The 72,089-nt window shown below is 34.9% G+C and overlaps 2 protein-coding genes across 3 annotated transcripts in view; both read left to right on the forward strand.

The window, feature by feature from the left end:
* The first annotated feature begins 21,425 nt into the window (after nt 1-21,425).
* LOC107641856 (uncharacterized) lies at nt 21,426-23,479 on the forward strand. The gene is made up of 4 exons (XM_016345280.2): nt 21,426-21,735; nt 22,234-22,323; nt 22,464-22,560; nt 23,117-23,479. The coding sequence occupies exons 1-4, from the start codon at nt 21,519-21,521 to the stop codon at nt 23,259-23,261; spliced, it is 549 nt and encodes a 182-aa protein (XP_016200766.1). The 5' UTR covers nt 21,426-21,518; the 3' UTR covers nt 23,262-23,479.
* A 45,702-nt stretch (nt 23,480-69,181) lies between these two features.
* Nucleotides 69,182-72,089, forward strand: part of LOC107643599 (uncharacterized) — a 7,504-nt gene continuing 4,596 nt past the window's right edge. The window contains exons 1-5 of one of the 2 annotated variants that reach the window (XM_088488707.1): nt 69,182-69,516; nt 69,944-70,272; nt 71,135-71,212; nt 71,769-71,824; nt 72,088-72,089. The exon at nt 72,088-72,089 is cut by the window's right edge and continues 118 nt beyond it. In XM_088488707.1, the coding sequence (XP_088344833.1) occupies nt 69,955-70,272; nt 71,135-71,212; nt 71,769-71,824; nt 72,088-72,089 (454 nt within the window). In that variant the 5' untranslated portion in view covers nt 69,182-69,516; nt 69,944-69,954. The remainder of the gene's footprint in view (nt 69,517-69,943; nt 70,273-71,134; nt 71,213-71,768; nt 71,825-72,087) is intronic. The other variant, XR_015883663.1, reaches the window with a different exon arrangement.

Consider the following 72,089-nt stretch of genomic DNA (forward strand, 5'->3'; position numbering starts at 1 on the left):
TAGATGAAACTTATGTTTTTAAGCTATTTTAAATGTGACAAGGGCAATGCCTTTGAATTTGACTTGAGGGTTTCAATTAGAGAAATTTCAATGACTTTGAAAGAACTTGAATGTCTCTTGACTTGTTTCATTTTGAAATGTTTTGAGAAAGGTTTTAAGTACTCTTTGAATTCTGAATTATTGCAAGACTAAAACAATTTTGAACAGTTGAAACGTTCTAGAATTTATCATGGGGCTTGAAGTTGGTTTTTGCCTAAGTAGAGGAAACGGATTTGAAAGAAGTGAATGATTACGTGACTCGGTTTGGCTTAGATCCTATTTTATTACTCAAAACGGAAAGCCAAGGTTTTAATGATTTTAAATGAATTTGGCGAACTGAGTTTTATTATTCTCCCCTAAAGACTTGGGACTCTGCCGAGAAGTTTTTGTTATAAAATTCCATTGTTGGATGGGTGGTTTTGAATACTTTGAAGTAAATCCTTAACTTGCCATGGTTTTGGAAGTTTTGGAAAGAGAATGCCGAGAATGGCTTTGTTTTAAAAAGGGAACTCACTTGAGTAAATTTGGCTTATGAGCCTGGGATGATTTGAGAAACGAGATTTCTAAAGCCAAGGCTGAAAAGAGTTGAAACTTGATCTCAAAGTGAAACGATTTGAGAAAAAGTGATTTGTGGCTTAAATGCCGGTTTTATGAATTTGATGATGTTGAATGGTGGAGGTGCCATTTTGTTATGAGCCAGAATGGCTGTGTATAATATTGATTTATGGCGGAGTGCCGAATGAGTTATGCGCCGTATGGCTGATTATGAATTATGAATTTAAGCCGGATGGCTGAGATGGATGTTGATCCATGGCTGGGACTGAATGAATATATGCTTGAGATACCTGGGTAGTAGCAAGGGTTGTGGTTCGTCCCACTTGCTCCAGGTTAGAGATTGTGATGCCTGGGTAGTAGCGGTAGTAGTGGTGATTCCACTCGCTCCAGGTTGAGCTTTTAAACACCCGCCTGGGTAGTAGCCGTAGTAGTGGTTATTCCACTGGCTCTGGGTTGAGCGCGCAGTAGCAAGGGGGTTGTAGCTCAAACCTACTTGCTCCACGATGGGTGTTTCTGTCCATGGTTAGCTACCAGGACGTGTCGGGTTGGCTATATAACCGACAGATGATATCATCAGCCACTAGGGACAGGCATGCATCATATGCATTTATGTGATATTGTTTGGGTGTGCATATTATACTTGGTTTGCCTATGTGATTAATTGCTAACTGTTCTATTTGTAATAACTGTTTGTTTGTGCTTGCATCTTCCTATCTGTGTTTGCAACTGGGACTCTGTTGGATTGTGGTGATTGGTTGATGGTTGGATTGTTTAGGCCTAGGGCCGTGGTTGAAATGAAATGGACTGATGGTTGGTTTTGGTTTTGTGTTTCTGGTTTGGAAAAATACAAAAGGCTATTTTGGTTCAACATAAATAGACCGTTTTAAAAGGCTTTTGAGTTTTTGAGAATTGAACTGTTCCTCTTTCAGAAAATAATTCCGAATCCTCTTTTATTGTAAATCGTTGTTTTTGAAAAGAGGCATAAGACGGTTATTAATCACTGGTACGATTTATCTTCACGTATCCTATTACAGTAATTCCCAAAAACCCTCTACTGAGAACCCTTTCGAGGATGATGTTCTCACCCCCCTACATTTTTCCCCTTTCAGGATATGGGCGCAGAAGTTACGAAGAGTTTATTTATTTGTTGTTGCTCTGTATTGTTTTAGTTATGGTTTATTGTACCTTCGCCTTTATCTTGATATATTCTGTAAGAGGGATAGAAATTGTATTGGTTAATGCTTGTAAAGTCATTTATATATATTTATGTATATATATGGATGTACTCTTTATGAATTGTTGTAAGTTGTATGGTATTTATGGATGTACGTTATCGAACGAAAGTATTTTTGGGAGCGGTATCACGGTTTAAAGTTTTAAACAGTCTCATATTTTAGTATTAAATAGTATAAGTGTCGTCGTAATGTCCGATCTATCAGAGTCGTCGGTTGTCTACCAGCAACTCGACGTTACTCGAAGTGAACCCCGAATATGGTTCCTTTACTATGTCCGTTAGACACCTTGGCATCACAGTTACCCGTGTCAGTTAGGCCTCATTAGAATAACATTTTATTGTGCATCACAGTAAGAAACAGTGCTATCAGTTATGCGAACATTCCCGCATTAGCAATCTCAGGCTATCTGTTAGGCGGGTACTTTCACATTAGCAGTTTGGCACAAAGGCCCATTCAACATACAATTTGCTATCAGTTGGCGGACATTCCCACATTAGCAATCTTAGACTATCAGTCAGGCGGACACTTTCGCATTAGCATTTTGGCACAAGACCTATTTAACATACAGTTTTCAAGTATCTATCTTATTCATTCCTTCTCATTCTTTTCCTTTTAAGTATCTATTTCCATCATTAGTTCTCATTTTCTTTTTTTTATTATGCCTCCACATCACCAATTACATACCCACACCTCCGCATCACCTACACTATTAAACGTACCTCCGCATCACCGCTTAATTACACATACCTCTGTGTCACCAAATAATCAATTACACCTCTGCATCACCACCTATTCACTCATCTATTATAATCTTAAATCGATTAGTTTCTAAATAATCAAACTTCGTAACATTTAATAAAAACTCTTTTTCTTAATAAATCGAACTCAAATTATAACTTAAAACGAAAATCTTTACTCAATAGATTAAACTTAAAACATAGTACTTTCCTTGATAATTTGAAAATCAACTATTTTGAACCCTAAATCCAGTTTTCTTTTAAATAATTCTTTAAGCAACGTCTCGGATTTTTGTAAAAACTTCTGTAGTATTTTCTCTAAAATTCGGACTTTGCCACCCTTTGAGGATCCCAACCTAACCACTTTTCAAATCCTTTTCAAAACACTCCCAAGTAACAAATAATTTTCAATAATCACACCGTTCAAAATATTAAATAAGTTTTAAATAATCAAATTGTTTTCCTTTAAAGCTACGACTCTTTCTATTTCAATAAAATTCAACTCCCTTTCAAATCTTTTGCTATTAAAACTAAAGGAAAAATTCGCACGTTCATTCAAATTTTACAAAACATTCCGGCCACGTTCTTTTCACATTAATCATTAACCAAAATCACCTTTTTGTTTATTTTTAGAAGAACTCAAACAGAACCTCCCCTTTAGACTCGACTTCACCATGCTTACGGGCTCCTTCACTTTCATAACTTCTCGACAGTTTACCAGCCTACTATCAGCACTTTTTAAACATAAGGTTCTCAATAATCAACATATTATTCCAATCCTTATAAAATCATTTATAAACTCTGAAAATTACTACTTCTAATTAAGAAATCAATTTTCATTCACTCTTATAACAAAAAACTCAGCCACAAACACAGCCAATTATTCACAGCCAAAAATCTAAACTCAATAAGATTATAATTATTAACATATTTGTAATTATTTACTATATTTTTGGACATCCTTAAATTGAAAGTTGTTAATTTTAAAATAAAATCTCTTACCTCCGTATGAAATCAAAATCAACGAAAGTTTTGGAAAAATTTTTTGACCGAGCTGCTGAAAAGAAAAGTGTCAGAAATCGTCCATACTTTCTAAAACTCTAATTGGCCAAACTCAAAGAAAATAAGAATTATGTCACCATCAGCTTCTAATAAACAAAAGTGACACCAACGTATAGAGAAAGAGGATACAAACACTTTTATTCGGTGGGGGTTACGATTTTCTCCATCCAGCTTCGGTCTCTCACTCTCACCGTTAGTGAAAGAAAAGAAATGGAACCAAAGGAAGCCGAGTGATGATGATTAAATGTGATAAAAAAGAATTAGGTGTTTTGATTTTTCATATAATACACATATGTAGATTACTTTCACGCCACGTTAGGATTAGGTGTCTTGGGTTTTTCATATATATACACATATGGTTATTCATATATTTGAATGATTATGATTAATGCAAATAAAATGTGATCCACGGTAATATATATATATATATTACCATTTCCTTTTCTTTGTTTTTGCTTCCGTAATGGCTTTCGGCCAAAAGGAAAGAAAAATAAATATTAATTTAATAATAATCATATAATAATAATAATAATAATAATAATAATAATAATAATAATAATAATAATAATTTTCTTCTTTTGTTTTAAAATTATTTTATTATAATAAAAATTATTTAAAAATATTAATAAATTTTAAATTTAAAATATAAAATTTAATTTTAATTACTTTTAAAAAAATAATTTTTTTAAATAAATTTCTCATAAATATAATAAATTATAAATAATTCATTATTTAATTTTCAAAAACTCGAGTTGTTATATTAATCACACCAAAAATCGTCCCATAAAAATTTTAGTATCCCTTTTCAATTTCACTCTTTCTCATCAAATTCAACAACTCATTTTAGCACTTTTTTACAAATTTTGATCCTTGTTTTAACTTACAAAACTTTTCAAAAAATGCCTTGTATGATGATGGCACAAACTAATTTTTCATTATTTTTTTCATCTTCTCCAAGGTGCAAATTTATCTTTTTTTTTGTATCTTTGAGATATTCCTAACTCATTCTATCAAATACAAGTATTGTCAAAAAATATTTGTTTCTACCGATCTAACATTCTTTTCCTCTGAAAGGTTGGAACATACAAAAATCAACTCTACCTTCTTTTCTATTCAAAATAAATTTCAGCATCATTCTTTTTCTTAAAAATAAGAATTTGCATCTTGAAAACCTTTCTCTCATGCATATGAAATTTCCTCGTCGTCACAATTATCATCCTTAATCCTCATTCATTCTGATTTACAAATTTGTAAAAAGTATAATAATGGCCTCGCAACACTCTTGTCACGTATATCAGTCAAATTAGGATACTCATGTTTTCACTTAATTTGTGACTTTTTTCTTCATTTAACTCAACAATTTTGTTTTTTTTTTTCACTTTTAGATTGGTATAAACAAGTTGCACTTTAGAAATCAAGAAAAAAGAGAGACTAAACTAAGATAATTTTAATAATAGAAACTTTTAATTTGATAAAAAAAATAATCAGGTTATGTGACCAAGGACACAAAACAAAGAGAGACATTTTGCTTGAATTTTAGAGACACTAGAATAATTCTCAATGCCAATTGATATCCAAAAGTAATGTAAAGCAAATACAAAATATTTGATACTTTAAAAATGAAGTCAACAATCTTGTTAATTATATGACATTTTTCTCCTTTTTTTTTTTTTGTCTTGCACAATTCAAAAACACTACTTTTTTTTTTTTCTAAATTCTCCTTTTCTTCCATGTTGTTTTTTTTTTCTTTTTGAATTGTTTTATTTATTTATTATTTTTTTTTTTGAATATGACTCTAAAGTAAGATGACAGAAATAAAAGATAAAATACACAAACTAGATGAAGACCCTAGAATGTATAGATAAATTAAAATTCACCTACGACCTGTAACTGATACCAAATGATAGAAAAAAAGAACGAGGAACAAAAGACACAGTGAAAACAAAAAGATAAAGATAAAAAATAGTTAGATAGATGGATATTGATTTTTTCTAGATCGCTGAAAGGATTTTTCTTATTAAATCTTTAAAGAACATATCCATGACAACCTAGATCAAAGAGACAAAACTGAAAGAACTAACACTAAGACTTACCTTAGGTTGCATCTTTGAATTTCTTCATGCAACAAGCAAAATAAATCACTCACCTCACTTAAATACACATAAAAAAGTGCATAAAATGTCTTACAAACTTGCTAAAATAGACCTCTAACCGATTAATCTAAAAATAGGCCAAATCTTTCTAATGTTAAATAATAAAATTCAAAATTAAATAAAAGATATAACTCCTAAATTAATCCTAACTAATTTAAATCATATTTGATCTTATTAGATCAGATCAGATTTGATTTAAATTTAAAGTCCTAAAAATATGATACCCAATCTAAATCAGACTTAATCTTATTAGATAAGATCATATTTGATTTAAGTATTAAATACCTAAAAATACTATTAAATAGATTAAAATTAAATCAAATCTTTTGATAAATTCTAACAACTAATTAAATAAATTTGAATTTTGTGTCTCCTAAGTCAGCACTATTATTTTTTATATGAACTCTTGGTCTGCTTGATGTATTTAAATACTTGAACGTGTGATAAAATTGTCATTCTGCATCTTGTCTCTAACTTGAAAAAAATATCCTCTTAAACACGTCTCATAACTAAAAATCAAGAATTTCACTTGGAAGGTTCTTCATGAAGGTATACTGATAAACCCCTATTTTATGATTCATCTTGTACTCAATTAAGTATTTTTATCAATTCTTCACCCACTTATTCATATGAATTGCATGGTTTTACTATTCCTTCTTTATTTTATGATATATGTGAAAACATGTTTCCTATGCCTTAAAAATAATTATTTTAATTATCCTTTATTACCATTCGATGCCGTGATCTGTGTTAAGTATTTTCAGGCTTCATAGGGCAGGAATGGCTTAGAGGACAGAAAGGAAACATACAAAAATGGAAGGAAAGCACAAAAATGGAGTTTTGAAGAAATGACAGCGACGCGCACGCGTGGACGACGCGGACGCGTGCCTAGAATAGAGCATAAACGACGCGAACGCGTGACCCACACGCACGCGTGAAGGACACCACGTGCAAAAAATTGCAGAAGTCACCCCCAGCGATTTCTAGACCCTTTTTCGGCTCAAATCCAAGCCCAGAAACACAGAATAGAAGCCAGAGAATGGGAGAATCAAAATGAACAACATAGACAACATTCATAATTGACAATTTGAGGTTTAGATGTAGTTTTAGAGAGAGAGGTTCTCTCCTCTCTCTTAGGTTTTAGGATTAGGATTTCTCTTAATTTATGGTTATTTCCCCAATTCCAGGTTCAATATTCCTTTAATTTATGTTTCTCTTTTACTTTTGTTTACTTTAATGCTTTTACTTGTTAATTACTTATGTTGCCAAATTGGCTTGTGAAAATCTTTCCATGTTAGATTTGAATATTTTATTTAATATAATTTGAGGTATTTCAGATTTATGATTGTTTTATTCAGTTTATGATGCTTTCAAATTAATTTAGATTTTTCTCCTTTTGGTTTTGGTTAAATAATTGGTAACACTTGAGTTATCAGACTCAGCAGTTGATTGAAAATTGGAATTCTCGCTAATTGATTTGGATCGCTCTAAAGCTAGTCTTTTCTCAGGAGTTGACTAGGACTTGAGGATCAAATTGATTGGTCCACTTGACTTTCCTTTATTTAGTAAGGGTTAACTAAGTGGGAGCGATAAACAATTCTCATCACACCTGATAAGGATAACTAGGATGGGATTTCCAGTTCTTATACCTTGCCAAGAGCTTTCATAATTATTAAATTATTTTTCTTGCCATTTAAATTACTTGTTCCTTATTTCAAAAACCAAAAAATATACAATTTCATAACCAATAATAAATCATACTTCCCTACAATTCCTTGAGAGACGACCTGAGGTTTAAATACTTCGATTATAAATTTTATTGAGTTTGTTTAAGTGACAACCAAAACTTTTGTACGAAAGGATTATTTCTTGGTTTAGAAACTATACTTGCAACGAGAATTTATTGTGAATTCTAAACCATCAATCTTCAGTTTGTCAAAAAAATGGCGCCATTGCCGGGGAATTGCAACTGTGTGCCTTATTATTGGTTATTGTAAATATTTTATTTTGCTTGTTTATTTGCTTTTATTTTTGTTTTTAATTTTTTTAGTTACTATGAGTTCTCACCCCAGTCGCTTTGAGTTTGGTTCTAATGTTGTTGGAAGGAATGGAAGATATAATAGGAACATGCATCAAGGTCGGAACAATCAAAGTTAGAAGGAGCCACGAGGATCTGATCAACCCTTTCGGCAACAACACCTTCCAAGATACCATGGACAACGACCATCCTACAATGCATGCCCAGACATTAAATATGGTGGACCCCTTCGTGACAACTAACATCCACCAAATTACTATGGTCAAGAGCCATTCCGAGGTACGTACCAAGATAATAGATATGGTGGATCCCCTTATAGTTACCAACAAGTCCCATCATATACCTATGAACCACCCCCTCAACATAGCTATGAACCACCACACTCACAAGCCACCCACCACCATTCACCTCCATATGACCCTAACCCTTACCCACCCCAATTCCAATCTAATTACCCCCAAGAATCACCACTTCCATATGCACCACGTCCATATCCATCAACCTGAGAATCACAGGAATGTCTCAAGAAAATAGTGAATAAATTTCATGCAACCCTTCACCAATTGGATCAAGCGATCAATCGATTAGCTTCCCAACGTTCGGACACTCAAGAAACCCCCATGGCTTCATATGGACAATCTAATGAAGAACGTAGCATGAAGGAGATACTCGAAACTCCAGTGGACAGTACGGAGCATGACTTTGTACTGGAACAAGTGGAGGAAGCCGTAATTATCAAAGAAGAAGAATTGGTTGAAGACTTAGGAGATGCTGAACCTCCATGGGAATCAAGAATTGTGGAGAATTCCGCCGAGCAGTTTTCAATTGATGCTAAGGAGGATAGTGCACAACCCCAGAAGCATATATCTTATGAAGAACTGGACGGAACAGCTCAAGAAGCAAGTTTCCTTGGTAATGATCATCATGAATTAAGCTCTCCTAGTAATGAACTTGCATCCGCAAGTGAATTCCTTGAGATTGAAAAATCTTCCGCAAGTGAATACGAGGATGATGCGGAGGTAAACTTTTCTCAACCCCCCAATTTATGACTTGAGTGATGAGGAAGATATCGAAGACTTTGATCAAGACGTGGTTGCAATTGAAGAAGTTTGCAAAGAAGTAGAGGAATTCGCAGAAGAATACAAGGGAGTGGAGCTTGCAAAACCACTGGAAACACCTATCCCAAGGCCATTACCACCCAATACAAACTTCAAGTGGGTAAAATCCTTAGCCTTTATCTTTACTTTTCCACTTGAATATGGTTTGCTTGAAACATATGGCCAGCTTAGAGCTCTTTGCGTCTTTAAAAGTAAGAGAAAAATAGCTCACACTCAGAGCTGGTATGCAAGATTCAATAAAGCTCCATGCTTCAATTTGAGGTACAAGGATTGGTTTCGAGTTCGATTGAATGGGTCTTGGAAGATGTTTGGTCATCTTAGTGAGAATTCAAATTCCGTACTACTCGGCTGCAAAAATGTAGATCAAGACAAAGATGGGTACAGAAGCAAGGTTTGGGATCCTGGAATTTATCCTGATAGTCAACACTCCTGGAGTTTGAAAACCTGCTTTAATTTGCTCAAAGGCTTTACTTGCCTTGTTTGGGACCCCGGAGGATATTGGATTGCAAACGTTGGTGGAGATTTTTGGATAAGTTTAAGCATAAGTCACCATGACAAGAAGCTCCATGAATGTCCAACTTGAGGACTTTAACTAAAAGTACTAGGTGGGAGACAACCCACCATGGTATGATCGTTCCTTTTTCAATTTTAATTTTATTTCGTTTTGTTTGTTTTTGTTTTATTTTATTTTATTTTTATTGTACCTAGATTTATTCATAACATCCGCATCAACATTTCATTCTGCATACTGCATAAAAAAAAGGCCCCACGCGTGCGCATGGACCACGCGTGGGCGTCGATTGCAAATCGGCGTCAACATCCAACGCCCAGAAAGTTGGGCTGGAATCGTGCGGCTGTTATGCGTTAGGCACAATTTGGGTCACGCATTCGCGTCAGTGACGCGAACGCGTCACTTTCGCTTCACACACACCACGCGAAAGCGTGGGCGACGCGTACGCGTCGCATGGAAATTATTGCCCCCTCAATTGAAACAGAGAGTTGCGCCAAAACGACGCTGGAATTGTGCGTTTAGCACAATTCTGAGCAACGTGTACACGTGCCCTGCGTACGCGTCACTTTCATCATCCCTCATTCGCGCGATCACGTCAATGACGTGTCCGCGTCATTGCAGTTCCGCCTCAACCATGCGATCGCGTGACCCACGCATCCGCGTGGATTTGAATTCACTTAACCCAATCCACGCGAAACCCTAGCCCCCCCGCGTCAACATTCCCCCTCCCCCTCTCCTCCCTCCCAGCCTCTACTCTCTCTTCCCCTATGCAACCAGCCACACCGCCCCGCCTCGCCGCGCACCACCCACCGCGCCGCCCTCACCGAATCCTCCTCCTCCCTTCTCTTCTTCTCCCCTCCTTCTTCTTCTCCCTCCACTGCCCCCCCCCCCCCCATCACCGAACCACCACCTCGCCGCCTCACCCAGAACCGCCGGCCACCACGACCCTCACAACCCTCACCCTCCTCGCCCCCTTCTTTTCTTCTCCCCTCCATAACCCTCTTTCTTCCCCAACCACCAAACCGCTGCCGTGTCTCTACCACGGACCGTCGCCGTGCCGCCTCCCAGTGCCGCCGCGTCGCCATCACCATTACCACACCACCACCATCTCTCTGAGTCCAATTTCTGTTCCTCTGCCCATCAGGTTCCGCCGAACAATGATTCCTTTTCAGTTAGTTAGTTAGTTGCATATTTTTTCGAATTTTATTCAAATTAGGATAGTTAGAGATGCATGATCGTAGTGAATTTTAGGTGGTTAGGTAGCTAGGATGTGGTTAGTGGATTTAGGCCTGATAATTACGCCGTTCTTGCTGCCTGTTTTATTTGTTTCGCAATTTTTGAAACTGCTGTGATGATAATGCTGTTCATATTCTGTTCTTTACTGTTTAATGTTGTTGTTACACTGTTCAACTTGAATTGCATTCCTTGCTGCAGATTGAGTTTGTTTATTCTGAATTCATGTGACTTACTATTTGTTACTCTTTTCTGCATCCCTTTAATGTCATATGAATTGTTTCTACTGCTGTCTATTACCCGGGAACGTCCAATTTTTAGCGGGAATGCTGCCCGATTTTTTTCAGAAATTGTTTCACTCCACTCCCATTCATGAATTGATTTTGGCAATTTCAAGTTTTGCACTAATTGGTTTCAACCAAAGCAATTCATGAATGAGTGGGCTAGCATTCTTATTCTTTCTGGTTACCTTATTCATTAAATAGCATTATTGATGATTTCAATTTCATTTTACAATTCTTTTCTTTATATGATTTATCATCAATAATTTGCAATATCCACTTGAATGTGAGTTGCTTGTTATTCAAGTTTTCGCAATTTGTGTTAATTAAGAACCACAACACCATGCCACTTACTTTAACCTCACTTTTTCACTATTAACTGCTTTAACTTTCTAACTTCCCTTTTGGTTTTTACTTAACTATTTTCAACCCATTTTAAGGCATGATTACTGTTGTTCCTAATTAACAAAAATTCTGCATATCATAGATTTTGGATTGTGATTTTTATTCTCCAACTTTTAACTTGCATACAATCTAACATTTTACATCTATTTGACTCACTCCATGCTTATATTACTATTTTATTCCTCTTTTGCCCCTCTGTGCTTACATCATTTAAATCCTATCTGCTTACCTATTTTCATGCTTTAGTTTCTTAAACTGTATCCTGGAACTTCTGCTTTTTCAGGATGTCTAAACCCAAAAGCAAAGGAAAGGGCAAGGCAACCACAGGCAAAAGGAAAAGAGGCGAATCTTCTACCACCATCTTAGATATCCTTCATGATGATTCCTGGCGGAAAAAGAATTTTACCCCGCAGGAAAAGGCTTATCAGCTTCTGCCTGCCACAGACCCAGTCAAGTTTGCAACAGATACTGTGAACTCAAGTATCCAGTCTTTCAAACTTCAAGGAATTTATACCTGGAAAAGACCCTCAAAATTCTAGAAGAACTACAACAATACACCTCAGAACAAATTAAACAGAGAGGCTGGTTCTTTCTGGAGAGGAACTTGACTGAGGTCAATTCATCTTGGGTCAGAGAATTCTAGCGTAACTACTTTAAAATGACCCTGGATGCAGTGCAACTCAGAGGGAAGCAGATTCTGGTTACTGAGGAAGCAATTGAAGATATCCTCCAGCTCCTACCTAAATCAGATAAACCAGATGGTTACCAGCAGGCCGAGGAGGATATGAAATTTATGAGATTTGATTGGGACGCAGTGAAGCGGACCATAGCTCTTGATCCTACTATCCCATGGGTCATGGGCAAGTCCACAGTGGCCCCAAAAGGAATCAAGCTTATCTATTTGAATGATGAGGCTCGGCTTTGGCAGCAGATTCTGAGTAACTATGTGATGCCAAGCACTCATGAGACTGAGGTGCCAGCTGCCATGATTACCCTCATTTGGTGTGTGATGGAGGGCAAGGACCTATACCTTCCCAGATTCATCTGGTATTATATGTCCAGGGTCCATGTTCAAGGCATTCTGCCCCTTCCATATTTGATTACTCAGATGGGACGCCGAACTGAGGTGACCTGGGAGATTGCTGATGAGAAGCCACCTGCCGCCGAATGCAAGAAAATTATCCCACACAGTAGGAAGTTCCAGGCTTTGGGCTACAGACCGCCATTTCTCACTGCCTCCGCTAAGGCAGCCACATCTTCTGCTGCTCCTTCAGCCTCTGCTGCACCAGCCACCACCACAGCACCTCCACCTGCTTCAGAGCCCATCTACCACCTCGTGCATCACCTATTTGACTGGTTGGATCAGATGGAGCGCCACAACCAGCAGCGATATGAGAGATCTGAGTGTCGCAGCAAGCGATGCTATGAGCATTTAAAGTTGATGATTCGATCTGGCCACCATGACATCCCCTCCGAACCTGACACCCCTTTTGAGCCATCTGAGGAGGAGGCGGATGATCATGAGGAGGAGGCACGTGCAGAGGCTGAGCAGGCAGGACCTGAGCAGGCTGCTCCACGTCATGAGGAGCCCATCAGATACAGCCAGCAGATCCAGAGGTCCCCCTACAGACAGAGCCTCCACTCCAGCAGGCAGATCTTTTGACACTCATACAGACTGTAGACCCTCAGGCCACCACAAAGACACCAGCAGCACATCCTTCCAGAGATGCCACTTCTTCACACCCAGCTTGATAGAGTATCGAGGATGATGCTATTATTTAAGTGTGGGGAGGTCACCATCTCTGGCAAATCTTTTTGGTGAACTACTTTCAGACTCTTTTTATCCTATTTTGTTTATTTTCTGTATTTTTATTTTATTTTATTTTATTTTATCTTATCTTATTTGTTTTTCAGTACTTGCACATTTTTCTTTTGCTGTATCTCTACTTTATTTCTGTATTTTGCACTTTGGTTTATATATATATATATATATATATATATATATAGTTTAGTTACATTTTTCAGACTCTTTTAGGGTTTATATCTTAGACATTTAGTTTAATTTGCACTTTTAGCTTATTAGTTGTGATATAAAAAATATGGATTAATTAGTTTAGTTTACCCTTTTAGCATATGATAATTTGGTTTAATTGAGAATAAAAAGAGTAAACTAGAAATTTTTATTTTTTCAGAATCACAACAATCCACACACTATATATATATATATATATATATATATATATATATATATATATATATATATATATAGCAATAAATGTTGGTAAATTGACAACATTTTTCAAGGAAAATACTTATTTTTATAAGAGCCATTCAAAGATTCACATTGAGTTGAATGGAAACTCTTGATTTCTACTTGCATGATATACATAACTGATATATGGTTTTTGAGCCAAAGAACACACAACCCGTGAATTTTTGAGTTTAATTGTATGGTTACATTTAACCATTAATTTCATTCATGTGTGTTTCGCCATTCTTTTCTATGCTTGTAATCTTTACTTTGTTTCAGTCTATATGTCCAATATAGAATGTATTTACATACTTGCATGTGATTGAGGCCATTACTTGTTTTTGCTCACTCATCCCAAATAAGCCTACCCTTTTATGTCACCCTTGTTAGCCCCCTTGAGTCTTTTAATCCCCTTCTGTTCTATAACCACATTACTAACCTTAAGTAGAAAAACAATTTAAAAATTCCAAATTGAATCTTTGGTTAGTTTAAGGTAGAGATTGTGAATCAAACTAAGTGTGGAAAAACTGTGGGAGCTTGGGTTGATAGGAAGGTATTAACTCTATAAATCATTTGAAAATTGGGAGCATGCTCATGTGAAACCAAAATAATTAAAATACCATGTGCATTGATATGTTGTATTTATGTTTCAAAAAAAAAACTGTTTAATTAAATAAATAAATAAGGGGACAAAATTACCACATTATTAAGTTTAATAAAGAAATTAATGTACATGGGATAAAATCAAAAATAAAATTGGTACATGAGTATGTGATAAGAAAGTGGAAAAATTATGGGTAGCTAGGCATAATTTCAAAAAAAAATTGTATAGAGTATGTATATGTTAGGTGAGATCTTAGACTAATCAAAGATTCAATTTATAGCTCACTTAGCCTTGTATATATACCCTCACCTTTACCTTAGCCCCATTACAACCTTGAAAAGATCTCATGATGTTTGCATGTATACATGAAATATTTGTTGATTGGTTAGATGAAAAATAAAGTTTTAGAAAGCATGACTAGAAAAGAATAGAGTGATTAACCCCAAACACTGAGTGATTAGAGAGTAAACACAAATTCAGTGAGGGTTCAATAGCTCATTTCCATATATCCATGTTTAATTATTAATTGTCTTGCAAGTTTGTAAATTCATTTAACTCAACTCAATTGTGAATGTGTTTTAATATGATTTGGCCTTGGTTGTACATATATGATTCCTTGAAAATATGAATCAAATTAACCACATGTAAGCTTTATATATATAAGTGGATAGTAGGTAGAAATTGCATGATTCATTTAGGTAGCTTGCATTTAGAATAGATTGTATTGCATAAGATTCCACCATTCTACCTTCATTCTTTCCTCTTGGATTTAGCATGAGAACATGCTAATGTTTAAGTGTGGGGAGGTTGATAAATCCCTATTTTATGATTCATCTTGTACTCAATTAAGTGTTTTTATCAATTCTTCACCCATTTATTCATATGATTTGCATGGTTTTACTATTCCTTCCTTATTTTATGATATATGTGAAAACATGTTTCCTATGCCTTAAAAATAATTATTTTAATTATCCTTTATTACCATTCGATGCCGTGATCTGTGTGTTAAGTATTTTCAGGCTTCATAGGGCAGGAATGGCTTAGAGGACAGAAATGAAACATACAAAAATGGAAGGAAAGCACAAAAATGGAGTTTTGAAGAAATGACAGCGACGCGCACGCGTGGACGACGCGGACGCGTGCCTAGCGCGAAATGGCAATGACGCGTATGCGTGGACGACGCGGACGCGTGCATAGAACAGAGCATAAACGATGCGAACGCGTGACAAGGAAAAACTCCAAATGACGTGAACGCGTGACCCACGCGCACGCGTGAAGGATGCTACGTGCAAAAAATTACAGAAGTCGCTCCCAGCGATTTTTAGACCCTTTTTCGGCCCAAATCCAATCCCAGAAACACAGAATAGAAGCCAGAGAATGGGGGAATCAAAACGAACAACATAGACAACATTCATAATTGACAATTTGAGGTTTAGATATAGTTTTAGAGAGAGAGAGAGGTTTTCTCCTCTCTCTTAGGTTTTAGGATTAGGATTTCTCTTAATTTATGGTTATTTCCCCAATTCCAGGTTCAATATTCCTTTAATTTATGTTTCTCTTTTACTTTTGTTTACTTTAATGCTTTTACTTGTTAATTACTTATGTTGCCAAATTGGCTTATGAATCTTTCCATGTTAGATTTGAATATTCTATTTAATATAATTTGAGGTATTTCAGATTTATGATTGTTTTATTCAGTTTATGATGCTTTCAAATTAATTTAGATTTTTCTCATTTTGGTTTTGGTTAAGTAATTGGTAATACTTGAGTTATCAGACTCAACAGTTGATTGAAAATTGGAATTCTCGCTAATTGATTTGGATCGCTCTAAAGCTAGTCTTTCCTCAAGAGTTGACTAGGACTTGAGGATCAAATTGATTGGTCCACTTGACTTTCCTTTATTTAGTAAGGGTTAACTAAGTAGGAGCGATAAACAATTCTCATCACACCTGATAAGGATAACTAGGATGGGATTTTCAATTCTTATACCTTGTCAAGAGCTTTCATAATTATTAAATTATTTTTCTTGCCATTTAAATTACTTGTTCCTTATTTCAAAAACTCAAAAATATACAATTTCATAACCAATAATAAATCATACTTCTCTGTAATTCCTTGGGAGATGACCCGATATTTAAATACTTCGGTTATAAATTTTGTTGGGTTTGCTTAAGTGACAACCAAAACTTTTGTACAAAAGGATTATTGTAAGACCCGGTTAATTAATGGCTAATTAACCCATAAATGAGAATTTATTCTAGAAAGCCAAAAATGTTATTTTTATGGCTTAATATGATAGAGGAGATTGAGACAAGAATTTCGGTACCAATTTTATAGAAATCGGACCAAGATTGGACCGAACGGGCCAAACCGGACCGACCGGACCCAAAGTGGGCCCTTGGCCCAACATAACTAAACCAAAACCCTAGTTTTCAGCACTCTCTCTCCTGACACAACACCAAAACACGCTGAAAATTGAGATGGAAGGGGGAAGAACACTCTCTCAACTTCCTTCTCTCACTTGATCTTCAAACCACCATAACTTTTGATCTAGAGCTCCGATTGCCGCTCCGTTTGCGGCCACGCGTTCACCGTGGAGAGCTCTACAAAACCCATACAATCAATCTTGAGGTAAGCCACGTTTTACTGTTCGAAATTCCAGCCCTTGATTTCGAGTTTCATGAGCAAAAATGTTGAGATTTTGGGTTCTTTGATGTTATAGGACCCAACTCTCTTGAAGGAGAAGGTTAATCTTGTCTCCTTGGACCTTGGGTGTGGTAAGATTCTCAACCCTAGTATAAATTGTTGTTCTATGATGTTTGGGTATTGAGATGTTGTGTATGGATATGATGATTGTGGCTTAGGTTGTATATATGTGAATATTGGAGCTTGATTGGTGATTTTGGAAAGCTTGGAAGAGGGTTTTGTGTGATAAAAATCTGTTCTTGGAGGTGTTGATACCTTGAGAGCTTGTGGACAAGTGGTTTGGAAGTACTCCGGTTGAGCTTGGGAAATCGGCTAAGGTATGGTTTCGGTTTCCCGTATCTAATATGTAATGTGGTAGGAAATACTTAGGCTAGAGGCCCTAAGATAGGCATTGAATTGTTGGTGTTGTTGAATGGTTGAGATATATGATGTGTTCATATATGTGATTATGAATAATGATGCCTTGATTGTGTGATATATAAGAAATGCATGTTGTGATATATGCTTGATGGATGATTAAGGTTGAATTGGTGGGCGGTACCATGTTGATGGTGGGTATGATGTTGATTATATATAGTGATTGTTGATTGGAAATGGTATTATTGGAAATTAGGATGAGAAAGGATGTATGACATGATATTGTGTTTGTCCTTTAGCCATTTGATTGAGAAGTGTTAAAATGGTTGGATGTGGTTTTGAGAATTTTGGTAAAATGACAATATGTGAGTTGAGGATGGCTTGTTGTTGATTTTGGTACATTTTGAATGATTCCAAAGAGAAGGGTTGAAATTGGCATGCTTTGATTGATTTTGAAAAGAGTTGAAAGTGGCTTGTTTTGAAAATGGCACTTTGTGGTTTTGTTTGAAAACATGGTTTTTGGGCATACTTTGACGGGACATAACTTGGACTACGGATCTCTGATTTGTGCCAAATCTGTTTAGAAATGAAATTGGATCCGGGATGTCCATGCCGTTCGAAGAACAGGTGAAAAACGATTTAAAATGAGGAAGTTATGTCCGTCGGAAGATTGGGGTTTGAATCTGTGAATTCTGCAGCTTTTAACTTAGAAAATTTTTAGCAGAATCACCCCCCGCGCGTAGGCGCACTTGGCGCGTACGCGCCGTTCTTCCAGGAAGCGCCATCCACGCGTGCGCGTGATGTGCGCGGGCGCGCCGAATGTGCTGTACCCAATGCCCAGCCATTTTCCCGAGAGTTGTGCCAAAGTTGTGCCAGTTTTGTGCCTGGGGCGCAAGAGTACCCACGCGTACGCGTGGCTGACGCGTGCGTGCCGTTTGGCTAATTTTCAATCTGCGCGTTCGCGCGTACGACGCTTGCGCGTCGATGAGTTATAAGGCCATCCGCGCGTGCGCGTGGAGTGCGCGTACGCGTGGACCTGTTTTCATCCCAAAGTTGATTTTTGAGTTTTAAAAGCCAAATTTCTTACTTCTAAGTCTCCGATCTCACCACGTATGTCTTAAATCATTATGATATGCCTAGCATGAGAAAAAGGGCTAGTGAATGTGGTAACTTGCGAGTGAAGCAAGGGGAAAAATGAATGATCATTGAGGATCAAAGATGATTATGTGAGATGCGGAGGATGGCGGTGGAAGTGCTTATTGTGCCATGGGCCGAAGGGCCGTAATTGTTAATGAATTGGCTGGTTATGGATTTAACCGTGAGCCGGATGGCTAGATTATTGCCGTGTTACGGCGGAGCCATGATTATGGCTAAGTATAAATGCATATATGCTGTTGAATGAATTGTGAATGTTTGCACTTCCACCATCGGAGATGAGGGTTTCCCTGGGTAGTACCAGTGGCTAGCCACCACGTGCTCCAGGTTGAGACTCGAAGCTCTGTTAACCCAATGTCGTAAGTGTGGCCGGGCACTGTGAAAGGCCCGGATGAGCTCGCCCCCGTAAATATTCACCAGTGATGGTGATGGATAAATATTCACCAGTGAGGGTGATGGATATGGATCATGATTATGATCAAGTTTATGACGAGTATAACTCGAGTTGGGGATGCGCGACAGAGGGTCAGTCCAATGGTTAGCTACCAGGACTTGTCGGGTTGGCTCTATAACCGACAGATGATATCATCAGCCACTAGGGACAGGCATGCATCATAAGCATACTACATGAATTGTTTGAGATTGCCTATTTGACTGCATATTACTTGCTATTTGTCTAAATGTCTTAATTGTTCTTATTTGTAAATCTCTTGTCTGATATAACTGTGTTTGCTATATTATACTCCTGCTGGTGGTTGGGAGGTCTGAAGGAATTGGAAAGGGAAGTATTAGTTAGACTGAAGGATCTTTAGTCAGTTGCCGCTTACGGTTTAGCTTGTTTATAAGCTTTGATATTATCTGGAGGAAGTTCTAGGATTGCCTTCGGCTTTCCTCTATTATTATGTATTATATATGTGGAAGCTGTTACCGTGCTGGGGACCTCTGGTTCTCACCCATGCGGATTTTGTGGTTTTCAGATGCAGGACGCGAGGCTTCTCGTTGAGGCATGCTGGAGACTTCTGGATTAGCGAAGATCCTTTGTTCTCGGGACTCTGTTTTGGGTTATATATCTTGTTTAGATACTTTTATCTCCATTAAATAATACAAACTGTGATGACTCCTTCTAGAGGGGATTTTGGAGATTAGATTTCTGTATTTGTGTCCCTTTTGGGTTTTCTTTGGGGTTTTCCTTATTTTATCATATGTATATATTGCTATGCTCGAACCGGTTATCTTCGCCGCCGGATTTTGAGTCTTGATATTCCTGTTTTTGATACTCTTTATATATATGATCTTGCGTTAGCTTATCCTTTGCTCGTTGTGTTAGTGATCGGAGTGTTGCGCTTTCGAGTTGCGGTTTTTGTCTACCCCTTTTTCTACAAGGCTCCTAGTTATAATCAATCATTCATACTACTATACGTACTAAATTTTTGTTTTAGAGGTCGTAATACCTTGCCATCTCTGAATTATGACTTAAGCATAAGTCTCTGTATGGTAGGGTGTTACAATTATTGCTTGGTTTAGAAACTATACTTGCAACGAGAATTTATTGTGAATTCTAAACCATCAATCTTCAGTTTGTCATATAGCAAACAAACTTTACTACATGATCCAAACGATTAGCTCTTCCAAGTGCAATTCAACAGAAGAGACGGTCGTTCACGATTCACTACCTTTGGAAGTGCGCAGACTCATCAGAAGCTTGAAATCTCTCTAGGCTTCTTGTTTTGACCTACGAAGAAGAAGCATGAAAACGGTAGTTTGAATGGAATTTGTCAAGCAATACTCAACTTTGGAAGCATAGAGCTTGCCGCAAATCTCTGTTGGCAGTTTTTAAAATTGAGGAATGAGTTAGTCTTCGAGGAAAAATATCAAACTCCATCGTTGTGCTTGAAGGAAGCTAAAAAAGCAGTGAGAGAGATAGACAGTAGAATCAGATGAATTTTTCCTAATTGATTGTAACCCTGTTTGAACTCTGAAGAGGACTTCCCTTTCTGTTGCATCTTTTCCATTTCTAGCCCTTTGTATGTTGTCTGTTTTGGATCTTTCATTGCAATGAAATTTAACTACCTTTGACAAAAAAGTACAAGAAATTAAAACTTTTTCAAATTATACTGGCCATATATTTTATCACATCGGTGAAAAAAGAGCTAAATTAGAAGTTAGAGGACTTACTAATAGTGAATTAGTGATTTGCACCAACAAATTTCTTTGTTATAACTTTGTAAATGAAGATGAATCAATAAGGATTTGACTATAATATTTAAAATTGGAGAGAAAATACGTTTATAAGAAAGAAATAAGTGAAAAAATAATCTAAGGGTATATTTCTCTTTTTACCAAAAAATATTTAATAATTTTTCTTAATTATTATAGAAATTGGTTTTTTTTAATAATTTTAATATTAAAAATCATTTTTAATGATTAAACTTTTTAATGGTATTTTAGAATAATTTTTTCTTTATTTTAATTGTTTTTTTCATTGTGTAACCAAATATATATATATATATATATATATATATATATAATATATGAAGTTGAAATTGGATATAAAATCTTGTAATAATCTAAAAATTTCAAGAAATCAAATTAGTTTAGCTTGGAATCCAATAGTTGTCTTGTCCTCATCTTTTAATATTATCTTTTCTTAAGAAAGAGCAAACTATCAATTTTAATTAAAAAATTTAAATAGTGATAATTTTAGCTATAAAAATTATAAATAATTAAGTTAATAGTTATAAATTAGATAAATTTGATAAAATTATTATCTAAAATGTTCAACAAAATTACCTAACTGATTACATTGTATTTTGGCTAATTTTGTTAAATTAATTCATCTTTGATGAGTATTTAATTAATCTATATTTTAAAATTATAATTATTGGTATTTGGTATTAAATCTTTTCTATCATATATGATAATTTATTCATTGAAAAAAAAATGAAAAATTATATATATATATATATATATAGTGAAGCAATACGAGCCTTGTATTTTATATAGATAGATGTAGTCTTCCTTATCTCTGTCTCACGCCAAGGTTGCAGCAGCAGAGGCTGAGCGAGAGAGGAACCAGTGATGGATTGTTTGTCACTTCAATCGTTCATTTGGATTCCATCAACATCTAAGTATGAAAAACACAGCAACCATCAAAAGAAGTTCCAAATTGCGGTGTCTAAAAGAGACACTGACGCTGAATTTTCTTTGTCCTTTTCTTGTCTTCCTTCATTCAATGCTATTCACAAAACAGTTCCTTTGGCTGCTTCAATCGCAATTCTTCTCTGGTCACCCCCTGGTACTTTTTTCTTAGACCTTTGCTTGTTTGTTATTTCCATAGCAAAATTGTCAAAGACATTACCATAGCAATACCTAAAAACAAATTAATGTTTTTCCCCTCCTGATGAAAAAGTGTTTTATTGAAATTCGAACTTTCTATATTTATCGTTATGGGAAGTATTTGCTTGTTTCTCCATATTCTTCTAGTAAATATTTTGAATTATGTTTGCTCCTCAAAAATGTTGTATATTAATTTAGCCGTTTAATAGATATTAAAATGTATTAGTAATTTAGTCATTTGATGTATATTTAAGTCTCAACTTGGTTGATGATAATTCGAAACCAATTCAATGACATAAATTAAAATTGACTTTAGGTTATGTTGGAAGAAAAAAAACACGAGTTGGTGTTGTGCATTATTTTATGGCTAAATTGAAAATTGATTAAACTAACCGCTTGAGAATTTGTTAATCTTCAGAAGAATATTAATTAAATTCAGCATTTTGTTATAATGCAGCACACGCTGGGTTCATGTCAGGAATGACCGGAATAGAATCTGTTCCTGGTCCGCAGCTTCCTCAGATTGATTTTCTCACTCGCCTAAATGGTTTGATTACTCTTTATTTTTAAGCAATTTGGTAATTGTTTTTGCAACATTTAATATGGTTTATGAGTTATGATCATGCTAGGATTTTGTGAACCATGATGGAAATTAATTGACATTATTGACCTCATCAAAATTTGCAGAGGAAAACCAGAAGAAATATGCTGAAAATGATGCAAGATTTAAATCATCTCCTTTGTTGAAGAAATTGCTTGAGCAATCCAAGTTGAATAAAGAGAAGTAATGCTTTAATACCTGTGTATTGTTTGCAATTTGCATAGTCAAAATCTCATATGTAACAAAGGTAACATACAAAAATAGAGAGATAGGGAACTAATTTTTAATTAATCAATATTAACCAACTTTTTTTTTTAGTTATAAAATTTTTAATTTTTTTAGAACTTAAAATTTAAGATTTATAATTTAAGAATTAAAGTTAAGAGTTTATGATTTAGAGTTTAAAATTTAAAATTTAAAATAAACAAAATAATTTTTAGAAAATTAAGTAGTGTGTTCCTGGTTTAATTTTTAGAAAATTTAAAAAAGTTGACTCCCTAATATTACTCATAGAAAGAATATCTGTAAAAAATTTATGCAGCTTGTGAAATTATACATAAGAGTCCAAAATTTTGCCTGTTTCACAAAAAGATTTGATTCGTTCGACAAATCTTTCCCAAACCTAGGTTATTTTGTTAGGGACATAATAATTTGAAGACATTTTTGTTAATGGTTTGAAAATATTTTATTCTTAACATAATGTTCTGTAGGTAATTTTAGTACTTTATTTAATCTTCAGGAATCGTCGAGAAATAGAGAACAAGTACTGCATACGCGGCGCGGAATGGGGAGTTGGTGATTGCTCAGCAGAGGGATTGACTCCAGAGGAGAGGGAGAACTTCATAGCAATGTTGAAGCAGAATGCTGCAGAATCAGAAAAGTAAGATGATGCTGCTATAGCATTAGGGAAAGAAAAATGTAAACTGTTGTTTATATATTGTGAGTGCAACGGAGGTTTGCTTTGTAGTTTGTAGGATAATGCTTGGCGAGGCAAGTTAGTTCTCCATTAGAATCTTTTTAAACTTTTGTTTTTTGAAACTCATTCATTATTATTACACATTATTACATTTACAAATAGTTTATGAATATGTTAATAGTCAAATTAGTCCGTAAAAGATAAAATATTCTTTAAATTCGTTCCTAAAATATTTTTTCAATCAAATTGGTCATTTAAAGATTATAAATTAATCATATCTGTCTCTTAGTTACTTTATTCACAATTTTTATCAATGATTAATGATGTAAAATGTTAACTGATAGCATACATGACACATAATATGTTCAATTGGACGTTAACTAAATATGTTAATTAGGATTTTTGTAATTGGAGAAAATAACTAAATTAATAAATTTTCATAAATATATTTGGTCAATATTGTAAATCCTGGGTAATTAATAACTATTAGTTAATAAATTAATTAATTTTGGGTAATTAATAACTAATTAGTCAATAAATTAATTATTATTTAAAAAAATTAAAAAATTAAATATTATAGTTTAATGAAGTAAAAATAATTAAAAGATGAATTTCAACACTAATTTTAAAAGTTTTGACCCAAAATTATGCCGAACGAGCTGAACCGATTGGATCGGGCCCATAACGGACCTAAGGCCCAACCCACTCACCCATTAAATATGCTCTTCTTCTTCCCCATATGAATAAGGAAGCACGTTGAAACAAGGGAGAAAAGGGGGGAACATTGCAAATCCTTGGCCTCAATTTCTGTTCGCCACAACTTTCAATCCAGAGCTTCGATCGCTGCACCGTTTGTAACCACGCGATCACCGAACAATTTGGAAGGTGTTTCAGTTTCTTTCCCATCTGCTCACCCCTTCTTTTTTAAAATCTTGAAGTCATTGTGTTGAGATTTTATTGAATTTCAGTGTTTAGGACCGAACTAGCCTTGTAAACTTGCCGGGTCTTGTCCAACTTGCCGGGTCTTGTCCCAATTTTCGTCGATAAAGTAAAAAACCTCTAACCTTTGTAAAATTATTAAATTAGTAAATTCTATATTGATTTTAGTAATGTTGGGGTGGAATTAGATTGTATATATGTGATTTGGAAGCGAATTAGTGGTGTTGAAAGCTTGATTTTGGACTTTAGAGGCTGAGTTGCTGTTGGTGTGTATTTTGGAGCTTGGAACGTTGATGGGACGACGGTGTTTGTGGTGTTCCAGGTTTAGGGAGAAATCGGCCAAGGTATGGTTCTAGTTTTTCGTAGATAATATATAATGTTTCGTCAAAACATAGGTTAAATGTCCATAGGATAGGTCGAAAATGTGAATATGTAAATACCTAGTAACCTTGATGTAAAAATGGAATTATAATGAGAATGGGATGATGAATAATGATTTTGTTAATTGATGAGTTTGATGTTTGATGATGATAACACATAATGATGAATTATGTTCCTCGATTTTGGATTGTTTATAGTAGAAATGGATATAAATAAGTAATTGATGTAATGGGAAGAATAAGGAGTGGTAGTAGACCTGTTCTATACATAATGAGTGTTGTTTTATGGAATAATGCATTGGTTTTGAAATGAAGGTTTGGTGAAAATAGAGGTTTGTGATTTTCATTAAAAATTTGATTTTTGACCGAACTTCGACGAGACATAACTCGGCTTCTGAATCAAACTTTACCAAACTTATTTTGAATAAAAAATGGATCCGTGAAATTTACTTCGATCGAGGAACGAATTAAAAATGATTTTTCACAAAAGAGTTATGCGTGTCGGAAGTTTGGTGTGTAAAAGTACTTTCTGCATAACTTAACAGCTTTTTAACATTTTTAGGGGGCATGCATATGCGAGTGCACACGCAACGCGAGACATTTGTTCTATCCAAGGGGGCTCGTGTACGCGGATAGTGGTCGTCCAGGCGAGTGGGGTAAATCACATCCCCGCGTATGTGCAACATGGCATGCGTACGCAGGACCCTATTTTCAAAAATATTGCATTTTTGTGATCCAAACAGGATTTCAAACTTTTAAAACTCTATTTTTACTCTTTAAGTCTCTAAAACTCAATCTTAAACATAGTGAAGGGGTAAACTTTGAGAGGGTGGTAATTTGAAAGTGAAGCAGGATTGTGAAGTGGTGATTTACGCTTGAGAAGTGCTAAAAACATTGAGTACATGATGCAGTGAATGATATTGAGATATGTGTGACTGGGTAAGAGGCAATGGCATTGTCCTCTCGCTCTGGGGATATGTTGTGACTGCTTCGGATACGAGTGAGACTCTGGGTAAGATGCAGTGGTGTTATCCACTTGCTCAGGGTCAGTGATTGTGATGCGTGGGTTGATGAAGGGATGATAAGTAAGTTTTGAATGAGTATGATAATAAGAGGTGAATGTTAAGATTGGCGATGACTAGTATGGCCGGATTAGCTGAGATTGCAAGGTTCGAGTGTGACCCACTTGCGTGTTACCTCAGAAATTGTGTTGGCGCCTACACCAGGCAAGGACGGAGGTTCCATCCCATTTTGTTCGTGGTTGCGGTGTCGTGATGGGGACGGAGGTTTTATCCCGCCCGTGGTGACAACGAGGGTTACATCCAGCTCATGAGGTTGTCAAGTTAAGATGAAGAATTCTCTCCCTTATCGTGATGTGGATGTGGGGAAGGTGGAAAGGCACTCTCCTTTATATTGTTTTTTCCACATTTTTCTCTGGTTGTAAGGTGGAAAGACACACTCCTTCCTAATACCTCTAGGAGAAGGTGGAAATGCATTATCCTTCGTTAAAGTTCCTCCTGGGGATGCGCAACTTAGAGACAATATCCGGGTTAGCTATGGGATGTGTCAGGTTCTGACAATTTAACCGACGCGTGAACTCACGGCCAGTACGATAGACATACATTATATGCATTTATATGACTTGTTTGAGTGTACATATTTCGGTTTGCCTAATTGTTAGTAATATGCCTATATGATACATGACTTAACTTCAGTATTTGTTTCCTTAATTGTGTTTTACTTGTATACTTTGCTTGTCTATACAACTGAGAGGTCCTTGTCTGGCAGAGAAGTGATGAGGGCTATTCCATTGGAGTTCGGAGGGCTGGAGGAAGCAGGGATTTAAGGGTTAAGTTAGAATTTGAATTATAATTTGGAAACCTTAGATTATGTACCCAAAACTTTGATTCAGTTAAGCCTTTAAAGAATGTTTTATTGAATGACCAATTTAATTGAAAAAATCTTTTAGGGATGAATTTAAAGAATGTTTTATCCTCTCGGGACTAATTTGATTATTAACCTGTTTATGAATGAAAGTTTTCTAAATTCTTATTATCCATTTTACTTTAAGGAGTTTTGCACCTCTTGTAAATCTCTCGAGTAGGTTAAGCTACATGCGGAGGAGAACTTTTGAGATTTTTTCCCCTTTATAAATACACAGATCTAATATATTACGCTTGGTTATAAAGGTATTTTTGTGAGTGTCTATAATTGTAATTAAATTTTAATAATATTAAATTAATAACGTTAATTACAAATGTAACTAATTGGGCCATTGGTTATAAAAACTCCTTAGGTGTTCTATATACAACACGTTCATTTGACGTAAATTATCTTTATATTTTTTACTTGTTGCTCTAAACTTTAATTTTTATTTTCACAACATGTTATTAACATGAATTCTATTTTAGTCTAATTTTATGATGTTAAATATGAAAAAAACATGAATTTTTCATACTTGATATAATATAAGTTTCCAGCTGTAATGATAGAAACAACAAGCACAACACAACATCATAGAGAATGTAGAAGAGTAGGATAGATGATATTTGAGTAAAAATAAAATATAAAATTAAAAAAATTCACAAAAGTGAGAATACTAATGTGATAGTCCTAAATCAGGGAGAAATATATTGAATAGAGTATGTAATGTATAAAAGAAATATAGTAGACATATTTGGCTTTTGAGAGCTCAATTCTCTCTTCAATTCCTAACAAAATTTACAATTCTTTGCCTAAAAGACTTATTGTTTTTTATTGTCTATTTATATCTATCTCTCTCACAGTCTGTCTGTCTCTCTTCTAAATTAACTCTTACAATATCTCCTACTCAGTCTATTATTTTTCTTTCTCTCTTCTTGTAAATATATTGAAAAAGGGTAACTTTTTTATATTGTCCTTAAACATCTTTATTGCTAGGGTGCATAACATATAAACTAGCAAGAATTATTTACAACAAGTACTTGATACTGAAAATCTGAAACTCACTTAGTATCCAAAAAATATGAAAATACCATAAAAAAGTACTAATATCATCAAGTAAAAATAAGACTAAAATACTTATTTTTCTGCATCGTCACTTTCACAAAGGATTAAATGTAAAATACTAAACTATAAAAGATTCACAAGAATTGTGGGTAAATTTAAAAGATAGATGTGATCAACAAAAAATTATATTCTTATGTAAAGTTTGTTATATGTGGATGCACTTAAAGTTACAAAAACATTCTGTAAATAGAACTCTATTCTCTTTATAAAAGTAAGTTCTCACTTAAAGATTTAATTAAAAAGGCATATGTCATATTCTAGCTTCCAATATACTATCGCAATAACAATGTTGTGAAAGGAGTGTTAGAAAGTAATATTTCTATATTATAACCATTATATTATGTGAAAAATGTATGTTAAAAACTTCTTATTTTCTTCAATTTCTACTACACAACTATTAACAATGCTGAATCACATATTACAATAAATTAGAGGTTTATTAATACAAATATATTTACAATTTAGCACAACTATCTAGGTTATTTGAATTTAATCCTGATGTAAAAAATAATGAAGATTAAAGGTGTATAACATTATATTTTCTCCGCCAAATCTATCAAATTTTACCTCATCGAATTGATAATTAAATAGGATTGGAACAAGGATGTTGGTAATACATCTGCGGATCTAATATGATTGATTTGTAGATCTAAATAAATAATTAAATAAAAATAAAAAATTAAAATATATATACCCTTATTTTATTCCTTTCCTTCAATTTTGAATTTCTAATTTTTGAATTAACTCATTTTCCCTTTTATAACCTTAATGCCACAACCTTCCCCTATCCCCATTTCACATACCACATGAGCTCATCTATAAAATTCAGATAAATAATAATTAATTAATTAATAAATTAAAAGTGAGCCAAAAGGGTTAAAAATTTTAAATTTTATAATTTGAAAATTTACTGGTGAAAATTTAACTTAAAAAATTAATCGGAGTGCAAAAATATAAAATAATTGTGAAAAAATACGTACCAGCATTATAATTAACTGTACAGGTTTAAGTCTATCCGATACTGCGTATAAGAAAAATCAAACTATGAAAATAACTAGAAAAATATTTAGAATAAAAATCAGAATACTTATCTTAAAGATTTTAGCTCTAGGTGGGGCCAATGAGTGAAAGGACAAAAATGCTTCTCGCCCACTTAACATAAAAAAACATGTGTAACCCTCCAATTCCATAAAATCACACATTCCATTGAGAGAGCGCTAAGGTCTAACACTATTCACACTAACGTTTAATCTCACTTTTTTTCTCAATCCGGAGCTCTGATCAAAGACCCATTTGTGGCCACGCGATCACCTCATTATCCTCTTCGATTCTATATAACTTTTGCAGTGAGTAGTCACGAGAACTCTGACCCATTTTTGTTTTTCCTGTTATTTTCGAGTTTTTGGTATATGAGGGTTGAAAATTATGATTTTGATGCTTTAGGGGAAGCTCAAGCACAATTTCTAACAAAATTTTGACCCATGATTATGTGGAGTAAGGTAAGAAAACTCAATCCCTCCATTATCTCTAATTTTGAGTAAAAATTCTAGTGTAAATACTTGATAATTTATATAATTAGATTGAATGGAGTAGCTTAGATGATTGGTTTGATTTGGTGCGAGTCGCATGCTTGGTTTGATTGGGGATCACTTGGTGGAGGCTTGTGTATGCTAATTAAAACTTGGGTTTGATCGAAAGAAAATTCAAGGAATTTGGAACCGCCTTCAATGAAAGTACGGGTTTAGTTTCGGGTAAACATTATGTAACGCTAAGTAAAAACCTAGGTTAGAAGACTTTAGGATAGTGTTAAATTGTGTTTGATGCTGTTGATTGATGTTGGCTTAGGTGAATAATTGTTGAATGGAATTTGTTGATTGAATTTGTGGTTAATTATTTATGGATAATGTAGTATGATTTGTGTGGCTTGATTTACTATTGATGGTTGATATGAAAAATTGGGCCGGAGACCTTATGCGTAAGCATCTTATACCCCCTTTTCTATTATTTTCTAGTTGATTTTAGTTATATTTTATTTATTTTACTTAATTTTAGTGAAAAATTCTCTTTGGATGCTACTTTGAGTTGTTTTAGTGTTTTTATGATTTCAGGTAAAATTCAGAGCAATTTAGCAGAGTTTGGAGCTAAAAAGAAAAAAGCTGTCAGTACCTTCCCTGGGAGCTAAATACCCAACTGGCGTTTAGTGCCAGCAGGGAACTCAGGGCTAGCAACGTTGCACTCCCCTTAGGGCGTTTAACGTCCATCTCTGGCGTTAAACGCCAGCAGCCAGTCCGAATCACACTCATTTGGGCTTCTCAAGTGGATTTAAAATTTAGTAGTTTTATTCTATTTTTTTTTATAATTTTTATTTACAAGCAATATCTTTTAGTCTTAGGATTTATTATTTTATTTTATTTCCGTTTCAAACTAGGTTAGTATAAAAAGCAAAAGATCAATTGTATTCAGATCTTCTTCCTTCGGCACATTTTCAGAACCCTAGTTTCTCTATAAGTTATGAGTAACTAAACCTCCTGGTTAAGGTCTGGAGCTCTGTTTATTTCTATGGATTAGAACTATTATTTTTCTATTTTAATTAATGTTTTGATTCAATTCTAAGGATTGTTTTCATTCTTAATCTTATGAATTGGGTGGAACAAGAGTATGACCCTTTTCTACTTAAGTTCTTGTGATTCTCGAGAGAGTTATCTCGTTTGAACTACATCTTAAAAACAAATTTCTCCTAAATTGCTAATTACATAAACTGATTGGGATATGTGACATAAAATCCTGTTGGCTTTGGGTAATTAGGATTTTTATGGCGTTAAACTAGTTTTCTGAACTTAACCCTCTAATCGGAATTAAGTGACCACGAGAGTGGCAGTTAATGAAGGTTAAATGAGGCTAAATCACTAAGAGATTAGGGTTTAGACATTTACAGTTTGCCATAGAATGAATCATGCATTTTTAAAATAGTTGGTAAGAAGTTTTAATCCGGAAAGATAAACATCTCTGAAGCCTTAACTATTTTCTCATATTGTTTTTACACCAAACCACTATTTGCCTTCTTTATTTCTCTGTTTATTTTTTAGGTGAATTGCAACTCACCAAACTCCTTTTTGATTCGCCTAACTAAGTCCAACTTGACAACCACTATTTGCTCAGTCTGATAAACCTCGAGGGATTGACCCTTACTCACCTGAAGTATTATTTGGATGACCCGGTGCACTTGCCGGTTAAGCTGTACGAATTCAAAATCATGCACCAAGACCGTGATTGGGTAAGTTGCATCCTTGGTAAGTATGGCAGAATCAATTTGAACCATAGGGATTGGGGAATTGTGTCAATCGGATTGATTAATGGTTAATTAATAGGAATTGGTTGTTTTTGGTCTTGAATGGCTAGAATGTGATTTGGAATTGATGATTGAGTGTAGAGGATGTCTAAGAATTAGTTTAGGTTGGTTTTAAAAGAGGCAAATTTGATAAAATGATAAAATTGAGTTATGCAGAATTTTTTTGATAAAAAATGGTTTTGACCAACTTCGATGGGGCATAACTTGGCGCTCGGAGTTTGGATTTAAGTGAAATTTAATTTGAATTAAAATTGAGGATGAGTATGTTAAAACCATTGAAGAATAGAGGAAAACTAAATTTTGTAGCAAAAGTTATGAATGTTTGAAAATCAGAATCAAAAACTAAAAGTTACAAATTCTGCAGCACACCAAAAAACTTTCTGATGTGTGCGTGTGCACAAGATGAAAAAAAATTAACTTGTGCATATGCACGGGGTGGTGCATCACACGTACCACTCTGGGAAGCTTGCTGATTATTGTGCGCATAGAGATGCGCGTCTGCACACGACCTATTTTCTACAAAAATGTTATTTTTGACTGTTTAGCCTTTCTGACAAGCTTGTAACCCCCTATAACTTCCGTATCTCATCCGATAACCAATTTTTAAGCGTTGAAAAGAGTATGAGTAAATTTAATGAATTGAATTGATTACTTTCTAGATGAACACTTGATTAATCAGATGAAAATATTGTGGGGATGGTGGTTCATCCTGCCCACGGTGAGGATGGTGGCTTAGTCTCACTCACGAGATAATAAGATTAATTTCTTGAAGGTGAATCCGCCAAACCTTCAAGGGCATTCTTGTTTGCATTGTCAGCCATGTTGTATTCAAGTTATTCTTCAAATATCTCTCCAATCTCTTCTTCAACTCTCTGATCTCTAGCTTGTTTGAATTGATTTGTTGGGACATGGCTTTGTTTTAAGCAAGAATGGTATCCAGGGCATCTAATTCCATGACTTCCTTCCTCATTGTTCTTTCAAAAGAATAAAGCTACTGATTGTTAGCTACCATCTTTATCAACTCTAGTGCTTCATCAGTGGTCTTCTTCATATACAGAGATCCTCCAGCTGAGTTGTCCAAGGAGTTCCTTGAAGCTGGAGTAATCCTGTCATAGAAGATTTGGAGTTGCACCCAGTCTGATGATGCAGCTTTTACAAATCACAGACTACTGGCAAGTGCACTAGATCGTATCAAGTAATACCATAGGACTGGTGGTGCGCGGAATTAAACTTCACACAACTGAACCAACAAGTGCACTGGGTCGTCCAAGTAATATGATAAACCACTATTTTTTGGTTTATCTTGTGCTCAATTGGGTTTTTATCAAGTCTTTGCACACTTATTCATACACTTTGCATGATTTTACAATTCCTTCCCAATTTTACTCTATGGTTGAAAACTTGCTTCCTAAGCCTCTAAATTGTGTATTTTAATTTTCCTTTTTAACATTCGATGCCGTGATCTGTGTGTTAAGTATTTTCAGGCTTTATATGACAGGAATGGCTTAGAGGATGGAAAGGAAGCTTGCAAAAATGGAAGGAGCACAAGAAATAAAGGAGATAACCAGCGAGGAGCGACGCACATGCATGGCTCACGTGTGCGCGTGCCTGACGCGTACGCGTGACACGCGAAGATGACCAGCGATACGTACGCGTGACATGCGCTACTTGCAGAAATCGCAGAAAATACTGCAGGGCGATTTTGGGCTGAGTTTGGACCCAATTTTCGGCCCAGAAACACAGACTAGAGCCAGGGGATGAGCAGAGACTCAACAGATATTCTCATTCGCATATTTTTTAATTTTAGATTGAAATCTTAGAGAGAAATCACTCTCCTCTAGGTTTTCTTCACATTCATAGTTTTTATAGTTTGTGCTTTTGCTCTGGATATTGAGAAGAGTCACTACCTCCGTTGAAGTTACTATTATTCTAGTTTGCTTTCTTATTCCTTTACTCTTTTAATTGTCCATTAACCCTGTTCAGATAAGGATTTTGCATTTTGGGATTTATTAATGCAAATAATTACTTTTACTTTTAATTAATTTTCACTTGCTATTTTATTTAATTTATCATGTCTTCTTCTTATTCTCTTTATATATCTGTGAAAGTATTATCCATGTCAATGGTGTAGACTTCCAACTTGACTTAGGGGTTGATTAAAAGGAGACCCTTGAGTTGGAATACTTAAGTGATTAGTTTATTTGGAAGTTGTTGGCTAACTCTCTATTTACTAACGCTAATCCTTCCATAAGGAGAGGATTAGGACTTGCGAATAAGAGTTAGCTCAATAACTTGACTTTCTTTTATTTAGTAAGGGTTAACTAAGTGAAAACAACAACCTCTTGCTATTCCACTTGGGAAAATCAACAAGGATATAACTAAGTGAATCTTTGGTTAGCTTAAGTTAGAAATTGTGTATCAATTAAGTATGGGGAACTGTGAGAACTTAGGTTGATAAAAAGTGTACAATGTTCTATTGACAAAATATTGGGAATTTAGGTGCCTACTCACGTGAGACCAAAAAAATTAAAATACCATATGCATTGATATATTATGTTACTTTTACCTTTAAAAAAAACCCCAAAACCAAAAATATTCAAATAATATAAGTAATTAAATAAATAAGAGGACAAAATTACCCCAATGCTAAAGTTTAATAAAAGATCAATGCACATGTGGTGAAACTAAAGAAATTTTTGGTACATGAGTATGTGATGCAAAAATAGGAATTATGGGTAGCTAGGCATGATTTTAGAATTACATAGAGTGTGTGTGTGTGTTAGGTGAGAGCTTAGATTAGTCAAAGATTCATATTATAGCTCACTTGGCCATACATATATCCTCACTCTTACTTTAGCCCCATTACAACCTTGAAAAGACCTCATGATGTTTGCATTTGTACACTTAATATTTGTTGATTGGTTAGATGAAGAACAAATTTTAGAAAGCATGACTAGAAGAGAGTAGAGTGGTTTAACTCTAAACACTTGAGTGATTAGAATGCACATACAAATTTAGTGAGGGTTCAATTGCTCATTTCCATATGTCTATATTTGATCATTGCTTGTCCTGCAAGTTTGTGAACTCTTTTGATTAACTCGACTAAATTGTGAATGTGTTTTGATATGTCCTTGATTGTGCATATATGATTTCTTGAAAATTTGACTCAATTTGACCACATGTATGCTTATATATATAGAGAGATAGTAATTAGATAGCATGATGCATGTAGGTAGCTCACATCTAAATAGGTTGCATTGCATAAGTTCCACCATTCTGTCTTCACTCCTTTGATTCTCTTGAGCTTAGCATGAGGATGCTAATGTTTAAGTGTGGGGAGATTGATAAACCACTATTTTATGATTTATCTTGTGCTAATTTGAGTGGTTTTTATCAATTCTTTACTCACTTATTCATATAATTTGTATGGTTTTACAAATCCTTCCTGATTCTGTGATATAATTGAAAACATGTTTCCTAGACCTTTAAACTGTCAAATTTAATCACCCTTTATTACCATTCGATGCCGTAATCTGTGTGTTAAGTATTTTCAGACTTTATATGGCAAGAATGGCTTAGAGGATGGAAAGAAAATATGCAAAAGTGGAAGAAAATGCGAAAATAGAAGTTTTAAGAAACTGGTAGCAACGCGCACGCATGGGCAACGCGTACGCGTGCCTAGCGCAGAAGACGAGCGATGCGTACGCGTGACTGACGCGTATGTGTGATAAGGAATAGTGCCAAACGATGCGCACGCGTGACCTACACGTACACGTGACATGCGTCACATGCAGAAATTGCAGAAAGCGCTGGGAGCGATTTCTGGGCTCCTTTTTGGCCCAGTTCCAATCCCGAGAACACAGAATAGAGGCTGCAGAATGGGAGAATCACACATCATTCATTCACACAACTTTCTTTCACATCATTTTTGGTTTTAGATGTAGTTTCTAGAGAGAGAGGCTCTCTCCTCTCTCTAGGTTTTAGGATTTCTCTTTGTTTTAGGTTTATTTCTTCTCAATTCCAGGTTCAATATTCCTTTAATTTAGTTTCTCTTCTACTTTTATTTGTTCTAGCAATCTAGTTTATTTATTTTTCTTGTTGATTACTTTATGTTGACAATTTAGTTTATGAATTCTCATGTTAGATTTGATTTCCCTTATTAATGCAATTTGAGGTATTTCATGTTTATTGCTTCTTCCTTTATTTGTTATCATTAATTTTGCAATTGTTGGTTTTAGATTTTACATTCACTATTACTTTTCTACATTTTTATGTTATGCTTTCCAAGTGTTTGATAAAATACTTGGGAGGGTTTTAAGTTAAATTTTTATATTATTGGCTTTGGTTGAGTAATTGGAGACTCTTGAGTCATCAAACTCCTTTGCTGATTGATAATTGGAAGTTGCTGGTTGATTTGGATCCCTCTAAAGCTAGTCTTTTCTTAGGAGTTGACTAGGACTTGAGGAATCAAATTGATTAGTCCACTTGACTTTCCTTCATAGTTAGAGGTTAACTAAGTGGGAGCAATGGACAATTCTCATCACAATTGATAAGGATAACTAGGATAGGACGTCTAGTTCTCATACCTTGCCAAGAGCCTTTCTTAACTATTAATTTAATTTCTTGCAATTTAAATTCCTTGTTCAACATTCAAAAACCCAAAAAGATACTTTTCCATAACCAATAATAACTACACCTCCCTGCAATTCCTTGAGAGATGACCCGAGGTTTAAATACTTCGGTTATTATTTTTATTGGGTTTGTGTTAGTGACAACCAAAATTTTCGTATAAAAGGATTCCTTATTGGTTTAGAAACTATACTAACAATGAGAATTCATTTGTGAAATTCTAAACTGTCAAAAATCCATTTGTCATAATACCTGAGTGAGTCAGGGTTGATCCCACGAGGATTGTAATTTGAAGCAAGCTATGGTTATCTTGTCTATCTTAGTCAGGCGGATAGAAGAGTTGGTTGGTTGTTTAAACGCATAAATAGAAAATAAAGAAAACATTACTCAATTAATGGTGAAAGCAATGATAAGAAGATGGTTAAGGCTTGGAGATACTTTGTTCTTCTGGATCAATTCGGTTTCACTGTCTACTCCAACTGTTAACGATTTCTTCTATGGCAGGATGTATGTGATCAACGCCTTTCTTGAGAGGTCGCCAATACTCCTCCATATCTAAACCCCAGGGTTAGTGCGGATCCAGTCTGATTGAGGGTGAAGCTCCTGCAATCTATTCCCCTTAGAGATCCTACTCAAAATGCCACAGACAAGGTCGAATCTTCTGGTTCAGAGAATGCTGCACCTTGGTTCTAGCCTCTACCACAAAGACATTAATCTCCTCATACCTCGACTGAACTGGTGTCTCGAGAAATCCCCAACGAAGTCGTGGATTAGCCGTCTAAGAGATGTATAATCAAGCTAGTGGTTCATCATTGTCCGATGAAAGACTCACTCTGAACCCATTTAGAATGAGATAACCTTGTGTTAGTTCAATGCATTCATATTGATGAAGAACGAAGATACATCTTAGAATAGAGAATCAGACACGAATTGAAATAGATCAGTAATACTTTATTAATTCATAAAACTCAGTAGAGATCCTCCCCTCAAACTAGGAGGTTTAGAAACTCATACTGATAGAAAGTACAATGATAAATGTGTAAAGTGTCAAAAGGTCCTGAACAAGGGTGATCCTTGTTCTATATATACTAATCTGATGACCAAGAAGTACATAAAAAGGGTAAAACAGTCTTTTAGTGCTAAAATCCATTTTCGGGACCCACTTGGTCAGTGTTTAGGCCGAGCTTAATTGAGATCCACGTGCTAGGAGGCCTCTAGGGCATTGAACCCTAGCTAGGGGGTCCTTTTTGGGCGTTGGACGCTGGTCTCTTCTCCTTTGGGCGTTGGACGCCAAAATAGGGCAGGAGGCTGGCGTTGAATGCCAGTTTTGGGCCTTCAATTCTGAAGCAAAGTATGGACTATTATATATTTCTGAAAAGCCCTGGATGTTAGCTTTCCATAGCCATTGAAAACGCTCTATTTGAACTTCTGTAACTCCAAAAAATCTCTTTCAAGTGTAAGGAGGTCATATCTAGACAGCATCTGCAGCACTTTCTCTGTCTCTGAATCAGACTTTTGCTCCAGCTCCTCAATTTTAGACAGAAAATACTTGAAATTGCATAAAAATACACAAACTCAAAGTAGAACCCAAAAATGTGAATTTTTCACTAAAACCTATGAAAACATAATAAAACTTAAACAAAACATACTAAAAACTATATGAAAATGATGCCAAAAAGCGTATAAAATATCCGCTCATCATGTGGGTTATCATTTCCACAAGGATTAACGGATTAAGCAAGCAATAGTCAATTGGTTATTCTAGTTAGACAATCAAAATTAAAGGTTTCAAGAGCAATTGCATAAAAGAAAAGAAATGAATAAAAGCAAGTCATAAGTAATTGAGAAAGAAATATGATTAAGAAGAGTTAAGGTTTCAAATATGTTGAAACTTCCAGAAAAATATTTTTCACTTTTCACCTTGATCAAGCAATGATATATTTATGGCAAATCATAAGTAATTAAATTCCAATTCCTTGGTAATTCAATTTCTCTAATCCTAATTAGTTATCAATTCCTTGATTAACTAATGAGGTTAAGAACATTCACTGATTTTAAAAATCACACAATTCTCAAGCACCAAACTTGGTTGATTTGATGTCACTTATCAAGTCCAAGTTCAAAACCTAAGAATTATGAGAAGAAGTTTTCAAGCTTAATTCAATTAATTAACTTTTCCAAGATATTAAGAGAATTCAAGTCAGAAGAGAATTGTTTTCTAACACGTTCAAATCCTTTGGATGAAGAACGAAAATTTTTTCTTAAGAAAATATCAATGCATTAATCAAGATAAAAAAGCTATAACATTATTCTATAGGAAGCAACAGAGCTCCTAACCTTAACCAAGGAGATTAGTGACTCATGCTTCAATGAAAACCTAAAACTTAGAATGAAATATGGCAAAAAGGTCTGAAAGTCCCCCGACAAAGTTTTTCAAGAACCTTATATACTATACCTAAAACAAAACCTACTCATTAAATTCAAACTTAATTCAAAACAAAATCAAATCAAATCAACTTTTCCGCATTAAATCTTCAACTTTCAATTGTGATTCAGGTTCAAGGCTTTTAGTGATTCAACTTCTCATCATCCAATGTGGGCTTGGGTTTTGAATGGAGGCTTGCACTTGCTCGGGTCAGTGGTGTGTTGCATACCATATACATGGCGTGTTGCACGCCAACCATTTTCTTCATCCCTGGGAGCAACTTCTCTAGTGTGTTGCATGCCCTATGCATGCCGTGTTGCACACTAGCCTCTGGATATCTTTGGTGCTTCATTCTTCTTGGCAAGTGACACAATCCATTCCCTAGCCTCTATGAAGAATGAACTGCTCTGATACCAAATTGTAATGGCCCAACTTCTAGTCCATCATGACCAAAGCTAGCAGCTAGGTGCTACTATTCAGTTGACCTTAGAAACTCAATACTATAATATATTTATTTACATATGACCTGTAACGTCTATCGAGGTCGCAGGTTAATTGAATATATCGGGACAATTATAAATCAAGCAGATAATACAAGGAACAAATAATCATACAAATGCATAATTTATATTACACATACGCCTGGGGGCTCAGTTTATCACGTACTCCTAGTTCATACATAGCAGTTTATTTAGGAATATTTACAAACTCTATTATTTATATTAACAAGCCTCAACTCACAAGAGTCATCCTAGACTGGGACCCATTCTATAGTATATATACATATAATATTCACAAAAGCTAGCCCTCTAGAAAGTCTATAGAGTGCGAGGGCAAAAACCTCTACTAGTACTATTACTACTATTAATATTACTGGTGCGGGTCGAACGTAACTGGAAGCTGAAGAGACATGATATTGGGAAAAGAGTCACTCAAACATGTCTGTGATGTTGCTGCTGCTTGTATCCTCAGCAGAATCCTCCTCTCATGTCTCAAAAGAACTGTTATACAGGTCCGCAATTATCTGATCAATCCATGCCTCTGAGTTGTACTCTGATGAAGGTGAAGACCCAAAGCTCTCAGGGATCCCTGGCCTGTCAAACTCTACCCAAAGGTTGTTGATTGGCTCGGGTATCGACGATGGTGGTGGAGTGGTAGGCATGGGTACATTGGAGATTATTTAATCCTGACCAGGATCGAACCATGGTGGGTTCTCGGGTACATCGATTATCAGGGACTCTGGGATGGGCTCCTCCATGTTTAGAGGCTGAGGCGGGAATGGATATTGGCCTCTGCCAGGGTACAGCTCGGAGAGAGATATGTCATATGGCATGTTTGAGTTGAACTATTGACTAAGTAGAGAATGAAAAAAGGGATGATCAGGAAGATAGTAGAAACGTGTATGCAAATTTTTCCAAAACATCGTGCCTCCCATCGTGGGATCCACAAAGTGGCCATATGTAGGGTACTAAAAAAAAGAACGCAGGTGCCCATCTGCTGACGTGAAAATAAAAGGGGGTGAGAACCAAAGATTCTCAACAGGGTACTACATGAAAAACCTAAGGGGTCCATGATCTAAGTCTAATCATTTACAAGGCTCAAATAATAGTTCATACACAAACAAGCTCAAGTACAAGTATATGACAAAATAGCAGTAACATAGCAAGTAAACATTCACCCGACAAAGAAAATGCAGCAATCAAGTATAATGCATGTCTGGTCTTATACAGGTCATCAACTCATGCGTCGGTTGGCTATTTGCTACCCAATGTTATCCGGCCAAAGTCCAACGTTATCCGGCCAAAGTCCAGATATGGCTACTCCACTGGGTGAGTTGCGCACCGGTGCCTGAAATACAATCGCAACACTAATAAAAGAATGGCCCAAAATACAAGGAGCTCCCAACGAGTAACAATTTATATGGTGAGTGTCCCCAAGTTCATATAGTCTCTCACCAGATAGAATAGAAATTCGCTTTACGAGGTATCTCTAGTACCTTTGGGTTTATAGTTTCCTTTCTGCGGCACATCTCAATAAATTTTTTTTATCTAAGGAACTTCTCTGCCTTTCTTTAAACTTTTAGTGATGCTTTCACCAATAATATCATTACTTTACTATTTTATCCCCATATTTTTACTAAAAGACCTTCTTACCCTTTGTTAAGTTAATTAATCATTTTTAATTATGTCCACTTTATGCCTAAAATTATCAATTTGTCCCTAAGTACTCTAGTTTTACCATTTAACCTTATTTAGCGTGAATATTTTATCGTATTGATCCTAATATCTTTTTATTACCAAAATACCCTTAATATTTTTATTAAATACCAATTTTATCCCTAGGGACCTAAAGACCATTTTACCCTTTATTAATTTATTTACTTATTTTAGTTACTGCTTTTTACTATTTTACTTCTAACATTTGCTGCAGTTTTTATTTAAGCCCAAAAATTTATTTTATTCATAATTTTGACCCAAATAATTTATTTAACTTCTAATTTATCCTTGATGATACTAAGTTCAGAATTTTACTGATATTTCAATTAAATTATATTTTTAACCCTCTTTTACCCAAAAATGACCATAACAATCTTTTTATATTTACCCACTTATTTCATAGGATTAAAACTATTTTTCTAAGTTCTTTTTATCTCCTTAACACATTACTTTTCAGGTTTTCAGGGGATGAAATTTTCAGAAAAATAGGTTTGCAGTTTTATCCAATTTTAGTAACTTTTAAGGCTTGAAACTTAAACTCCAAATACTCCATTAATTTTCAGTTGTTCCATATATTTTCCAAAAATAAATAAACTTTATATATCACTCAAATAATAGTTCAAAAATAGAAAAACATGACTGAATATTCAGATTACAAAGTTAAACACAAAATCACCACAAAATAAATTATATGAATACCGAAACAAGTACAAACACATTCTATCTGATCCTAACCCTTACCTCTTGTTTAATTCAGTCACTAGACCTCTCAAACATCAAATAATATTCTCATAAAGGCTAGAACACATTTGGGTATGGTACAATATTTTTTCTTGGCTGAAAGCGTCGCAAAAGTGTTGGAATTTGACCACTTTGAGTTTAAATTTGTGTAGCTCCTTAGGCGTGCTCCATATGAGATTTAAGAGTTATTTTCTAGACTCATAAGAGAGAAATAATTCACCATGATCACTGCTGGAAAAATAGAAAAGAATAGAGAAGGAATAAGAGCCCACCTTACTAAATTTTTGGTAAAAACGCAATAATTAGTGAAAACAGACAAGAAATTGTGTTGGTATGGCTTAGACTCTTGAAGAACACATGAAGAACTATTGGAAACATGGCTAAAACATAGAGGAAGGATGCATCATCTCTCTCTCTCTCTCTCTCTCAAGAATTTGGTCAAAAAGGGATGATAAAAATGCATAAGGGTGTGTAAAATTTGTGACCAATGCTCTTTTAAATAAAAATTCAGAGTCTTTCTGAATTTCATGATGGTATAAGGCTCAAGAAAAATCAGAAGAAAAGGGACTGAGATTGAGGGACAATGGGCATGAGTTTGAGAAAATAATCAGCATTATAATGATGTATTTATCCGCAGTTAACCGCGATTAGTTACTCATGGTTAAAAATACAGCAGAGTGGGGTGAGAGGCTGAGATAATCTCAACCCAGAGGCTGAGAGGGAGGGACGAGTTACTTGGGTGGCAAGTAAGAGGATTTAGGATTTCTAGAAGTCGTTTGCGGAATACTAGTCAGAAATTCAGTTCAGGATAACTTTTGCAGTATGGTAAAATAATTAATGGGTAAAATTTATTATTAAAGAAATAATCATGAATGGATAGCTAATATAAATATCGGGACACAATTACCCAAGTAAATATTTTTATCAATGGTTCTGAAGTTTTTAGTTACTAAAGTTTTTCTTAGCACGCGCAAAATCATCACTAAAAGTGTTTTTCCGACTCAAAAAGTCTCTAGTGAGAAAAATAAATTAATGGTAAGTGATGAGCGGATATTTTATACATTTTTTGGCATCATTTTTATAGTGTTTTAATTATGTTTTGTTTAAGTTTCATTATATTTTCATAGGTTTTTAGTGCAAAATTCACATTTTTTGATTCTACTTTGAGTTGTTATGTTTTATGATGATTTCAGGTAATTTCTGGCTGAAATTGAGGAGTTTTGGCAAAGTCTAATTCAGAGGCCAGGAAAGCGTAGCAGATGCTGTCAAATTCTGACCTCCGTGCATTCAAACAAGCATTTCTGGAGCTACAGAGGTCCAAATAACGCATTTTTAACAGAGTTGGAAAGTTAACTTCTAGAGCCTTCCAGCAATATATAATGGTTTTTACTTTTCTTCGATGAAGCCTGCTCATATTGGGTGTTGAACGTCGTGGAGCTATCCCCTGGCTGGCGTTCACCGCCCCAAGGAGACAAGCCAGCGTTGAATGCCCAAAAACCACCCCCTTTGGGGCGTTCAACGGCCACCAAGAAGCAAGGAAGCGCCAATCATCCCCTAATGGGCGTTCAACGTCCATTCCTCAAAGTTGGACGCCAAGCTCAGCCTAAGTACTCAACCAAAATGGGCCCAAGGATGGACTTTCGCACCTTTAGTCTAGTCTGTCATATTTTTTTGTACTTCTTAGTTATTAGGTTGGTATTTAAAGGAGAAGATCACCCATGTTTTGGATCTTATGCCTCATCTTTACCCTTTTCACATTTTACATTACTCTCTGTAAAGCATGAGCTACTAAACTTCCTAAGTTAGGGTTAGGAGCTCTGCTGATTCTCATGGATTAATAATATTACTGTTTCTATTTCAATACACGTTTGATTCCATCTCTTGTGCATTTTCATTCTTCATCTCATGAATTGAGGATGACCCATGACAATCATCCTTGTTCTACATGGGTTCCGTGTGAGTCCTAACCTGAATAGCATTGAACGACAGCTAGAGAGTGCATTGCGGATTCCAAGAGCATGCCTGGGCGACTTTCGATATGTGACATATAATCCCGTTGACTGTGGGTTACTGAGGTCTCTGTGGCGTTAAGGCTAGAGTCTGAGAAGCAGAGTTCCCTGATCTGGAAGATCCGACCTTGTCTGTGGCATTTTGAGTAGGATCGTGAAAGGGAGTGGATTGCTTAGGTCTTCACCTTTGGCTATAGTGGGAAGCCATAAGTTAACTTGATCAGGATGTTATATGAGTTGATCGGATATGGTGGACTACTATGATTTAGAAGAGAATAACTTGATGAGGATGCTACATGAGTTAGTCAATTACGGCTGCCATTGAATGAATCATTCGTTGTTGAAGTAGACAGTAAGAAAAGTTAATTCGGAAAGAATACGCATCTCCGAAGCCTTAACTGAATATCCATCATTGCTTTTACACTAATCTGGTCTTTCGTTCTTTACTATTTCGTTTATGCTTTCAAACAAGCAACCATCTTTTCTTAATCGCCTGACTAAGATCTACAAGATAGCCATTGCTTGCTCAAACTAATAATCTCCGTAGGATTCGATCCTCACTCACCTGAGGTATTACCTGGACGACCTGGTAATAAAGACATATATTTGCTCCCATAATAAAATTGAATTTGTCCCCATGTTAAAATAAAAGTTACCTCCTTAACTCATGGGTCGAAAAAATATTTTATTAAATTTACTCTCATAGAATAATAAAAATTTTGTTGTTAAATTTTATCCAAAATTACAATATATATAATTAAAAAAATAGATATTATGATACCATTCAATTAAAAATTTTATTTAGTTTAAGCTTATATTTTTGAATTATTTTAACTAAACTTTTAAACTAAAAATTATTATACTATATTTTGATAATTAATTCTCAAATATAAAATAATAAAATATTTTGTATTTTTGTTTACCTATCTAATAATTTAACCAACAAATTTTATTAATGTTGTTAGTGGTGTTATCAAATCAAGAATTAATTTTGTTTTTCTTTTATTAAATAATTAAATACTTATCAGGTAAACTATAAAATAGGAATATGGAGAATTTGGTGTATTTTTTTAAATACTTTCATCATATATAATTATAAAAAGAGTATTTTGCTATTTCAAAGACATGTATAAAAAATTTCTGATTAAAAGATAAATTAATTTCACAATTATTATTATGTGATTTAATTTATAAAAAGATAAATTAATAACTATATTAGTATTTATTAATGTATTAGTTAGGGGTATTCATAAAAAAACTAAAATGTGGTTAATCGATTAAAAAACCATAACCACATTTTAGTTAACCAGTTTAATAAAACAATTTTAAAAATCATATCCATATTTTTTAGAATTGGTTAACCAAAACCAAATTAAATTCCCCCTTCTCTCTCTCTCATTTCTCTCTCTTTCCTTCTCTCTCTTCTTTTGCCCCCTCTTTCTCTCCCCTATCCCTCTCTCTTCCCTTTCTTTCCCATCTCTCTTATTTTCTCTCTCTCCCTTCTCTCTCTCTCTCTCACTCTTTTCCCTTTTTATCTCCTCTCCCCTTCTCTCTCTTATTTCCCCCCTCTCTCTACTTCTCTCTCTCTCTCTCTCTCTTTTTCTCCCCCTTCTCTCTCTCTTTCTCCCACTCCCTTTCCTCCTCTCTCTCTCTCTCTCTCCCCCATTCTCCCCTTTCTTTCCTCCTCTCTCTCCCCTATCGGTCTCTTTTTTCTTCTCCCTCTCTTTCTCTTTTTCTCCCCTCTCCCTCCTCTCTCTCTCTCCCCTCCCCCTCTCTCTCTTTTCCCTTTCCATCTTTCTCCATCTCCCCTTTCTTTCTCTCTCTCTCTCTCTTGTCTCTATATCCTTCTCTCTCTCTTTCTCCCTTTCCCTTTTTCTCTCTCTCTTTCTCTCTCTCTTTCTCCTTTGCTCTCCCCCTATCTCTTTCTCTCCTTTTCTCTCTCTATCTCTCTCTCCTTCTCTCTCCTCTGTCTCTTTCTCTCTCTCCTTGCTCTCTTTCTCTCCCTCCCTTCTCTCTCTCCTTCCCTTCCTCTCTCTACTCATCTCTCTCCTTTTCCTCTCTCCCCTCCTCTATCTCGTCCTCTCTCTCTCTCTCTCTTTCTCTTTCTATCTATCTATCTATCTATCTATCTATCTATCTCTCTCTCTCTCTCTCTCTCCTCTCCTTCCCTCTCTCGCCTATCTCTCTTCTTTTCCCTCCTCTCTCTCTTTCCCCTTTCCATCATCTCTCTTCTTTTTTTCCTTTTCTCTCTTTCTCTCTCGCTCCTCTCTCTTTCCTTTTCTTCTTTCTCTCTCTCTCCTCCTCTTTCTCTCTTCCTTCTCTCTCCTTCTCCTCTTTCTTTTCCTACTTTCTCTTTTCTCTTTCTCTCTCAGCCTTCTCTCACTCTCTATCCCTTTCCTTTCTCTTTTCTTCTCTTCTCTCTGATGAGAGAGAGAGAGAGGAGAGAGGAGAGAAAGAGGAGAAGGAGATAGAGGAGGAGAGAGAGAAAAGGAAAGAGATGAGAAGAGAGAAGAAGAGGGAGAAAGAGAATAAGAGAGAGGGGGAGAGAAAGAAGAGGGGGAGAGAGAGGGAGAGAGATACAAAAAGAGGGACGGGGAGAGAGAGAGAGAGAGAGAGAGAGAGAGAGAGAGAGAGAAATAGAGAGAAAGAGAGAGAGAGGAGGGGAGAGAGAAGGAGAGAGGGAGAGAAAGGGAGAGAGAGAGCATGGGGAGAGAGAGGGAGAGAAAGATAGAGAGAAAGAAATGGAAGGGAAAGAAAGATTCAGGAGAATGGGTTTACTGTATCTGACACTTGCAAGCACCACGTGTTGTTGCAATATTGAAAGATTTGGAATTTCTATATATTTTATAGAATTGTATCTGTACACTACAGTAACCCACTGATAATGCCCATAAGCATAGGTTTGGATCTTCGCACTAAAAATAGAATTTGTCCGTTGCAAGTATAGTCCAAACCCAAAAATTGAACATCAATCAAATGTTAAATTCAAATTCAAAATAACCGAGTCTTTCAACCTTGAGTCGTTCTCTCTAGGATGCAAATGGAAGTGTTGCTCTTTCAGTTTTAAGGCAAAAATGGGGTTTTCAAGCAAGAAATGAAAGATTAAAAGAACTAAGCAATAAAAGAACTATGGAATGATCAAAATTGTAATTAATGCAAGCAACAAGGAACAAGATCAAAACTAGTGAAAATGCAAGATTATGTAAAAAAGCCTTGACTTGGGGGTGAGAGGATCTAAAGAATCCTATCATTGCCATAACCACAACTATGGTAATTGACATGAGTCAATCTCACCTAGTTAACCCCAACCATTGAGGAGTAAGTCAAGCAAGCATAATTGACCTTAATCCATAGGTCCTAACCAACTTACCAAACTAGTTGATAAAAGACTAGTTTTAATTGGAACAAGAGTTAACTAACTTTCCAAGAATTACACTAAATGTCGGACATTATGACTCTAGTATCCTAGGAACTCAAACCCCAAACCAAGGTGTGAAAATCTACTCAATATCTAAAGTTGGCATTTTCACAAACATCTTGTGTGCATAAAAGTAAAACATAGAAAATTGCAAGGAAAAATAACAAACTATAACCAACTATCAACAAAACCAAATATAGACAAGCAATCAAGCATAAAAGAAGCATGAAACATAAAATTCATTGATCAAAACTTCAAGAAACACAAAATTGCAAATATGAACAAGTAACTTGAACCAAAAGGAAATGAAAGTAAAAGTGCTATAATTAAAAAGGAAATTGAGAGTACTTACAATTAAAGATGATCAAAATCCAAAATTAAGCTTGCTATAAAATGCTACATAAAGACTACATAAATCCTAGGGGAGCTCTCTACTCTACCCTACTCCTACTCCTAATACTATGAAAAACTTGCAAAAACTAAACTAAAATGTGCTAAAGCCTAATTGAACCCTAATATATTCATATGTGTTGAATCTCCCCTTATATAACACTTCAATTCAACATCCAAGCCTTCCAAAATGGGCCAAGAGGCCTCAGAATTCGAGAAGCACATGCTTCATTAATGAAATCATGTGCAGGGACCTGTGCGGACGCACAGGTGTGTGCGGCCGCACACTTGGCTGAATGTTGACCTGTGCGTACGCATAGGTGGTCATGCACACGGACACATGGAAATCCGTTCTTGTGCGCACGCACACTTTGCTGTGTGTGCTTCTCCTTGTTTTCGTCATGTTTTCTCCCTTGCACATGCTTCCTTCCACTTTTGGCTATCCATTCTTGCCTCCAAGGCCTGAAATCACTCAGCAAACATGTCATGGCATCAAATGGAATAAAAGTGGAATTAAATTGTTCATTTCAAACACAAAATTGCATGTTTTCACATTTAGGATCAAATCAGGGACAAAACACAAAAGTATGCTATTTTGGTGCTGAAGTGTGAGTTCATGTGCTAGAATCCATCCAAATTGAGTCAAAATATACCATCAAATATGGACTCATCACCCACCAAATAAATAAGGTTAATTGCAGGGTACACATGTTATAGTTGTACAGATAGTCAGATATAAAGATATTTAAAGAAGCATGGTAGTGACTATGCCAGAAACTGTTGGAGGTGTTGGAGACAGCTTGCTTTGAATGAGGTTCAGCTGAATTTTGATAACAGGATGACACAGCGTTACCGGTGTAGTGTTTTATTGGGCCTTTATATGGACCGGAGTATTTTTCAAATGGCCATATTATCTATGCGAATGGGATAATGTACAGTACATATTTTTGTAGTAGTTTAATCGAAATTGATGGGTACGAATATGAATACCCTTGGTTGGACTTGTAAGTTGTAACTAATAGTGTTTTGAATTTGAATAGGTAGAGATTGTGAATGCTACCTCAGAGAATTGATATTTCAAAGTTAAAAGCATTGATGGATATAAACGAATATAATTTATGTTATAAAATTATGAGGGAATTGGCCGTTAGGAATAAAGCAAGGCTACGTTTAAAGCAAGGCTACCTTTATGCTTTTGTTACTCTCTTGAAGAATGTTTGTTGCTTGACTTTTCTTTTAGGCTGCGAAGTGATTTTTCTGCAAGTTTTCGAATCTCTTATGAACAATGTATTCGGAAGTATTTTGAACCGTGCTCTTGAGTTCTATGAGCTTTGTCTTGGGTCTGAGGTATTCTTTTGTGTAAACTTCATACTTCTTCGACTCAGTTTGAAATTGTCTCTAACTAATGCACCGATCCTTCTTCTTATTGATCCTATTGAATTTCTTTGATCCAAGCGTTATCTTTGAAGTTGTCAATTGAATTGTTTCTAGCAAACTTCATTTCTTGAGCATCCTTGTTTATCTGGAATTGGATACATTCTCTCAAATCTACGAGTATTACCCATCACAATTGTCTCTCCGTTCTAAATCTTGTATCCTTCTGAGTAGACTCGAGAATTATTTGACATCACGTGCGACCTGTAGACGTAGCAATGCAATGCGTTAGTTCTTTAAGACGTGATATGTGTATATGGAAGGTGACGCGGTAGGTGTACCACCTTATGAGTTGTGGGTGTTTTGTTCCTTGCAAACGAGCTTGTGGGTGTTATTATGATTGGCTATGGGGTTGTAAAGTGTTTGATGGAGTTGAAAAGTTGAAGCTTTGAGGTTGATACGAGATTAGTGTGTGGATGTTAAGCACGTCATCTTAACCCCATCTTGTTTTATAGCCTTCGATGCTTTGCTCTACTATCACATGTTTGACCCATGTCATCTTTTGCATTGAGCCTATCTTGTAACGTTTGCTTTGCAATCACACTTCTACCTTTGTATCCTTATGCATACGACAATCAAAGTATTTGAAAACCGTATATATGTTTATATGTTGAGATATTTTTGCTTCTTCCTTAAATGTGTTCGAGGGTGAACTATTATGAAATTTCTTTCATTTTGTATCAATTTTCGAGGATGAAAATTCTTATAAGGTGGGTAGAATGAAAGATCCAGAACTTTTGAAAAAGGGCTATCATGAGCTAATTTCAAATTCAGTATTTCTGTAGCTTTAATTCAGAAATTTTTTTATTAAAGAAAATTAAAGCAAGTTTTGATTAATTGAATTTGAAATAAATTAAGGTTATTATCCAATTTTACAATTATTGAATTATTTTTCATATTCAAAATTATAAAATTTGTAGTGGTGAAATAATAAGGATTTTTATATGATTTGGATTAAATAATTAATATTTTAAATATTAATACTGCTACTTTGGAAAATAAAAGATTTAATTAGATTATTTCTAATTATTTGATTTGGACATCTTATTGAAAATAAATTGTAAAATTGATGAGCAATAGTATTTTCTATATACAACTAGTGTTGGATTTAATTTGGGTTTCAATTACTATATTATTCCCAATTTTATTTGAATTTATCAAAGTGCACCTAATCCTAAGTTTCAAAAATGAAACCCTAGCTCTCTCAAACCCACGCAGCCGCAGCTGCTACCCCTCTCTACCGTAAACACAGACACCCAGCCATCTGAAGAAGGAAAGAAACCGAAACAGAAGCAGAGAAGGGAGAGGGAGTCTGTGTCACGCAAGCAGAAGAAGACAAGGGGAGGAAGGAGAACCGCGCTGGCGCGTCGGGCTTCACCACCGCCGTCGTGTTGTCGTCATACCTACAAGCTGCCGTCACGTCACGTCGCCGGATTGCCGTACGTGAGGGAGCCGTGTCGTCATGTCGCCACTGTTCGCTAAGAGGGTGGTTTTTACGCGAGAGGGAGAGAGAGACGTTGAGACAGAGAGTTACGCGAGGAAGAGGGTGGTCGCGGGCCGCCATCCTTGGGGTTCGCGAACAGAGAACGACGTTGCTGCCACCGCCGCTAGAGCTGCCACGAAGGAGAGCGAGAGGCGGAGAGCTCGCAGTGGGGGAAGGGTCAGGCACCGCCGTGCTGCACAAAGCTATCCCTGTTGTTCCTGACACCGTCAAGCCTCGGACAGCACCTCCGAAACTTCCTGTGACGCCATCAACCTGCTGACAAACCATCCGCTGTTGTGCTTTGGAGCAGAGTGAGTTGCGCCGTCGCTGTTGGGGTCTCACTGCTGCCGAAAAAGGATTCAGGCCGCTGCAGGTGTCGCTGCCGGAGAAGGGAGCTACATCTTTGTGATTCTGACCACTGGGGATGGTTCTGTGACTTCCAGGATCACCGCCGGAGCTCCGGGCTGAGCTTCTGCCACTTGAGACCTTGCTGCCGTCGCCGGAAAAGTATGCCGGTAAGGGCTTTGAATTTGGTTTTTATTCGTTTAAGATTCTGGAAGCTTTATTGTCTCCGTATGTGGGTTTCAGTCACTATCACCAGAGTCCGGTCACCGCTGCTGCTTGAGGTAGCTGCCGGGCTACCGTCGAACCGGTTCGGAGACCGCCGCTATTTCGGTTCAGCCGTTCCTTCTTAGTTTCAGTAAGTTTTTCTGTTTCGAAAGCCCTGCATTAGTGTCCTATTCTGTGTAATAAAGTTCTTACGATGTTGATGGTTCTAGGAGTTAGAATCCGAGTCTACTTGTGGCGTTGAAGCAGTTTCTGCTCTTGAGAAAGAGCGAGTGGAGCCGAGATTTTAGTTGTCGGTGATTTCGGGTTGAGAGAAAAGGTCCCTGTGACACGTTTGGGCTATGGTTTTGCGTTTTGAGGTAGGGGCTCTTTCCGAAAACTATATTTTTATATATTAGAATTATTACATATGGATACTGATGTGAGACAATGTGTATTTGGTGATTGTATCAGCCTTATGTATTGTTTGATTGTCTCGAATGATTATGAATGTTGTTTGGCTGGATCGTTGTGCAGTTTTGTGAAACGGAATACTTTTCAAGTTGATTCTTTTAAAGATTTTGAGATCGAATTTAATCCGTTGAGAATTGCTTTGAGTTAATTTTCTTGAGAATGTGAAAAATAGAATACACTCTTGGATTCAGTCTGGTTTGCTTTAAATGATCTAGTTTTGATAAATAATTGTTGCTGAACCATTTCTTTAAAGCTTTAGAAATGAGTTTTATCGGCTGATAATGACTTCATTTCGAAACGATTTCCTGGAAAAATAAAAATGAGGTGACTGTTGGATTTAGTTTGCTTTTGAATTAATTTTTGGATTTGGACTGTTGAAAAGGATTGTGGAACGGTTTAGTTGGGATCCGAACCAGGTGGCAAAGTCCAAGTTTTAGGGGAGGTGCTTCCAAAATTCTGGTAGAATCCGGGACTTTACTAAAACGTTATTCGGAAACTCATGAGTTAAAGATTTCTATTATGTTTTCTGAATTATTAAGAAAGGGATGACTTATGCTTCTGAAATGAATTATTAAAAAAGAAATTGTGATTTAGTCTTGTTTCTTAAGAAAAGTCTTATATTTCCCTTGTGAACAAGTCATTTAGATGAAACTTATGCTTTAAGCCTGTTTTAAATGTGAAAAGGGTTTATGCCTTTGAATTGATTTGAGGGTTTCAATTAGAGAAGTTTTAGTGACTTTGAAAGAACCTGAACGTCTATTGACAAGTTTCATTCTAAAATGTTTTGGAAAAAGTTTTAAGTACTCATTGATTTCTAAATGTTTGCAAGACTAAAAAAATTTTTGAGCAGTTGAAACGCTTTAGAATTTCCCATGGGATTGAAGCTGGTTTTTGTTTAAGTAAAGGAAATGGCTTTGAAAAGAGTAATTGATTACATGACTCAGTTTAGCTTAGATCCTATTTTGTTACTCAAATCAGGAAGCCAAGGTTTTAATGATTTTAAGTGAATTTGAGGAAATGAGTTATATTAATCTCCCCTAAAAACTTGAGACTCTGCCGAGGAACTTTTGTTATAAAATCCCATTGTTGGATGGATGATTTTGAATATTTCAAAATAAATCCTTAACTTTCCATGGTTTTGGAAGTTTTGGAAAGAGAATTCCGAGGGTGGCTTTGTTTTAAAAAGGGAACTTACTTTGAGTAAAAGTGGCTTATGAGCCTGAGATGATACGAGATAAGATCTTTAAAGCCAAGGCTGAAAAGAGTTGAAATTTGATTTCAAAGTGAAATGAATTGAGAAAAAGTGATTTATGACTTAAATGCCGATTTTATGAATTTAATGATGTTGAATGGTGGAAGTACTATTTTGTTATGAGCCGGAATGGCTGTGTATGATAATGAATCATGGCTGATTGCGAAATATATTATGAGCCGAATGGCTGACTATGAATTATGAATTTAAGCCGGAATGGCTAAGATGAATGTTGATTCATGGCTGAGATGAATGTTGATTCATAGCTGAGAATGAATGCATATATGCTGAAATATTGATAATTGTAATTTTGCACTTCCACTATCTGAGGCACGAGTTTCCCTGAGAGAAAGCAGTGGCTAGCCACCATGTGCTCCAGGTGGAGACTCGAGACTTTGCTGACCCTATGTTGTAAGTGTGGCCGGGCACTGTAAAAGTCCCGGATGATCTCGCCCCCGTAAATATATACTAGTGAGGGTGTTGGATATGGATTATGATTATGATCATGATGATGATCGAGAAATAACTCGAGTTGGGGATTCACGACAGAGGGACAGTCCAATGGTTAGCTATCAGGACTTGTCGGGCTGGCTTTATAACCGACAGATGATATCATCAGCCACTAGGACAGGCATGCATCATATGCATCTATGTGACATTGTTTGGGTGTGCATATTGTACTTGGTTTACCTTTGTGATTACTTGTGATTATTTGCTAATTGTTTTACTTGCAGTAAATGTTTGTTTGTGCTTGAACTGTCCTACTTGTGTTTGTGACTGGGATTCTGGTGGACCGTGGTGATTGGTTGTTGGTTGGATTATTTGGGCCTGGGACCGTGGTTGATCATGATTTGGGCCGAAGGCCATGTTGGTTGGTGTTTCTGGTTTGGAACAAGTATGCAAGGCTAATTTGGTTCAGCTTAGATAAACCTTTTGAAAGGCTTTTTGACTTTTCAAGAATTGAACAGTTCCTCTTTCAGGAAAGATTTCAGATTTCTCTTTTATAATAAACCGTTGTTTTTGAAAGATACATAAGACGGTTACCAATCACTGTAACAATTTTATCTCGCGTATCCTATTATAGTAATTCTGCAACCCTACAGTAGAAACCCTTTCGAGGATGATGTTCTCACCCCCCCCCCTACAATTTCTCCTTTCAAGATATGGACACAGAAGTCACGAAGAGCTTATCAAGTTGTTGTCGTGATGTTTGTATTGCTTTAGTTATTGTTTACTGTTCCCTCGCCTTTATCTTTATGTATTCTGTAAGAGGGATAGGGATTGTATTGGTTAAGGTTTGTAAAGTTATATATATATATATATATATATATATATATATATATATATATATATATAAGAATGAATTAGAAATAGCTAAGCTAGAAGAAAGTTTTCATAATTGGAATATACCTATAATAGATAAAGATAAAGTATATAAAAAGAGAAACTTCTGGGAAAGAAGAAATTATGAAATTCATATGTTAGAATATTGTAAACCAGGAACAAGTAGTAATAAAATTATTACAATCTTAGAAGAAGATAAGTTGAAAGAACATAGCAGTAAAGGATATAACTTCATTCATATAGGATTAATACAAGTAGCCGTAAAACCTAATTTTAGAATAGGAATTAATCTGCCTATATTATTAACATTAAGAGATACCAAATTCCAAAATTTCAGTGATTCATTAATAGGAATATTAGAAAGTAACTGTCATGACGGTCCCATTTTTTTTAATTGTTACCCAAATTATGCTATGAATTTAAAAAATGAATATACATGGCAAGCCTTAAAATTACAAGTAAGATCTGATGAGACAATTATAAATGAGAAATATGATCCGTTCAAAATAATCTATAGAATATATTATAAAATTACTAAGGTTAATTATGATTTTAAAGCATTAAGACAATCCTCAAAAGAAGAAACGATAATTATGCATGCAAATCTTAAAAGATCTAATATATAAACCCCTAGAAGGTTAAGACATGAAGAATTAAAAAGCAGAATGCCTGAAGAATGGGTAATACCTGATGGTATTGAAGAACCACAAATACAAAACACTAGAATAAGAGAAATAATAAGAGAAGGACCAGATATTAGGATTAGAATGAATAGATCCCAATCATTAAGAATTCCTGATAATGTTGAAACTATTAGTCATAGAAATTCCATAGATAACTCATCAATAGGAAATATAGATAATATTGTAGGAATTGACAACAGAAGGCCACATATAGCCACTGCTGTATACAAATCACCTTCAGAATTTGATCCAAGAGAGTCACAAGTTTTATCAGTAATTATTAAGGAATAACCATTTGAGATTGATAAAGAATGGATAAAGCAAGATTTTAATGCTAATTATAATAAACCACTAAGAGATTGGTATTTTACCAATCATTCAGAAAATGAAGTTATTAGACTAAGAGAACTGTTCTATGATTTTATGAAAGAAAATAGAATTAGTTTATACTTCTTCGATTGGTATGTTAATTATTACTCTAAACCCGATAAGAAATTATGTCCTTTAACAAAACCGACTGTTGTTTGGAAAACAAGCTCAGGATCAGTAATAGAATCTGAATATCCTCCTAAAGAAACTATCAAAATACCAATTGGAAAAGACTTAGAAGTTGAAGCAACACCTTATAAAGATAGCAATACAGAAGGAAATATAGAAAAAAGAGATATTAAGAAATTACATCAACAATTAAACTTTACTAATACCATGTTAGATATAATGAAAAACCAATTAGGAAGAATGGAAAATATGGAAAAAGTCACTAAGGTAGAAAAACCTATAGAAAAACCTATATATAAGTTACAAAGTTTAGATAATATTAATTTAAAATCTAAGGTAGAAGCAGAAGTTGAAGAACTAAAAGAAAAACTTAGAAGTATTAGTCTAGGAAAACTAACAGTTAATACATTGCAAAAAGAAGAAGAATTAGAACTAAATAAAATATCCCATAAAAGAGATTATCCTAAAATAAGAAATTATTACTCTAGACCATCACCAGTAGATGTAGGCCTAGAAGAAAGAACACAGTTGGTGCAAAATAGCTTCACAGGATCAGACTTAGTAGAATGGAATATAGATGGATTAAGTGAGCAAACCATCTTAGACCAAATGTGTAATATGACTATGGCTGCAACTACCTATAAAATGAGGAAAGCTTCCGATAAAGAAGCAGCAATTATGATAACTCAAGGATTTACAGGACAATTAAAAGGTTGGTGGGATAATTTTCTCAACATCCAAGAAAAAGAATTAATTATTAATAGTGTTAAACAAGAAGATCAGTCAACAGATGCTACATCCACTTTAATATATACCATTATTAAGAACTTTGTAGGAGATCCGAGTACTTTTAAAGATAGGATAGGAACTCAACTAATGAATTTAAGATGTCCAACCATGTCTGATTATAGATGGTATAAAGATGTCTTTATGTCAAAAGTTATGATAAGAGATGATGCGCATGCACCTTTCTGGAAAAAAAGATTCGTAGCAGCCTTACCAAAATTATTTTCTGAAAAAGTTTTACAAAAACTACAAATACAGTTCGGGACCCAGATTCCTTATGAATCATTAACTTTTGGACAATTACATAATATAATAGTACAAACAGGTATAGAAATATGCACAGATACCAAGATACAACAGAAAACAAAACAAGAAAGTATCACGGGAAAAAGAGAGCTTGGCACTTTTTGTTATCAATATGGAATAACTCCTGAAAAAGCACCTAGTGGACAGCATAAAATTAAAAAGAAAAAATTTTATAAAAAACCTAAATATAATATAGACAAACCCCTTTATTATGAACAGAAATATTATAAAAAATTCCATAAAACTCCTAAAGGAAAACCTAAATCTTCTAATAAGAAAAAACAAGTGACATGTTGGAAATGTAAAAAACAAGGGCATTATGCTAATAAGTGTACGACAGAACAAAAAATAAATAAAATAGAAAATAAAGAGATTAAACATGCTTTGACAGCAATATTAATCAATTCAGAATCAGAAGAAGAATCAATTTATGATGATTCTTTTGAAACTGAAGATTATTTTATACAACAATTAGATCTTATGACAGAAGAAGAAAGCTCAGAAGGAAATAGTGGGAAAGAAGAACAAAATAATTGTTTAGGAATAGGATTATGTAACTGTAGAAATTGTGAAAAAACTATAAATATTTTAACTAGGGAACAAACCTCTACACTAGTCAAAATAATAGACAGGTTAGAAGATACTCCATTAAGAGACGATTTCATAAAACAATTAGCTGATTTAGTTAAAAAAGAAGAAGAAAGTAAGCAAGAAATAAGACCAACAGAAATAAAAGAAATTTATGATCGTTTTAAAAATCCGCAAGAAAAAGTTTCCCTTAATTCTCTCAAAGAGGAAATAAAAAAGTTAAAAAGAGAAGTTTCAGAATTAAAACAACAAAATATCAATATGGACTATAGATTACTAAAAATAGAAGGAGAAAATATAATAAAAATCCAAGAACAAACTTTACAAAATAATGATAAAAAACCAGAGGAAATTAGTAACATAACAATTTTCGAAAATTATATTAACTTAGGTACAGAAAATTACATAAATGTACTAACTTTATTAGTAAGACAAAAATGGTTTACTACGATAACCTTAATAGTAGGAGAAGAAAAATTTGATTTTATAGCTATGGTAGATTCAGGAGCTGATGTTAATTGTATACAAGAAGGATTAATACCTACAAAATATTATGAAAAAACTACAGAAAGAGTCCTAATGGCTGAAAATGATACGATGACTATAGACTATAAATTATCTAAAGCAAAAATTTGTAAAAATAGAGTATGTTTTGCCACTACATTTTTTCTGGCAAGAAATATATCTCATCAAGTTATATTAGGAAATCCTTTTACTTTATTATTATATCCCTTTAATGTCGATATCGACGGAATAACTTGTACACGAATCCCCAATCATCCTGTTCATTTCGAATTTCTCACTAGACCAAAACAACATGAGCTCAATATGTTACAACACCTATCTACACAAGTTAGAGTTATGGAAACAGAAACAAAACAAGTTAATTGTTTAAGCCAAGAGGAAATTCTAAATCTACCACTCCAAATTAATATTATAGAAAGAAAGACAAGACAAATTAACTATTTAAACCAGGAAGTTACACATAAAAGAATAGAAGAACAATTACAAACTCCAGAAATGCAACATAAAATAAAAGCAATTGAAGAAAAAATTAAGAAGGAATTATGTAGTCTAAACCCCACAGCTTTTCAGCATAGAAAATTACATGAAATATCTTTACCATATGAGGATGGGTTTAATGAAAAAGACATACCAACAAAGGCAAAACCAATACATATGAACAAAGAGTATCTAGAATATTGTAAAAAAGAAATACAAGAATATCTGGATAAGGGACTAATAAGACCTTCAAAATCACCCTGGAGCTGTACAGGCTTTATGTGATGAAAGCATCTGAAATAGAAAGAGGTGCTCCAAGGTTAGTTATCAATTATAAACCTCTAAACAAGGTATTAAAATGGATTAGATATCCCTTACCAAATAAAAGTGATTTAATTAAAAGATTAAATAAAGCAAATATCTTTTCAAAATTTGATTTAAAATCAGGATATTATCAAATCGCTGTAAAAGAAGAAGATAGATATAAAACAGCTTTTATAGTACCCTTTGGACATTATGAATGGAATGTAATGCCTCAAGGATTAAAAAAATGCTCCAAGCGAATTCCAAGAAATAATGAATAATATATTTTACCCGCATATAGAATTTACCATAGTATATCTTGATGACGTATTAGTATACTCAAAAGGAATAAAGCAGCATATATATCATCTAGAAAAATTTATGGATATTATAAAAGAACAAGGATTAGTTTTATCAGAAAAGAAAATAAAAATTTTTACAACTAAAGTAAGGTTTTTAGGATATGAAATTTATCAAGGAACCATAGTACCTATTAAAAGAGCTATAGAATTTGCAAACAAATTTCCAAATGAAATAACTGACAAAAAATAACTCCAAAGATTTTTGGGATGTTTAAATTATGTAGCAGAATTCCTACCTGGAATAAGAGTCACATGCGAGCCTCTTTATAAAAGATTAAGGAAAAATCCACCTCCATGGACAAAAGAAATGACTTCCATAATAATAAAGATAAAAAATGCAATAAAAGAAATACCTTGTATAAGTATACTAGATCCATCAGCTAAATTAATTGTAGAAACAGATGCATCAGAATTAGGATATGGAGGAATTCTTAAACAAATACCTCCTAATAGTTCAAAAAAGCAAATAGTAAAGTATCATTCGGAAATTTAGAACCAGGCTCAAAAGAATTACCCAACAGTCAAAAAAGAAATACTTGCCATAGTATTATGTGTTTCAAAATTTCAAGAAGATTTATTTAACAAAACATTCTTAATTAGAACTGATTGTAAAGCAGCCCCAAATGTTTTAAAAAATGATGTCAAAAATCTGGTTTTAAAACAAATATTTGCAAGATGGCAAGCTATTCTATCATGTTTCGATTTTACTATTGAACATATAAAAGGAGAACTAAATTCTCTTCCTGACTTTCTTACTAGAGAATTTTTGCAGGGAAAAGATGGAACAAAAACCAGCCTCCAGTGAAGATTATGGTCAGCCTTTTGACCAAGTAAAAGAAACAAAATTACCTATTACCCCTATACCAGCAAAACCATTATCATTAAGACCCATGACTATGTCACAGGTTGTAAAAGCATCATCATCATCATCACCTTCTAAGAGCCCTTCAATTACTACTAATAATAAATTCACATTATTGCAACCATCAGATCTCTACAACACTCAACCTTTGAAAGAACAGTTTCCTTACTATGAAAAACCTAATCCTATTAAAATATTAACCATTGAAAAAGAATGGTTCAAAAAAGATAGAAAAACCCTATACAAGACTATTTTCCCAAACACTTTCCATTACATTCCTATTAACCCACAAAAAATCCAAAAATTCTATGAATTCATATTAGTAGACACCGGATCTATTGAATTGACACATTATAGAGACTCCAATATCAAACAGCCTGTTTATTCAAAAATAAAAATCATGAAAATATTATCTCTACAAGAATGGGAATTACCCCCATATCAGTCTAAAAGCTTCTCTTTGAAATTCGAACCTCAAAACTATACCTATTATGATTACCAAGAAGCATGGAACCATATTTTATTCCTATCACCAACTCCCCATTCTTGGTTCATATGGTTCAGGAAGGGGATATCATTACAATTTCCCAAATGGTTCCAATCATGGTTTCAGATTTTGGACCAATAGAAGCCTTCTTCCCGAAAGAAGCCAGCATGGCGTATGAATACTTCAAAAGCAAGTCATCATTTCTACAAGAGTACAAATTCATTTTATTTATAGCAGCTATGGGGATAAGCTGAATTATGACTTGGGAATATGACTCAGCAGCATATGAAGAATGTTCAAGCATACAATATTTGGTAAGGATAATAAAAATAAAGTGGTGGAACAAATATGATATAAATCTCCTGAGTAAAAGAGCTATTGATCAATGGTTAACAACGTCACAAAAGTGACCAGCAATAACAGCCTCAAGCACCACTAATGAACAAATAGCATATAAAAAAGAGACCCAATTCTTAGCACAGAAACGACAAATTATGGCAGCCCTAGCAGCGGCAACCTCAGAAGAAGATATCCAAAACTCACTGCAAGCAATACAAACAGTACCACTTGGAGAAGACGAAGAGGTACAGTCCATCCCAGCTCATTATTATCAAGACTCTCAAGATCCATTTGAAATGTAGAAAGAACTATATATGAAATCAATGTAAAAGCCCAATCATAGAGAAAAATGATTTCTGTAAAAAAAAAAAAGGTAAAAGTAAAAAAGTAAAAGTAAAAAGTAAATGTAGGTAAATAGTAAAAGCAAACAGTAACTGTCGGCAGAACAGTAAATATCGGCAAACAGTAAAAGCAAACAGTACTGTCGGCAAATAGTACCCAAATAGTAATCATTTAGGATCTATAAATACCAAAGGCCTCTCCCATTCAAGATCATCATATACTTGAAAGCTCAAGAATTCTCTCTACTCATATATCTTCTTACCTCATATATTCTCCCAATATTTGTAATCATTATCAAGTTGGTATCAACTTTGCAAGCAATAATAATACAAGTTCATCTCTGTAAGCTTACTATCTTATACTTTCTTTCTCTTATAATTTCTTTATTCTCTTACTTATTATTTCTGTTATTATAACATGAAAGAGTTTCAAAAAAGGCTAGCTTCTTTAACGCTTGTTAGAAGAAGAATGAAAACAAGAGTCATGGCAATACAAAGAAAAATAAGAGAATTAATAACTGAATCTTCAGAACTAACCATAGAAATAAAGATAAACAAGAAAATTATTAAAACCAAAAATTTACTACAACAAATTAAAACCATAAAATCGATAAAAACCATTAGAGAAAGCATTAAGAATAGTATGTACTCTTTGAGAGGTTTTGTAAGTTGTATGGTATGTATGGATGTATGTTACATAACAAAAGTATTTTTGAGCGGTATTGCGGTTTAAAGTTTTAAACAGTCTCATATTTTAGTATTAAATAGTATAAAAGTCGTCGTAATGTCCGAGCTATCAGAGTCGCGCAGCCGGAAGCGTGAGTTTTGGTAGTTGGGGTGTTACATTATGGTATCAGAGCGGTCTTTCTTGTAGAGCCTGAGTAATGGACCGACTATGCTTCGATTACATACTCTGAGCGTTTGTCATGTAATAGGTCTTGTTCGGATAACAAGAATTAGAGCTTTATGCACATGACGGTCTATTGATTAATGCCGTTAGTCTTGCATTGCATAATTCTTGGCATTAATTTTGGCCGGCTTAATACTAGTAAATTATGTATATGAAAGCACTGATGGCTTATCATAGATGTTATACGAGTTTGGAGTAAAGCGAATCACGGGTTTTGGGAATGTTGGAAACTATTTCTCGAGGCTATTCAGTTGTGTGTCTTCAATTCTGTTCGAGTCGACCTGTTCTTTCATATCCTAACTTGAAGTTCTTGTTTGCTAATCCTTTTGAAAAGTAGTTTGATTTTTCAACTCTATTCCTCTGTTCATATACATTCTTGTTTGATCTTAATTGCATATGCTTGTTTGTAATCCTTGTTGCATCTATCTTCCTCTGTTTGAGTTCTTCTTGATTCACGTATTCTTTGATATACTTTTGAACTGTCTTGATGCGCTGTGCTCTTTAAGTCCTTGTTCCGAGTCCATTCTTAGAGAAATTATTGATTCAATTTTTCTCTTATTTGCCAACGATTATAGCCAATTTTGAGATTTTTATAAAAATTTCTGTTGATTAGATATATACTTATCTATATATAAAACTTTGGAAATTCCTTATACAGTTTAACAACTATTTATTTTTAATACCTCGCATGTATTTCTACTGGTTTATGAAACTGCACTTACTTAAAATATAATTTGGCCTTCTAGTAATCTTACTATAGTTCCAATGCACATCTTTATTTGATTATGTATTTGGGGATTTTCCAAAAAAGACTGGAAAGAAAGCATTTTTCGCTTTTATTCCGGTTGATCTTCGTTTGACAAGTTTTGCCTGATTCATTTTAATTGAATTTAATTTAGCATGATACATTGCTTATGCAATTGTTGTCCTTTTGAAAATAGTGGGCTCATATCTTTCCTTTCTAGCATGGACTAACTCCTTAAGTCTGTTTCTATGAATGTCATGCTTGGTTCTGTTTTAATTATTCTTCTACCTCTTGTGAGCACTACAATCAATCACAGCTTCCTTTCTCTTGTGAAACTAATCCTTATATGAGTCAGCTTGATTTGTTCCAATTTCGTGCATCGTTTATTCTCACATTCTCTCTACCAGAGTTTTTAGTTAAAGATTTATCCTTTAGAAATTACTACTGATTGAGCTGTCTCTTCCTATGACTTTTGTACTCTTTTGGATCAATTGGAAGCTTGTTGGATGTCTCATGACTAGTGGATCTTGTTTGAACTACCTTGATTTGATCTCCTTTCTTGTATGGCTTAACTCCTTTTTAAGTACATTCTAATTTTCTTGAATATCATTTTGAGATAGTGATTTCAAGTATACTTTTGGAGTCTTGTTTCAAACTTTGTTTAAAGAAGTTTTGAATTCTCTTTGAAGAAGTTCTAAATGGAATTTATTTTCTGTTTCTTGATTGAGATTGAAACCATTGTTCAATTTTGACAAAGTTATTTTAAAATTGGCATGCGCCATTTTAAATGGAGTTTTGGGAAACTTCCATATTCATCGGAAGCCTGTCCGTTTGTAACGCATCACTTGTTTCCTTTACCAATTTATAAGCAAATTTTTACCTCGGATTTTCTTTTCTAAATATTGTTTAACTTACTTTTTCATCCTTGCGATAATTCTTATACATGCTTGTTTGAATATGAACCTTGAGAATTTTTGAACAAGCATTTGATTTTTTTTCTTCCGAGTTTTATGATTGCCTTTGGTTAGGATGTGTGCCTAACAATCTTTCTAAAATATTTGAGGAAATATTTTAGCGCCTAACCAAACCTGTGTACTTGATGTTTTTAAAACTCTACATGATCTACTTCAACATGAAATTTGTATTAAAGCAAGGCTACGTTTATGCTTTTGTTACTCTCTTGAAGAATGTTTGTTGCTTGACTTTTCTTTTAGGCTGCGAAGTGATTTTTCCGCAAGTTTTTGAATCTCTTATGAACAATGTATTCAGAAGTATTTTTAACCGTGCTCTTGAGTTCTATAAACTTTGTCTTGGGTCTGAGGTATTCTTTTGTGTAAACTTCATACTTCTTCGACTCAGCTTGAAATTGTCTCAAACTAATGCGCTGATCCTTCTTCTTATTGATCCTATTGAATTTCTTTGATCCAAGCGTTATCTTTGAAGTTGTCAATTGAATTGTTTCTAGCAAACTTCATTGCTTGAGCATCCTTGTTTATCTGGAATTGGATACATTCTCTCAAATCTACGAGTATTATCTTTGACAATTGTCTCTCCGTTCTTAATCTTGTATCCTTCTGAGTAGACTCGAGAATTGTTTGATATCCCGTGCGACCTGTAGACGTAGCAATGCGATGCGTTAGTTCTTTAAGACGTGATATGTGTATATGGAAGGTGACGCGGTAGGTGTATCACGTTATGAGTTGTGGGTGTTTTGTTCCTTGCAAACGAGCTTGTGGGTGTTATTATGATTGTCTATGGGGTTGTAAAGTGTTTGATGGAGTTGGAAAGTTTAAGCTTTCAGGTTGATACGAGATTAGTGTGCGGATGTTAAGCATGTCGTCTTAACCCCATCTTGTTTTATAGCCTTCGATACTTTGCTCTACTATCACATGTTTGACCCATGTCATCTTTTGCATTGAGCCTATCTTGTAACGTTTGCTTTGCAATCACACTCTTACATTTGTATCCTTATGCATACAACAATCAAGGTATTTGGAAATCGTATATATTTTTATATGTTGAGATATTTTTGCTTCTTCCTTAAATGTGTTCGAGGGTGAACTGTTATGAAATTTCTTTCGTTTTGTATCAATTTTCGAGGACAAAAATTCTTATAAGGTGTGTAGAATGAAAGACCCAGAACTTTTGAAAAAGGGCTATCATGAGCTAATTTCAAATTCAGTATTTCTGTAGCTTTAATTTCAGAAATTTCTTTATTAAAGAAAATTAAAGCAAGTTTCGATTAATTGAATTTGAAATAAATTGAGGTTATTATCCAATTTTACAATTATTGAATTATTTTCCATATTCAAAATTATAAAATTGGTAGTGGTGAAATAATAAGGATTTTTATATGATTTGGATTAAATAATTAATATTTTAAATATTAATACTGCTACTTTGGAAAATAAAGGATTTAATTAGATTATTTCTAATTATTTGATTTGGACATTTTATTGAAAATAAATTATAAAATTGATAAGCAATAGTATTTTCTATATACAACTAGTGTTGATTTAATTTGGGTTTCAATTACTATATTATTCCCAATTTTATTTAAATTTACCAAAGTGCCCATAATCCTAAGTTTAAAAAATGAAACCCTAGCTCCCTCAAACCCACGCAGCCGCAGCTGCTGCCCCTCTCTACCCTAAACGCACACACCCAGCCATCTGAAGAAGGAAAGAAACCGAAACAGAAGCAGAGAAGGGAGAGGGAGTCTGTGTCGCGCCAGCAGAAGAAGGCAACGGGAGGGAGGAGAACCGCGCTGGCGCGTCGGGCTTCACCACTGCCGTCGCATTGTCGTCATCCCTACAAGCTGCCATCGCGTCACGTCGCCGGATTGCGTGAGGGAGCCGTGTCGTCGTGCCGCCACTATTTGCTAAGAGGAGAGAGAGACGTTGAGACAGAGAGCTACGCGAGGAAGAGGGTGGTCACGGGCCGCCGTCCTTGGGGTTCGCGAACAGAGAACGGCATTGCTGCCACCGCCGCTAGAGCTGCCATGAAGGGGAGCGAGAGGCGGAGAGCTCGCGGTGGGGGAAGGGTCAGGCACCGCCGTGCTGCACGAAGCTATCCCCGCTGTTCCTGACACCGTCAAGCCTCGGACAGCACCGCCGAAGCTTCCTGTGACGCCATTAATCTGCTGTCAAACCATCGCCGCCGCTGTGCTACGATAATGAATCATGGCTGATTGCGAAATATGTTATGAGCCGAATGGTTGACTATGAATTATGAATTTAAGTCGGAATGGCTAAGATGAATATTGATTCATGGCTGAGAATGAATGCATATATGCTGAAATATTGATAATTGTGATTTTGCACTTCCACTATCTGAGGCACGAGTTTTCCTGGGAGAAAGTAGTGGCTAGCCACCATGTGCTCCAGGTGGAGACTCAAGACTCTGCTAACCCTATGTCGTAAGTGTGGCTGGGCACTGTGAAAGTCCCGGATGAGCTCGCCTCCGTGAATATACACCAGTGAGGGTGTTGGATATGGATTATGATTATGATCATGATGATGATCGAGAAATAACTCGAGTTGGGGATGCACGACAGAGGGACAGTCCAATGGTTAGCTACCAGGACTTGTCGAGCTGGCTTTATAATCGACAGATGATATCATTAGCCACTAGGACAAGCATGCATCATATGCATCTATGTGACATTGTTTGGGTGTGAATATTGTACTTGTTTTGCCTTTGTAATTACTTTTGATTATTTGCTAATTGTTCTACTTGCAGTAAATGTTTGTTTGTGCTTGAACTGTCCTACTTGTGTTTGTGACTGGGATTCTGTTGGACCGTGGTGATTGGTTGTTGGTTGGACTGTTTGGGCCTGGGGCCGTGGTTGATCATGATTTGGGCCGAAGGCCATGTTGGTTGGTGTTTCTGGTTTGGAACAAGTATGCAAGACTAATTTGGTTCAGCTTAGATAAACCTTTTGAAAGGCTTTTTGACTTTTCAAGAATTGAACAGTTCCTCTTTCAGAAAAGATTTCAGATTTCTCTTTTATAATAAACCGTTGTTTTTGAAAGATACATAAGGCGGTTACCAATCACTGTAACGATTTTATCTCACATATCCTATTATAGTAATTCTGCAACCCTACGGTGGGAACCCTTTCGAGGATGATGTTCTCACCCCCCCCCCTACAATTTCCCCTTTCAGGATATGGACGCAGAAGTCACGAAGAGCTTATCTAGTTGTTGTCGTGATGTTTGTATTGCTTTAGTTATTGTTTACTGTTCCCTCGCCTTTATCTTTATGTATTCTGTAAGAGGGATATGGATTGTATTGGTTAATGCTTGTAAAGTTATTTATATATATACATATATATGTATGTACTCTTTGAGAGTTTTTGTAAGTTGTATGGTATGTATGGATGTATGTTATATAACAAAAGTATTTTTGAGCGGTATTGCGGTTTAAAATTTTAAACAGGCTCATATTTTAGTATTAAATAGTATAAAAGTCGTCGTAATGTCCGAGCTATTAGAGTCGCGCAGCCGGAAGCGTGAGTTTTGGTAGTTTTCAGAAAATATATCTCTGCTTTTAATTTTAGAAACAAAATCAAAAGTTTCGGGTTTAAAGAAATAGCTTTGATGTTATCACAAGTCATCTTAAAAGTGTTTTTCACATGATTATATCTACATACAGGTTGATGAATTTTTTTTTTTTTTGGGTTTGCACTTGGGTATCCATTAGGATGGAAGCCCAATGACTAATCCCTCAAGTATTACAGAGGCACAAAGTGGACGATCCTCCCAAGAAAGTAAATTCCATTTTCATCCTCTAATGAGTATCGAACCCGATAGAGATGGTTAAGGGACACAGACTCTTATCTATCTGTGCCAACTTACATTGGTACAGGTTGATGAATTTATTATAACATTTTTTTTTAGAAAAGAAATCCAATATCTTTGTTTTTGGTCAGGAAAGAAATCCAAATTTTTTTGGTAATAAAAGAAATCCAATGTTAAATCACATTCACCTTTCCTCATGTAGAAAATTAAAATTTAAAAAAGCCCATAAGCCCAGCAACCAAACATAAGGCCCACATCTTCAATTGTTAAAACGGAGTAACAATTATAAACGACTCTTACAAAAAAACAATTATAAATGACTCCACATGCTGGTTTTTTTTTCTGAAATAAATAAAAAAATTATTTCCAAAAACAAATTATTTAAACTTTAATTTCTGATATACGTTTTTTTTTAGAGTTTATGGCAAGTTCGCCGCACCCCTAACGAACTTCACATTAAGTTTCCAACTAAAAACATGGCTGCTCGATGACTAGCCATCCTATGACGGGGCCCGTATTCAGCCTAATCCTAGGATGATGAGAGCGAAGATAGGTCGCCCCGTTAGCTCCAAGATTCGTAACAACATGGATGATGTTGAGCATAGCAGGGAGAAGAGGTGCAGAGTGTGTTGTCAGCTCGATCACACACGAAGAACTTGTACCGCTCTTGACGGTGGAGGGACATTGTCTAGTCAACGTTATTTATAAGTGTCATTTTAGGGTGAATAACTCCTATTGTAAGCGTTGTACCATGTAATTCACTTCGTTTGACAACTTGAAAATGGAATGCATGATTGAACTTTAAAACAATAATATTAATTATAACAAAATCAATATTTTATCAATACTAACTATTGTACATTATACATTTATATGCGTAAAACTCTAAACTATCCTACTAGCCACGACCTCGCCTACCACCACGTGGACCAGGACGTCGTCCATGAGACCTCACATCGAAACATGCACATGTGCCACATGCAGGAGGTTTGACATCTCGCTGTCCTCGTCTGAGCTCTGGGGCCCGGAACAACACCCAATAGCTGCGAGCAGAAGTCCTCAATGGACCATCCATCATGGTGCTGCTCCCACCTACCGATGCAGGCACTAACAGGATTACCTTTGATCCTGAGTCTCAATTGGTACGCCACATCCTGCAGGGTGATAGTCATCTCCTTGCATGGCAGATGAAACATATGGGACTCAGATCTCCATCTCTCTATCAATGCTGACGCCATTGACCAATCATGCTCGAACTCCATCATGTACGCCACATGCTGAAACCCAGCTCGTCTGAGATATGGCCTAATCTACCCAGGCGGGCGTCTCATCGAATTCTGTCTGGTGCGCAAGATTCGAGGCGCCTACCAAACAAAATAAACAAGATAAAAAAAGAGGGTCAACACATAAAATTACAAATTCACATTTTATTACAATATAATAAACAGGAGTGATAAAAGAAGTGTACCACTAGATCAAGTCTGCCTGCAATGTGCTCAGTCTGATCCAACATATAAAGCGTATACTCGTATTCTAATAACTGCTGCTCCATCTAACTACACTCTAGTAGAATAAAATAAAATAAACTGAATTCAGTTCCTTTCACATTAACTAAAATTTTAAAAGACATATTTAAACTAACTAACTGTCTACCTTACATCTTAATCAGTTTATAAACTTACTGATTAATATGTAAACTAGCTACATGATCACATCAACTAACTCTAAACATACTAATAAATAATTAACTAATAACTTAATTTTACTGATTATGTATCATTCTAATCTAATCTAATTACATATTCAACTAACTCTATAAACATACTAATCAATAATTCACTCGTAACTTAATTTTACTAACTATGTATGATTTTAATCTAATCTAACTACATATTCAACTAATTAACATCTAACTTATAACTTAAATTAACTATTCCAACTAAACCAACTAATAATTAACTAATAAGTTACTCTAACTAACATGTTATAAACAGTAAACAATAGCTATACTTAAAAACAATAACATAAAAAATCTAACTAACATATTATATACTCTAACTAACATATTATATACTGACTTGAAATTAAGAATCTAGTAGATAAAAGACTTTATGGACATCGATAGAAAATCTTGTAGAGAAGATTCTGAAAATGACAAACGAAAAAGGAAGAAAGAAAATTTGAAAGAGAAAATAGTTGAAAGCGACAAACTAAATAGCTCCACAGTTTATATAGTATAGCGAACTCAACGTGAAATTCGTCGAGGGTATGGCAAACTTGCTCTAAGCTCCAAAAAAAATATATCTCAAAAATTAAAGTTCAAATAATTTGTTTTTGAAGATAAAGTTTTTTTTTATTTATTTCCAAAAAAAAAAAAAAACCCACATACTAATCTTTGAAGTTGTTTCTCTGAAACATATTTTTTAATACTTATTTAGATGCTTTTAAGACAAGTTGTTAAAAAAAATATTTTTTAAATAAAAAATATTTTTTTTATTTCTTAGCGTATTAGACAAAATTTTAATGATAAAAATAAAAAATATCTTTTAAAAATTATAATTTATACTTATAAAAAAAATTTAATTAAAAAAGATATTTTAATATAATAAATAAACAAAAAATATTTTTATATAAAATATTTAAATATAAAATTATTTTTATTAAGATCATTAAAAAATCCCAAACAAACTCTTAAAGGGAGATAACTATCCACGTGTCATAAAACTATATGGTACAGATGAATCTAAGTAAATGATAGAACGACCCAATATAAAAAAGTGTTAATGTCTGTACAAATGTCAGTTAATTAGCAATGACGGTGTTGGTTAAATGATTAGCACCTCAAGACTTCTTTACAACTTTCGTCTCAAAATTTCAAAAAATCTACGACCCATCGTCATCCGCAAGCCGCTGATAAATAGTGAATACAAAAAGCTATAAACTCTTACTTTTTTCTTTTATTAATTATCCAAAAATAAATTAAAAAAATTTGCATTCTATTTTAATTTTAACTATACGTAAATATACAAATTAGAAAAATAGTTTGCGTTTCTCATTTGATCCCAGCAAAACTAACTTTGAGGAGAAAGAAGAAAAAACGCTTTCTTTTCTGACTCTAGATTATAATTCCAGGTATTTCATGCCTTCTGTCATCCAATTAAGGTTTTCCATTCTTGTCTTTCTGAATTTTTCACATGCAGTTCAAAGGGATTGCGAGAAAAAAGTATTCTCAAATTAGATTTTCACCATTTCATATAAATTTAAATTATGAATTTGTGCTATTTTTTTTCTTTTGTGCATTTTTTCAGTGGATGCCAGAAAATAATAATTAAAGAATTGAATTACACTTGAATTATCTTAGAATATCATTATTTAAATTTGGAAGGAGAATTATTGAAATTTTATTTTTGAATCTTTTTTTTTTTCGAATTTTGAAGTAGAGTTTTACTGTTGATTATGATTATGGTGATTGCATAGTTGAGTTTGTGAATGTGTGGGGTGGTTGTGGCAATGATAGGAAAATTTTAAAACTGAATAGTGTGATTGGTGCTATTTATAGGAGTGCCTGCAATGTATGTGCCTGTGGCTCATTCAGCCACACCTGAGGTTGGATTTCCTAATGAAAGTGGGATTTCCGTTGTGACTCTGGATCAAATTCCACGGTGGATTGATGCTGAGCAATCTGTGGGACATGATGATAATGGAGATTCATCATTTTCTAATCCGTACTTTCCGGATCCTTTGACTTCCCAATCAGAAGCCGACAGTGGTGGCATTGGCTCTGTGTCGAGGTTTCCTGTTGACAATGAAGTTAATTTGAAGATATACCTGTGGAGGGGAAATCCGTGGAACCTTGAGGTGGATGCCGTGGTCAATTCAACAAATGAGGTAAGATATTATTTCTTGTTTATTGTTATTTGTTATCATTGTCATTATTGTTTTGTTTAGTGCTACAGTATAAGTGTTTAACATTGTTTATGTGGGTAATTATAGAATTTGGCAACTAGGTAAGATAAAATTAGGAAGGAATGATTAAAAATAAAATTGTCCTTATTGTGGTGAAACCAAAATAACGATACAATCTCATCTAAATTGGGTTGGACATGTCTAGAGAAGACTGGTAGAATATATGGTAAGGACAATAGATTAGGTGGAGAGCAATTTAACAACTAGAGGTAGAAGAAGATCAAGGGGAAAAATGGCTTTAAAGATGAACATGATTTACGTTAGGATACTATAGCTTCATTACCATATAGTGGATGATACCTAGTGGAATAAGGTTTAGTTCTTGGTTATTGCAATGCCCGAGTTACCATCTTGTGTCGTCTTTTTCTTTTGACAACAATTTGTGCAGTTCAAAATAGGACAATAAGGGCTTGAGAAGGAACTTATGCTTATTTATAGAGGCGCTTGCTCTCTTTTTGGTTTTCAATGAAGTAGAATTCTAGGTTAGTGATGATTCTATTGCTGATAAATAATGGTACCTTACGTCGTGCCCTTTATCCAATAAACTTAACCAAATGCTAATTTATATTTTCCATTAACAATAGTTAACCTGTTACTTGTGTTTACTTGTGGCCAAGGGAATTTGGTTGAATATAAGTGATCTCAAGTTTTCTTCACATTGTCTATCCTAAACCATAGACCATTATAATTATGCAATATTATAATGATATTATAAGACCTCTAGTAAATATGAGGAATCTATATTACAATTAGTTTTTTCACCTGGTTTCATTCTTTGACACAGGTCATGGATGAAGCACACAGCAGCGCTGGGCTGCATGCTGCAGCTGGACCTGGTCTTGCAGAAGAGTGCGCAACTTTGGTATAGATCACATTAATTACTTTGCAAAACTGTTTTGTCATGTGGTCATTATTGATGACATTTGAGCTTATAATTGTAATGATCAAAGATATGTGTTGAACATATGAGTGTGGTTGTACTAGATGAGTAATCCTAAAGATAAAGTGCAATTAAGAATGACTACTTAGACAAGAAGTAGGATTGACACCGTTTGAGATTTGAGAAGTAGATTCACGCCTAAGATGGTTAAGACATTCAAAAAAGACCAATAGAAGCCATTTAGGCATGATAGACGGTGCAGAACATTTAGAGGTAGAGAAGACCAAGAAGATCCCTGATAAGTAAAAAAAAAATATGAAGGACTCGGTTCTAAGTGCCAGTTTTGAAAACTTGGTTTTTGAAAAAACAAAATGGCATTGTTGATTCATACGAGAAAACCCTCTTGTTATTGTTGTTTGAGCCAGGAGTTTGATAGGAAGAATGGCTAAGATGTAAGCATTGCATCAGTATTAAGTATTGTTACTATAGTGCCTTAACATCTTTATGGATTGATATTGCACGTCTTTATTCTTGATAGGGTGGATGCCGAACGGGGATGGCTAAAGCTACCTGTGCATATGACCTTCCTGCAAGGTTTGTGTATTAGCCTCTTACAATCACTTGTTAAGTAAAATTAGAGCAATGTTAGTTAGCAATATTTTCTTCTCATGTGTTTTGTTCGGAGACGGTTAACCATTTGTTAATCTGCACAAGTTATTTCAATATACTCTACTGTTTTTTCATAAATTTATATTTCTTTCTTATTTGAATGCATCATACTACACTATTGCAGTCTCTTGCACAAAATTAAGTTTCCATCCATATGTTGTCTTATGCCTTTTATTAATTTCTCGCAGAA

This window comes from Arachis ipaensis, chromosome B5, assembly GCF_059453495.1.
Source record: "Arachis ipaensis isolate K30076 ecotype BB chromosome B5, ASM5945349v1, whole genome shotgun sequence".
Taxonomy (NCBI): Eukaryota; Viridiplantae; Streptophyta; class Magnoliopsida; order Fabales; family Fabaceae; genus Arachis; species Arachis ipaensis.

What these genes read in the sequence shown, in the direction of transcription:
- LOC107641856 (XM_016345280.2), top strand. Translation starts at nt 21,519, where the DNA reads ATGGATTGTTTGTCACTTCAATCGTTCATTTGGATTCCATCAACATCT. An exon ending in TCTTCTCTGGTCACCCCCTG is followed by an intron (nt 21,736 to 22,233) that starts GTACTTTTTTCT and finishes GTTATAATGCAG; the next exon opens with CACACGCTGGGTTCATGTCA. An exon ending in TTTTCTCACTCGCCTAAATG is followed by an intron (nt 22,324 to 22,463) that starts GTTTGATTACTC and finishes CAAAATTTGCAG; the next exon opens with AGGAAAACCAGAAGAAATAT.